At 45.2% G+C, this 71,767-nt stretch overlaps 1 protein-coding gene across 5 annotated transcripts; it reads right to left on the reverse strand.

Moving 5' to 3' along the window:
* Nucleotides 1–466: 466 nt before the first annotated feature.
* MAX (MYC associated transcriptional regulator X) lies at nt 467–24,872 on the reverse strand. Of its 5 annotated transcripts, XM_045810418.2 has the most exons (5): nt 24,602–24,856; nt 23,846–23,872; nt 16,281–16,388; nt 3,265–3,388; nt 467–1,997 (listed from the first exon to the last, which is right to left on the reverse strand). In XM_045810418.2, exons 1-5 carry the CDS (start codon nt 24,635–24,637, stop codon nt 1,810–1,812), a joined length of 483 nt encoding a protein of 160 aa, XP_045666374.1. In that variant the 5' UTR covers nt 24,638–24,856; the 3' UTR covers nt 467–1,809. The 5 variants fall into 5 exon arrangements, with proteins under 5 accessions (XP_045666374.1, XP_087712143.1, XP_045666377.1 ...); XM_087856017.1 differs by lacking the exon at nt 3,265–3,388 and having other exon boundaries at nt 24,602–24,872; XM_045810421.2 differs by lacking the exon at nt 23,846–23,872 and having other exon boundaries at nt 24,602–24,855.
* Nucleotides 24,873–71,767: the final 46,895 nt, after the last annotated feature.

The following is a 71,767-nucleotide window of genomic DNA, read 5'->3' on the forward strand; positions in this document are numbered from 1 at the left end:
CTTTACCTCCAGCCCCTGGCAGCTCTGCTGTCTCCTCTTACTGTGGTGGAACTCTGCAGAAACTCAAGGACCTAGAGACCACCAGTCACCTCTGAATTGGGCATTCATTACCAGGAGAAACCCAAACCCAGCTCTGGGCTACCAATTCTCCCAGGGTCACTTATTTAGCAGGAACTGTCTCTAGAAATGTTGCCCTGGATAACCCCTTCCCTGTTGGAACTTTAAAAGCTACTATCCAATGAACAAAGTCACCACCACTGGCTTACCCACCCCTGGCCTGCTCAGCTGAGCTGAGCCCTTACAACGAGAAGGGCGTTGCTGTGACTTTCAGGAGCGCCAGATTCTGCAAGCCCACGTAAGTTATGTCTGCCCTTCTTTCTGCTTTCCCCATGGGCCCATGGCCTCCACAGGGCTCTTTCCTTAACCATTCTGGCCTCTGCAAGGGCAAGAAGACACCACCACCAAGAAGGATAAAATAAGTTTTTATTTATAGTCTTATAGTAAAGGGGAAAGCCTTAACTTGCAAGACAATTCTTGGGCAGTATGTACAACATACTTTTTATTTCCATGGAATGGAATCAAACACAGACTGGGACTACAGAGTACACGCTAGAAATCAGCAAATGCCAGGAACAGAGTAGGAAAAAGACAAAGAAATGAGGCCTAAACACACAAAACCCTTCACTGGGATCTGCTGACCGCAGCCAGGACCAGGGCTGGATCACACGACGGGAACGGGTTCCAGAACAGGTAGAATGGGAGTAGTGGGGTGAGGGTGGGGAAGGGTCCGCACTGGGGGGCGGGTTTAGTACCAGGTAAATTGCTCTTGGTATTTACATACAAAATCAGTTGGCTCTATTTCTTAGAAATACACACGGAAAGAAAGGAAGATTTGATCATTACTTTATGAATCTGTCGCTTTGCAATACCGACATCATCAGAAATAGGGACAATTCACTCAGATTCAAATTTCAGTAGCAGGAAATAAATATCAAAACATCATCACTGGCCCTCAATACAAAACCTTTCCCCGACCCGATCCTCCCTCCTTGTCCCACCCCCTACCACCCCTCGGCGGCTACCACTTCACTGCTGCCCGCTGTCCCCCACACATACCACACGAGCGTCACGCGGCCCTCCCTAAGGCTGGCTGAGAGAAGCAGGAGTGAAACAGGCCAAAGACTGTGCTGCAACTCTGTCCCCAATTGTTTTTATACCACAGACTTCTTCAAGGATCTGGTCTTTTAATAGGAGCGATAAATAGCTTTTTAGAAAAAAAAAAATCCTTAAAAAGAAGGGGGATTAATTCTGATTACTCCAAACCGGTCATCTTCTTAAAGTAGAGCAGTCCACAGATTCACAAAGTCTATCAAACAGAGGTGAGGGTGGCCTGGGAGGAAAGGCCTGGGAGGGGCAGGAGTCCTCCGGGCAAGTGCCCGGCAGGGCTGGAGGAGCTGGTGGCTGGTCAGGACACCATGTGCTCAGAGGTCCGGCCGGCCGTCTGTCCTCCACAGAAAAAGCTGCCAAGTTGGGGTGTTTTGGTTTAAAAATTCCTGGTGGGGACAGGGAACCCCTGAAGGGAAACGTTAAAAAACAAAAACTGTGGAAATGGGGAAGGAGACGAGAGCTGTTGTCCAAGAGCTTCTATGTAAAAATAAAATTAAAAAAAAAAAAAAAAAAAAAGGATAGAGAGAAAGAGGAAAAAAAAAAGTCTCTTAAATGGTTGTGAGGGTTCTAGGGCTGAACTGAAAGGAGGATGGGACGATGGAGGAGACAGACAGTTTGTATTGCTGGCCTGCCCCGTGGAGCTTAGCTGGCCTCCATCCGGAGCTTCTTCCTGCTTTGGGGCTCTTCGGGCTCCGACTCCGAGCTGGAGTCCGAGCCTCCATCGAAGGCAGAGATGGTGCTGCCCTTGGCGTTGGTGTAGAGGCTGTTGTCTGAGGAGGGGTAGTTGGTCTGCAGTTGGGCACTCGACCTCGCCTTCTCCAGTGCACGGACTGAAAGGCAACCAAGCAAGCGGGTTACAGCCTTCTGGAGACTGGGGGAGTAACCAAGTCTCAGCTCAGGGTCCAGCCTGTTCTTCCGAAGGGCTTGCTGGCCCCTGAGGCTCAGGGTGGCTCGGAAGTAACACCCTTCTGATGGCTGTTCCACCCACACGCTTCATTTCCCTCCTCCCTTCCCAGCCAGACCCGGGGGCCCAGTGGACATGGCCAGCCACTCTGCAATGCCACCTAACCCTAAAGAGAAGGCTTGTGATGTCACCGTCCTGCCATGGAAGCTGAGTGTAGAGACAGGAGCACAAGCTCCCTGTGGGACCCAGCAGTGCAATGACAGAGGAGAAGCTGGCCTGGTCATGCCAGGCTCCACAAGGGTGTGAAGGCCACACAACAGCAGGAAAGGATGACATCGGATGTGTCAGCCAAAGAAAAGTTTTGGCTTAGCTCTCTTGTACAAGATCCACTTGGAAAGACAAGCTGGACACTTGGAAGCAAGTCACCAATACACACAGAATACCTGGGCCTTTCGATACATAGCCCCTACATGCAGGCTGCTCGGCCCAGTAACCAACCCGCTGCCGCCTCCCGCTGCCCGTCCCTTGGGGTTCAGCTCATCTTGAGCCTGGAAGGTCAACCCGTTTATTTTATCTTATTTTATTTTATTTTATTTTATTTGAGGTGTTCTAACCCAGGTGGTTACTTGCATTTCCTTTTACTTGCATCTTCCATGAGGGAGGAAGAGAAGTGAATTCCCCAGGAACAAAGAACTTGATCAGCTCTCGCTTTCCCCTGTGGTTGTAGGAAAAGGCGGGTGTGAGCATTGGAGAACAGCATGGGCCTGGCCCATAGGCTGCCCTGATTGGACTACCATTGACAATGGGGAGAGCTCACTGTCCCTGAATGCCTGGAGTTTCTGGTACTTACACAGCACACTCCAATCCAAGGACCTCAAAGCTCTTTTGAGACACCTGATGCCAGGTGTGACCCCTACTGCAGGCAGAGCACCTGAGCCCCAAGAAGGGGAGAGATCAGGTCAGAAAAAAGTCTCCAAATGTCCAACCCCTAGACTCTACTGTTCCCTCACTGGCGGCTCAGGTCCTTCCTCAGGATGGTTCTAACACTCAACTATTCAGGCCCAAGAAGCAGGGCCGCAGCTGCTTATGAGCACACGCTCCGTAACTGGTTCTGACTCTGCAGGCCCAGGTGCGAAGCGCTGACCTGGCCAGAGCACAGCAGGGCCAGCAGCCCCACCAGCTCAGGGGCTCACCTTGCTGCTCCAGAAGAGCATTCTGCCGCTTGAGGTCATCAATATCTTGCTGGTGTGTGTGGTTTTTCCTTCGCATATACTGGATATACTCTGTGGCTTTGTCTAGGATTTGGGCCCGGGATGCCTGTTGCAATAGGAGAAAAAGCAAAGGGAACAAAATAAAGACCTAGTCCAAGCAGTGGGGAAACCACGCCTTTCTGCAAGAGCAGCCTGGGGGAATGGAAGCAGGAGGGTGAGGCGGGACAGGGCTGGCTGCGGAAACGGAGTGACTGCTGCCGAGAGCCTTCTTTGTGCCGGTCAAGGTGTCCAAGCTTCACACGGCTTACCCCACAGCAGCACGCTCTGAGAGGCAGCTCCACCACGAACCCGAGGCTCAGAGAACTTTACTGGTTTGTTCAGTCACCAGCTAGCTAGTGGCAGAGCCTGGATTCAAACTTGGAGCCATCTGACTCCTGAACTTGTACTCCTCCCACCCCCTCTGGTTCTTTAGGTTGCTTTCAAGTCTTCAGCCTGGCTACGTTTGAAAACATTAAAGCAGTACTTAACTGAGAGCTTACGCTACCCACCCTCTGCTAGGGAGAGACACAGGCAGCTGGGCCAGAGAGACAAGAGCAAGATCTCAGGGGGAGCCAGCTCAGAAATGGAGTAGGTGTAAAGCTTTTTATCCAGGTCCCTAGATTTCAGACAAACCCTGACTGCATTAACTATTTCCAACTGAGCCATGCTGCTGTGTCATTATTTCAGCCTTCCTGGCTGAAGAGACTTTAGTGAAAGCTGTCCGAGCTTGATGTCAACACAGGAAGGGCAGGAGATTGGGCCATTTCAGGAAGCAACCACACCTTTACCATGGCCATGGGCAGCCTAGGCACTGCCCTGTGAGAGGAACAAGTTGATAAGCCATTAAAATGGATGTCAGGTTACTCTGCCCCTGGAGGTCCCATATGCCTGAAAGAGTCCCTCCAGGTTGCAAACGTGGCCAGAGTTACTCACAGCCAGGCAGCTAACCAGCCAAACTGGCAGAATGGTACAAAGCCCAGAGGACCAACACCCAGGGCAGGGTAGTCTAGAAGCTGAGTGTGGCGTTCACGCCACTGAGGCTTCTAAGCAGTAGTAGCAAAGCTTCCCACTAACGGTGGGGCAGTACTGGACAGTTCTGTGTTACAATCCTAGCGGGTCCTAACCAACCAGAACACAACAGGGGAAATGGCAAAGAAAACATCTACACTCAGGATAGCAAAACTAAGTCCACTTGTATTAAATCCTGACAATCTCAACTTACATACCTCAGGCTGGGCTGTATATCAGAGAAGTTTGCAAGGCCTGGATTTATTCACCAGTCCTCACAAGGACTAGAACTTCCAGGCTTTCCTCTTATAGCATGCTTAAGGCAATTTCCTCAAAAGGAAACTGTTCATATTTAACCATTTTTATCTGCTGCAAATGATGTGCAAGGTACTGAGCAGACACTGTGGGGAAACAAAATGTATTAGTCATGGCTTCTTTGGCCCAGAAGCTTACTTACTATCTAGCTGAGGAGATAAATATATCTATACACAGACAAATCACAGGGCAGCACCAACAAGTGTAACTCGAGTAGTACAGATTAGAAAGGCCACGGGAAAGACGGTTTCTGGCTGGGGTGATTACCTACTGTGTGCCGGGCACTGGCCTTGGCTGTGTGTGTGTGCGCGTGCATGCACGGACACACACGTTAGGCTGAGGTGACATCTGTGGGAAAGGGTCACTCCGGGCAGGGAGAGTAGCACAGCAGGGGTACGAGGGTGGAGACTGAGCCAGGTATGTTTCTGGAGTCAGTCAGCTGCCGTAGGAAGAATGAGAGTACCTAGCAATGAGGGCTGGCAACCCTAGCTGCAAGGCTTCTTCAGATGCTGTTTCCCATTTCTGCTGAAGGGAACTTGCTAGGATATAATTATTAGGGGATAAAATGAAAAAAAGGGGTACATAATTAGAAAGGACTAATTGAAATACTCTGCTTCTCTGGAAACTAGCCATGGAATTTAAAAGTACTGCAGGATCGGTGGCAGAGTGTTGAGGAAGAGTTTAGGCGCCCAGGAGACAAGTGCATTCTGGGCTCTGCGACCGCAGACCTAATTTTTCTCTCCATGGCTATTTCTTTTCTGACTAGAAATTCTCTCAGATGCCACCTAGCCCTCCAAATTCTATGCACCCCATCAATGATCTAGCTGCTATGCATATTTTCACCCCAGTCTCTCTTTAAGTTTGCCTATTTTTTTCAACTAACAGTTCCGAGAAAGCAACACTAGCTCTTACTTAACGACTCACTTGCAGCTGGGACAAGGGAAAAACAGTAAGACTGCATATGTTCAGTGATGACTCTTCTTAACGAACGACCACACTGAGGAGCAGCCCATGTGCTCCAGTTTCTTCTTCACATAGTTATACAGGAAACCATGAAGTGAAAGTGAGCAGTGAGCATAGCACAACAAACCAAAGAGGTAAAATGATCCTGCAACTGATGGAAGTTTCCATTTCAGGGCAGTTTTCAGATGAAGATACAATTCACAGATGCTCAGAACAGAGGTCCCCAAACAAGGCTGGATTGGTATAAACCCAGCACAAGGCTTCCAGAAGGCTAAGCACAGCCCTTCCTCCGTCCCCTGCTGAGAGCACAAGTATCCCAGGCCACCCCTTAGCAAGTCCAAAAGAATGGTTCAAAATTAACTTTATTTTGCCCTACTTTGAGTACTCACCAAGTAAAATCCAAGAAAAAAATTAGAGCACAAACTACAGAATTCCCCCAAATTTACATGTGTGTCTAGTCCAGAGGTTGGGGGGTAGGGGTGAAAGCAAACTGTTGAAACTAGAAAATGCTAGACATCTAAAATCCCCTCTTCCTGGCTTTCCAAACCATATGAGATCATGTGCCCAGCCACAGGATTAAGGTGTGGGCAGGCCTTTCCGTGCCTTTAGGAGTCTCTACTATGTGAACAGTAGACAAGAAACAGACAAGAACTTCGGGCTTTATGGCTCGGACTGTGGAGTGGCCCCAGGCTTTATGGCATGGACTATGGAATGACCCTGGGCTTTCGGTTTCTGTCTTCTGAAATGCACTGTTGGCTGAATCAGCTCTGTGTGTGTGTGTGTGTGTGTGTGTGTGTGTATGTGACTGAGCAGATAGAACTTGGTAAGTCAGTGTGTCCACAGATGGACTGTTGCCTTTGGATACCTAGTAAGGACCTGGATAATTTTTTTCCTGCTAGTTTTTACAATCAAGATTTTAATTCTGATTCTGCCTTTCTGAGAAGAAACCAACAGGGCCTTGAGACAGCACACACTGTGGCTAAGGGGACCAAAGAGGTACTGGGCCTCTTACATAGCGGTGTGAGTTAATGAGAAGGGACTCTTCAGGCTCCTCCTCCACCTCTGGCAGTGATGCAGAAGTTCCCTGGACAGCCTTGCCCAGGTCCTGTTCAAAGGCACGGCCGCATTATGGCAATACGGATGATGATGAGGGTAGTGATGGCAGCAGCTAACACTTACTGGGTACTTATTAAATGCCAGATATCTTCATACAACCTGCTGATGTATTACTGCCCCTATTTTATAAATGAGGAAACTGCACAGAGCTCTAACTTGCTTACTAGTAGGTAGTCGAGTCAGGATTTGAACCCAAGCCTCCAGGACACCTCTACTTTGGGGGCACAGAGGAAGCTGTGGAAAAGATGAACAGAAGCGCACTGACAGCGCCGTCACCGAGAGGAGAGTCTGAGCAGCAGGGAAGGACAATGAAAGAATCACGGGACTTGTCTACAAGATGTCGGTAAAGAGCCAGGTAAGGACTGTTTCCTTGGAGTAGTCAGAGATTCGGTAAATCATCCTTGCACAGGTAATGAGCGTAGGGATGAGCTGAAGCTGAAGACTAGTTTTTTAGATTTAGGTTGAAAAAGTGAGAAATGAGAAAAAAGTAGCTTGTAATAACAGCAGCCATTGAAGGAAGATTGTTTTTCTTTTCCTTTTAAAGACAGGTAAAAACCAAACAGGCTTCTAGCAGAGAAACAGCAAAGAGAAAAAGCATAGTTTGGGAGAATGGACTGACTCCGGCCCCAGGGGAGGGCAGATGCGGGCTCCCAACAGTGCTGGTGGCTTCATTACCCAACAAGGGCACAACCAAAATGGACACAGGAGAAGACCCGGGGTGGTGCGGCTGAGGTGCCCAGCAGGTTCCTGTCCCGTCTCGGGCTCGTGCCACTGCTGCTTGCATGGTGGCACTCCTGCCCACAGCAACAAGGAGACAGAGGCAAGGGCCAGCCCAGCCCCCAGAGGCACCCACGTGAACGGAGCTGTACTCGGGAACGCAGGGCACCCACCCCATGCGCTGTAGCAAGAAACAGACGACATAGGTCACAAAAGGACCCAAGCCCAAGACTGATTCTAATTAGAACCTTCTTAAGGCCCCAAATGAACCTTGAAGTAGTTAACGCTAATGTTAGGATAAAATTCAAGGTTACTAAATCCCACTTAAGGTAGTAGCTCTCAAAATTTTTTACATAAGGCAAGAGTTCCACACGTTTCTGGAGATGTAAATCTTATTACAGTAATCTGGATTTGTTTTAGAAAGCAGGTGGACAGAGGTGAGGAAGAGAACGATAGCGCTAGAATGTTCACGGTAGGAACGCCACTGCTGTTCCCTAGGGTCCTAACCCTGACTCGAGAAGTAATCATCTAGGCCATATGTCACTCTTTCTCCTCAACTGTCAAAACCAGATCCTACCAAGCTGATGTTACCACTGCCTCGTTCCCCCAAGAACCAAAACGCCATATTCTGGGGAATGAAAATAGAACCGCTGCCTGCCTCACGAAGGGACATCTGTTTTGCACTACATATTTTAAGGAAACATAAAGCCATTATTTTCTGAAACCTGCACAAGCTTTTATACATATTAAGGTAAAGAGAAAGCTGGGGCAAAGCCGACATAGTTCCATTTAAATAAGCCAGCTTCTGAGAATAAAAATTAAAGAATCTGCACAATAAATCTTGGTCTACATTAAAATAGTTCATTCCAAAATGGAACCCCCATCAACACCAATAAGGGAGGCTGGAAGGCTGGGGGGTCAGAGCCAGCACAGCCACATGGCCCCTCAAAGCTTCCTGCTGGCAGGCCCTCCCCAGCCTGAAGGGCCATTTTATTGATTACTACAAGAAGGTAGTAATCATGCCCTTTAAGGGGCTTAAAGCCAGGAGTCAGACATTTGTTTAAGGGTCAACACAAATCATGTTTCGAACCTTGTATTCTTTTTCTGTGTGCCCTAGGTAGTTTGAAATGAAGGTGTGATATTTACTCATGAAGGAGAGAGGCACACAGTTCCCCAAAGAGGACATACAACTAGTAAATAAACATGTGGAAAAGGATTTAATCTCACAATAAACAAAATACAAAATCAATTACTACCTTTTGCCTACTAAAGTTAGTTCCCCCTCTCCAAAAAACTTCCAATAATGGTAAAATTGGAACTCTTAAAACACACTGTCAAGACTAGTCTTTACCAATATTGCATGATTTCACTCATATGTAGAAATTCAAGAAACAAAACAGAGGATCATAGAGGAAGGGAGGGAAAAATAAAATAAGACAAAATCAGAGAGACAAACCATAAGAGACTCATAACTACAGAAAACAAACTGAGAGTTGCTGGAGGGGAGTAGATGGGGGGACGGGTAACTGGGTGATGGGTATTAAGGAGGACACTTGATATAATGAGCACTGGGTGTTATTTGCAACCGATGAATCACTGAACTATATCTCTGAAACTAATAATACACTATATGTTAATTAATTGATTAAAAAAAAGACTAGTCTTTAGCATTTACTTTAAAAAATAAGAAATGAAAGAATGAAGACATGAAAACAATCATCTTGGAAAGCATATTGGCAACACACAGCAAAATCCAGATGTTCTTACTGCTAGACCCATCAATCCAACTTATAGGAATCTGTTCTATGGAAACTGTCACCTATACCAAGATGGTCATCACTACATTTCTTATATAATTAAAAACTGGGAACAACGTAACTGGCCAACAGAAACATGCCTAATGACTGAATATGAACACTCTATCAGTTGGGCAAAAAGCATCTTCTGTGATAACAACACATTTCACCCACGTAAAGCATGTATACAAAGAAATCAGAAGGGAATATACAGACTGACAATACCATCATTTCCTTGGTTCTTAGATTCCATCCATTATTCCATGAATTTAGCAATAGCAGCTTTTTGGGGGAGGAAAAAAAAAAGGAGGCAAGTTTCTTTTGATACTCACTGTAAGACAGCACCCAATTTTAGCCATATTAACATGGGGTGTGGAGTGGGGAGATACGTCTGAATTGCACCGTTGTCCAAATGGCTTATTAATAAGCACTTGAAATGTGACTAGACTGAGTTAAGCTGTGCTATTAAGTATAAAATACATGGGATTTCGTTGAAGTCATACTTATTTTTGCATATTAAGTTAAATAAAACATATTATTAGAACTGACCTCATCTGTTATTTTACTTTTTTACTATGTCAACTGGAAAATTTAAAATGCATTTGTGGCTCACATTAAACATGTACAGGGCAACACTTGTCTCAGAATCTTAAGAATAAAGGAAAAGTTATAGCTGTGTTAGAGAAAGAGGGTACTATTTTCTTCTTCCCATTTTCCTAAAATTTTTGCAATTTTGCTACAGGGAAAAAAGAAAAAGAAATACTGAAGGGAAGGCCTAGGAAACAATCCGGTATCCTTCCAAATCTCAATATGGAAAAGCATTAGAACAGCCTCCTGGCTCTCAAGTCCTCTCCACAGGAGTGAGCCCTCCCCTGCTCTGTACTGCAGAGAGTTCCAGAAAAATGGACAAGGCTTTTGCCCTCAAGGAGTGCACCCCTCAGGGGATAAGACTGTCACAGAGGGAAGGGACACACAGGAGAGGCTCCATGAAGGCCATGCCTGCTGGGACTGATGGGAGAGCAATATTGCGGGGTTCTCTGGGCGGTGAACTGCTTGATATGAGTTTGAAGGCAGGCAAGGAGAGAGACAGACTGCCAGGGGAGGCTCAGGCAGGGAGAAACATGGCGGCACTCCAGCAGGAAAGAGTGCACGGGTTGGGGGGGCCCTTGTGCGTGGGTCTTTTCACTGTGAAACCCTGATGTCCTCTGGGTGGTTAAGGCTGAAGTTGGACCTTGAGAAGAGGAAAGAACTCTGATAAATGACATTCTTGGGGAAACAGAGGAGGGTGTACACCTCTCCACAATAAGGGAAGGAGGAGAAAACAGCAGGAAGGCAAGGTGGGTACCTTATTTAGAGCACAGAATGCCAATCTTTACCTTGATGGGCGCTGAAAAGCCTTGGGAAGGTTTTCAGTAGTACATAAATACAGTTTACAAAGAATTCAATAAATCAATACATTTACAGTTGCTAAACCCAGGGCTCAATGGAGACTTGCGCAACTATGGACAACTTAAATTTTTGAAAAAATTATGTTTTCAAAAGATCTATTTATTTATTTTCAGACAGAGAGAGAGCGAGCACGCACGCGTGCATGCATGAGTGGGAGGGGCAGAGATGGAGAGGGAATTTCAAGCAGACTCCGCAGTGAGCATGGAGCCAGACACCGGGCTTGATCCCACAACCCTGAGATCATGATCTGGGCCAAAACCAAGAGTTGAACACTTAACTGGCTGCGCCGCCCAGGTGCCCTGTTGAAAAAATTAATTTTGAAGAAAATAACTGCCTAGGTTGGAGTCTGGCCAGGAAATAACCTTAATAAGTAATGAGGTGAAATGGTTAGGGCTGTGGCTTACTTTTTATTTAAAAGACAATCCCTTCAGCAGCCCCTACATGACACAGAACAGTGCTGCTGAGTGAACGGCATGCCTTAAAAGGTGCCCGCTGGGATGAGCATCTCCCAGTACAACCGGCCAGGTGGATGGGGGCTTCCAGCCTTTGGTTAATAAATACTCAAGACACCCTGCTGTGTGCCAGGCACTGAGGGAAGAAATAGGACCGAAAGATGTTTTCCCTACCTTCATGGTACTTCTTATGGTGCAGCATGGCAGATGGGCACACAGTCACCGAGTATCCACACAAATACATGTACAATTACAAATGGGATAAGTGCCCCAGTCACAGCGCTGAGTGAGTTTAACAGGAGACTGACCTTCAGCTGTAAGAATTGTCAGGTTCCCTGGTATAAGGGAGCTACTTGCTATCAACACCTTAACATGTTAAGAAAAGCAGGCTTTAAAATGGAAATGAAGCAGATTAGCTCAGTATTTTAACCTCTTATTTAATGCTCAGCATGTTATCTTATTATTGCTAAGTGGTAGGTATAAATCCTCTCTCCCAACAAGAGAACAAGACCCTCAAGAGGAGACACTGTCTAAGATACCTTTTGAACCCCTACAGTATTCACATGGGTCTTGGGTCTTAATTAAACAGGTGCATACAACCACATTGGCTATTGCTGTTTTGCTCAAGGACTGAGTAAGCCCGCGGTTTCCTCTGGTGCCCTCACTCCATAGCTGTGTACTGGGAACTACCACGTGCCAGAGTCTTTAGTAGGAGCTGACTGGGGCAATGCCCTCATGTTCTCACCCAAAAGGAAGGAATTCTGAACTTAACGCTCAGTAGAAGAAACCCTAGTTTTATTTTCATCTTAGGTTATATTATCTCTTTTTATTATTTAAAAAAATATTTTTAAACGTTTTATTTATTTATTTGACAGAGCATGAGCACATGCATGCGTGTGCGCAAGCACAAGCAGGGGGAACAGCAGGCAGAGGGAGAGTGAGAGGCAGGCTCCCTGCCAAGCAGGGAGCCCGATGTGGGGCTTGATCCCAGGACGCTGGCATCATGACTTAACCGCTTAACCGACCGAGCCACCCAGGCACCTCTATATTATCTCTTTTTAACACAGCTCTATCCAGAAAGGAGAAGTCCATAGCACAACTGCCTGAGACAGCAATTAACTATTAAGATAAACAGGCATTTAGGAAGAGACTTAAAAGATGAGAAATTTCTCTACACCACTGGACAGCTACAAATGGCAATGCTGTCACATTCATCACTAGAGTCAATCATGCGAAGGAGACAGTGAGATTGGACGCTATCGGGCTAACTTATGGAGCAGCGGGCAGAATGACCCCCCCGTGTGAAGGCGAGCTGATGGGCTGGTCACCAGGTCTTGATCCCGAATAAACAGGATGAGCTCAGTGCCAGCAAGACACTGGGCAACACTCCCTAGGACCCAAACTAGCACCCTTAAAACAAATAATAATTCTGCTAAAAAAAAAAAAAAGTAATGTCTTCCTACAGAACAGTTGTTCTTTTTTTTTTTCTTAAAGATGTTATTTATTTGAGAGAGAGAATGAGCAGGGGGAGCGGCAGAGGGAGAGCGAGAAGCAGGCTCCCCGCTGAGCAGGGAACCTGACGTGGGGCTCAATCCCAGGACCCCGGGATCATGACCTAAGCTGAAGGCAGATGCTTAACTGACGGAGCCACCCAAGCACCCTTAGAAAAGTTGTTCTTGCCCTTACTCCCTTTCTCTGGTTGACCGGCTGATGGTTCTATTTCCATCCCATCTTTCCCCATGGGATGTCCAGTGGAAGAACCACAGCGGAAGTAAGAGACTCAAACAAGAGTTCAAGAGTCTACTTGCTATCACTGGGACCTATGGCGAAACCCAAATGGACCACCAACCAAAATGGTCTATTTCTCAGAGAAGCTACGTGGGCTCAGAAAAATTTACAGACTTTAAATGATCCTCAACTGTCTGAACTTTAGTGTCACCTATGTATGCCACTTCAGGAGAGTATTCTAGTAACAATAGCCCTGGTATGACATATTGCCAAGATTACTGGTTCTACCTAGGGGAAGCTCCCAATGTAAAGATATAAGTATTTAAGCAAGATGTCTTCAAATATCCTCAAGTTGTTTACCCCTCCAGTGTGGTAGAAAGATTGACCTCAGCGATCGGCAGGCCTGCATTCTCGTCCCTGTCCAGCTACAGATGGGGATCACGATCTCAAGCTTGCTTCCTCATCTCTGATACAGTGATGACGGCAGGAACAGCAGTCATAGCAAATGTCCAATTCTATTAGTATAAAACCTCACAGAATCGTTGTGCTTACTTTCACGTTGCAACAGAGATGTCGGTTATTACGGATTTTTTTTTTTTTTACACTATGCAAAAGGTGACTTTTTATAATATTTATGTTACAATAAAAATAAAGAAAACAGAGGACAGAGTCCGGGTCTCACATTTAAAACTATTTTTTTTAAAAATACAAGTATCCCTCACTCTTGCTTAAGATCCAATTCACCCAGTATTGGTTTTGCTTTAAAAATCAAAAAGCTTAGAATATGTGTGATAGGTAATTCAAATATTACGTGAGAAGTCAGCTGGAACTTAAAGATGCTCAAAGCAAAAGAGACTGGAGGCCTGCCCGGCAAGAACTGGATCTGAGCTCCTCCAAACTCACAATTATTTACATAATGTTGCAACCTTAATTACTGCAATACAAATCAAGAATTAGCCAATTTCCTTTGGTTCAAATACCATATTTTTAAAAATTGCAACATTTAGTGAGCACTGGTTAGACTGAGAGGCAAAGTATTCTTTCTGTTAGACTCCCTCCAGCATCTGTGAAACAATGCTGGCAGACAAGAAAAATCATACAGATGGTGGAATTCAGGTGGGAAGGGGCTCAGCGTGACTTTATTCATGCTTAGTGTAAAATATCTGGATTATAACACAGAACAGGATTCTGAGATGAGAAAGGCACCTGGTCAATTCCCACACTAGGGTTTTTTTAATGGGCTCCAGATAACCTGGCCCCTCGACCACGCCTCTCCCCTAGTCTTGCTACTTCTGTGACCTCATTTTCTGCCCCAGTCCCTTCACTCATTCCACCCCAGCCACTCTGGCCTCTGTTCTTGACAGCCCAACGATGCTCCCAGACAGATGCCTGGTTCTTCCTTTCACTTCCTTCAAACCTTTGTTCAAATGTTGCCTTGCCAGTGAGTTTTCTTCTCTGCCCTACTGAAAACTGCAACCCTTCCTTCCCTGTTTAATTTTCTCCATAGCACTTATCTGACATGCTATATATACATAATGTTATTAGTTCACTTTCTTTCCTCACCAGAATAAGAGCCTCTGCTTGTGTGGTTTGTTCCCTGCTGTTTCCCTAGTATCTAGAATAGCTCCCGGCATGCAGCAGACCCTCAATAAAAATTTGATGAATGGAGTGACTGAATAAATGAATGGGCCACAACAAATGACAAACTATTCAGTTTGTAAGGCTACCAAATGTAAACTGTTAACTTCCTTGAAGAAACGGGACAACAGGATTTAGGATACTGTGATTTTAAGGACTTAAAGAAGAACGTTATGGCAATGCAAAATATGGTGGATAAGGAAAAAGGTATAGTTGAGCTCCTATGACGAGCTTCTCCCAAAGTGTTCTCCAACTTAAGAATGCCTAAGAATCACCTGACTGCTTGTTATAAATATAACCCCCCCCCCCCCCCCGCCTGCCTCCAGAATGGCAGTCAGTAGTGAATCCAAAGGGAGTGAGCCACAGGCCACCTCTTAGGAAACACTGCCTTGGTGCCACTCCTGGTCAGATTTGAGACTTAAGGGAGCTCTGTCCTTTTAGTTCACCAAAGCTGTTTTAACTGATACCACGGCATATGAATAAGCACTGTCAACAGCTCAGACAAGCACAAGAGATAATTCTCTGCATGTGGGTACTCTAAAAGGATGAGTCTGTCTCTCCATCATAAAAATTTCAAGAGTGTTGTGCCCAGGAATGTTGTTATTCTAGGTAAGCACCTTAGTTCAAGGCCACTAAACCAAGTTCACACTAAGAAGGCCTAACCCATGGCAAATTCTGGTTTTGCAATACTAGGTATTCACATGGCCTGTTTTGTTTTTTTCATGAAGGTCAGACCTACTCCGTGCTTCAGCCACACCTTAGATAAGGTATAAGGCACATGATTTACCAGACCGGCAGTATAAACAAAGTGAAACTACAATGGTTCTAAATTTGATTCTGGATAACCAAACTCAGGACCCCCATCCACAGAGCTAAATCAGGAGAGTCATTCAAAGCGTACCTCAGAGCAACGGTTTTTCTCAAAAATAGGTGGCTTTAAACACTGGACCACTGAATAAAAAAAACACAGGTCCTCTTTCCAGTCTGCCATTCATACCTCTGGATTGCTGTGGAGAGCAGCTGGCTACATTCTACGTGAAGGATATAACTAACTGTACAAACAGATGTTTTCTCCGAAGTCCAAGAAGTGACCCTAACCCATAGGCTTTTTACTCAAAGCTTCCAACTTTGTTTTTCAAATGTAGAAACAGCTGGTGCCTACCTCTCCAGGGAAAACATTAGTTTCTGGAAGGCCATCAGTGGGGCGGAGGGAAGCAAAGACCAGTTATTTTTTTCTATTTCATATGGACATCTATCCTTCCTTAAGTCTTTTGTCCCACAGCTTAAAATGCTCTTTATATGCCTTGAAATAACAGCTGCTGGAACTGGAAGATCATCGGTGTCCAGGTTGGTTCACATACACTCCCTGAGAGGTCTCATTTAAAATAAGTACTAACTTCGAACCATACGAAAGAAATTCTCATGGAGGTCTAGGGAATCATTGACTTCAAAAATCCTTCATGTTATCCCAAACTTCTATGGACTGTTCTCTGTACTGTGTAGTTCTAACCATTTCTTGAATGAGTAATTTATTATAAATAATTCTCATTTTAAAGGATAACTCCTACTAATGTCTTAAAAGCAGCTCCATCACATCTGTCATTATTTGTTAAGAACAAAGTAGGTGTGTAATGATACCCCAAAGAATCAAAAATGAAGGAAATCACATAACTGGAATATCTCTGATTCCATTTCTTTCCAGACAGGTGAGTGCCCTGGTAAGCCCCTCAGCAAGTTTCAAATTAGTGGTGGCCATCAGCTTTCTCAATAAACTCACCTTCTCTCCTTGGAGTGATGGGACCGAGTCCCGCAAACTGTGAAAGCTGTCTTTGATGTGGTCCCTACGTTTTCGTTCCAGTGCATTATGATGAGCCCGTTTGTCAGCCTAGAAGAGTGGGAGAAAGAGCACATTAGCAATGTCACTCCTTTTGCTTGGTATAGGTGGGTGGGGAATAGCCTGGAGGTATATGCTGTCAGCGCTGTCCCTGGCGATTGGGCTGGGAAGGATTTGTCGAGGTGGGCAGTTAGGAGTCTCCAGAATTAGGATCTGCTAAAGGGGGAGAAAGGGGTGAGCAAGGCTTGCGACAGGAACATCCAAAGTAGCTCGATGCATCCAGCTCATGCATAAGTAAAATAAAAGTTATTCACAGGGACAAAGTGTAATTCTGCAACATCAGTCTTCCCCCACAACTTACTTATGTGACAGAACAGCCGCCAGTCCACGGTTGGGAAGTAACCAGGGAAAAGCTCTAGGGGGCCCCTTTATAAAATGTGATCACCCCCACTGTAAAAGATTTCCCATGGTGGGTGCCCAGGAAAGGAGTAAGGTCACTGGTGCAGTGTTTCTTTCCATGTGAATCCCATGAGTCTGCTCTGGTCTCCACCTTGCTAAAAGTGACTAATTTACGACCTGCTCACCAAATTCCACAATAGAAACTAAAACCTCTAGAAAACCCAGATGCCATGAATCTGAGATTACGACAGAGCTGATAAAGACACCAACCACATTCTGAGCTCCTGCTTTTTTAAAGTGGATCCACGGTGCTATCCTGCCAAGGGCTTCCCCTCACACACACTGTGCCAGAAAGGTTGTTCTTAGATAGCAAATCATCTGACACCCACATGCTCTGAATAAATTTCCTCAGGCACCTGTGACAGGTCAAGTTTATCTGGCAGTATCTAAATACCCACGGACCAAAGTCTTTATCCTGTCCTACTTAGCATCACAAAGAACTATCAGCTGGAGAAGGGCGAAGACTGGCGACAAATCAGCAGCGGCAAAATACTCTGGCTTCAGGCAAAAGAGAATGCTGGAGAGCACTGCAAGAGAGCTTCAGCAGATCCCTAAAAAAAAGAGCATTTCCCTCCAAATGGAACACAGATGCTTAACTTAGTCTAAAGCAAGAACTTTTATCACATCCACACTTTGGGAATTATGGAAAATAATATACTCTGAGAATTTACCCTGAATATACAAGGTTGCACTGAGCTAACCTAGAGAGCAAGTCTGTATATGGAAGTTTGAGTAGCTTTAACCTACCCAGAGAACCAGGAATTTTACATATGAAGCAACAAGAGTAAATAACTTGGCTTAGCACAAGAATGCCTCAAATGAATCCTTGTACTAGACAAGATGTACAGACAAAAATCCATAAAGACAAGAGTTGTGGGAATAAAAGGACTTGAAATTCTCTTATCTAATCCTAAGTCTGAGACTATAGAGAGGAAGAGGCGGCTGGGAGCAGCTGTGGCAATTGAAGTCACTTCCTGGTCTCTCAAGCACAACACCTCACCTACAGCTCTACTGAACTGGACACCTGGTTCCCATCAAAGCCATGGCTCTACATAGCATAGCAACTCATTTTGAGGGCAGATGCCCGGGCACTTCTAAAACCCTTCTAATCTTGTTAAGTCTGAATTCCTGGTAAAGTGTTTGCTGAACTCAGTGACACATGGAATGTATAGGGAAACTGAGGGAACGATCAAGTTTGGACACCAGATAACTTGAGGCTAGAGGGATATGCACTGTATCACACAGCATTAGAACAAGAATGTCAATGCCTTCTAACAGCAGTATGAAATAACTTGAAGGAATTAAGGATATTTAAGTACCTAGTCCTTTCCTAACTTACTGTCCCCTCTAGTGACCTCCACGGGTAAGGTGGGCTGAGCTCTAACCTGGATACACCTAGAGCACTGAGAAGGTGGAGATGGCATTTGGCATCTACCTTCCTCTCCATTGTTTGCTACGTACTCCCAGGATGGTTTATTTACATGCAAATTAATTGCCCAGCTTTGGTCTCCAGCAACAGCTCAAGATACTCCTGTCTACTAAATCACCCTGATTGCTGGCCCTCCTCCCGGCTTAAGAGCTGTGCACAGAAGCAGTGACAGGAGAGTTACCCACAATTCCTCTTGTTGATACAAATAAAATCCTAATTGTCTGTTTTCTTTCTGGGAGAGTCCTGCAAATCTCAAAAAGTTAGAATCAAGTTGGAGTTGGTTTCACTCAGGCCTGCACTAGAGGGTGGAGCTAGGTATAACCTAACACCAAAATCATCCCCGCAATGCACTACCCCCTTCCCATTCACTGAGCCCTGAAAGGACGCAAACGGACAAGTCTTTTGGTTAGAGGATTGTTAAGTGAACTTGGCTGTGGACCATCAGTAGAAATCTTGGCTTCTCATCTGGGGAGCCAGCCAAGTTTGAGAAGTTGGCTCAACAAGGAAAGGCAGCAGTCCACTGCCTGGTAGAAAGCCTGGGCTGGGGACTGTTGTTCTCGAAGTAGTGGATGGAATTTCTGTGGTGCTTCCAGGCCCAATTTAACTAGCAGAAGAGTAGAATCTTAGACCAATCCCTGCTGCCATGTCCATCCCCAAGCTGCTACTCTTAACCAGAGTCAATTTCAAAGCTCTCAGAGACAATGGCAATGATGTATTTTCTCCTCCCTAGGCCTCATTTGAAAGAGCAAGTTAAAAATATGCAGAACTAACATGCCGAACTCCAGGCAACTATATACTAAATGATACCTCTAGTGGCTTGAAAGAGCAGATGAAAAACCTTTACACAAAGCTGAGAATTCTATTCGGGAAACATTTCCAAACCACAGAGATCCATCCAGCCCGATAATAATGCTCTCCTGTCCCCCACTTCAAATCATCTAAATGGAGGGCCAGTTGCCAGGCTTATCACTGCTTTGTTAACGGTCTTCACTTGCTGGCAACCCTTTTTGAAAGGGCCAAGATTTCAGAGTTGAGAATGAAAAACAGGGTAAAGACGTGCAGTGCAAAGCATCTGAGATCCTCCCACAAACTCAAAACTAGTTAAAAAATGGGGGGGGGGGCATGGGGGAAGGGCTAAAGAACTGTGTGTCTTAAACAAATAAAGCTCAACTCAGAAATTAGCCAGCTTTCTGTCGCCTGTACTGAGAAAGATGTTAGATAATGAAAACAAGTGGTACCAAACAAATTCTAGGAGACAGCAGAGGTATTTCTGGGCTGCACAGCAGGCCCCAAATACCTCCCTCTTTACATCCTATAGGAGCAGTGGCTGGATGCTGTCACTCTTCAACTTCACTCAATTTGGAGTTTCTGCCAAAAAGCCCTTCCTTCAGGCATCCCAGGCTAACAGAAATCCTGAAGGGCTGTGTGATACTGAAGAGTGGCCCACAGATGCTCATCAGGAACTCCAGTACCAAACCGCTTCCAGCTCTGACGTCTCTGCCAAGGTTTGTACTCAGCCTCTCGGTTTTATTTCCACCAAACTTTCCACACTGGCAGCCAGAGCACAAATCTTCACCTACAATTTGTCCACCTCTGACACTAACAAGCACGTGTATCTTAAGTGTTGTTAGATGCTGAAAGCAAACATTATTTTATTAGCCAAGACGTTGCTAAACCGGCAGGAGGCTATTCAAGCTAAGGAGGTCTGTTCAAAATTGAGGGGAATCTCTTTAAATTATTTCCTTCCAACTTATTGCATAGAGAATGCATCTTCATTCAAGGCATTACATCAGTTAGCAGCCTTGTTTCCTGCAAGTTCTAGGTAGGAAAATAGCATGGGGAAATAAATGCTCCATTATTCAAGGACGCACAAGGTTCTTTCTCCAGAAAAATGATATTTCTTTCAGGCTACTTGACATCTAATGCCATCTATAAGGAGAATCTCAATTCCCACATTAAAAATGCTCAGCCTATACCACTAAACATCTACTGCCTTTAAGGATTTCAAAGGTTGAATTTTAGAGAGGAGTGCTGCTTATTATTAATAAGCTATTCTTATTAAACACAAACACGGAAAATACACAAGTTCAAAATTCTCATCAGAAAAGATCTATTCATTACTTCTGATGGCAAGCAGATAGGACAAATAAAGCTGAATTTCTAAGCAACTTTATTCATTTTAATCAACATGAAAATTGCAACATGAAATAACAGGCAGCTAGGATGAGAAACTCAAGAAGGTCCTTAATAAAAGATATAAATTTCAACTTTCCAACACCTGTCCTGCTGGAAGCAGACCGCCTGCTATGTATTTCTAACATCTACTAAATACATGTTTTTGAGGCTTTTCTTTTTTTTATTATCATTTGGTGCCTGAAAGAACCTGGGAATGCTATGATCCAAATATGCTGTCAAACCATAGCCATTTAAGAGAGCAAAAATGCCTTGATCATGCAATTTTAATTGAAAACCAAGCTGGATTCCATGATCAACTAATTCCCCATTACAGGCATCTTGATAAAGAACTTTAAAACATAAGATCGCCCTTTCCTCTAACAAACAGGCGTATTTAGGAAGCAACCCTGGCATCTCCGCATCACTGTTGACATTCTGAAGTACACACAAAGTACATGCAGCGTACAGCACTTCTGAGACGCAACCAGTTCCAGGTAAAACAGACAGTCGTTTCCTGAGGAAATTCCAATCTCAGAGGCGACCAAGCTCATTCCCTTCTACCTAGATTACAATTCCTAAAGAAGCAAAGAGCTCTGAGAAGTTAAAAATATTTCCTATGAGGAACGTCCCCAAGTGAAACTGCACCAATCTGTTTTCACACCCCCAACATACACTGTAACTGCAACATATTCAGCTGATATGGAGGATAAGCTGCTGAAAAAGGCTTTGGGTTTCCCTCCTAACACACCAACCCTACATTTCTCGTATACTTTCATTTTTCCCAAAAGGAATTTCCCAAACACAAATAAAACAAAAGGATCACTCTGTATGAAACATACCTGTCCCAGAAAATTATCTTTAAAATGTAACCTCCTCCCTCCAAAAAATAGTAACATAGCATCGGTGGGATTGTGAGGCGTATAAAATTCAGTAATAAAAATACTGTTTGGGATTATTTCCTTCAATAAAGCTTATTGGTCACTGGAGAAACTGTTTTCCGTTTGCAATGAGGCAACAGAAAAAAATATTCGTCAAATCAGTTTCACTTTCTGTTATAGTTAGCCTCACTTCCTAACTGTCCTTGCTGAGAATCTTACGTTTCTCACACAGCAAGTCTGTACCTACTGTAGTAACATTATAAAACACAAATGAGGGCCTCTTTTTCCATTAGGCCCACAGAACCTTTTCCAAGTAACTTTTTAAAAGGTCTTCTATAGTCCTAAATACTTGTTCAGTCCATATCCTTTTCTGAATTAATACCAGCTTAAGAACAGTCTCCCCCAAATTTTAAAAAATATTTTATTATCTATACTAAATGGCAGGAAATAAACTGATGTATTCAGAGGAAAAGAAAAACCCCAAATCCTTTTTACCCTACTTTTCACAGTAATTGTTTGATGTACTATAAAATTTATCTATTGCTGCTTCTCTCTGTGCCACTGTGATTATTTTGTGCCAGGTAATATTTAAAACTCTCAGCAAGTAGACGTGTCAAATTAAAAACAGAGGGTCAAATCCACTCCCACTGCCCACCTCCCCAAATCAAAGAGAAAAATCCTAGGCACCTTAACACCAAACTAAAAATATCTAGAAAAAAACAATGACATTAGCATTCTAGGAGAGTGGAAACATTTTAATAATTTAATAAAGCAATTTACATCAATACCCATGTGGATGGATATTTTGAAAAGCAGAAAGCTTTCAAGAACTGTAAGCCAAACTTTCACAAAGAAAACTTTCTCTCACTGGAAAGCCAATGTAATTCCAAGTCAAATAATGATTCTGCAAAGAAGGCCTAACCAATCCCTATCCTCCAATCCTGATCAAGCCCTGAGGCACATTTTATAACTGGAGACTTGTGGGGGCAAAAAAAAAAGTGTTTTAAATAGACTGGATCCCAAACATGAAACTCCACATTCACATTATTAAGGATCAGAGTGACCAGAAAAAAGAACTGGATTTCCAAATACATGCATAAAGGTAAGTGTCTGACAATATTTCAAGGAAAAATAAAAAAAAACAAGCTCTTTTTAGTGATTATTACCCAGGGATAATTTTAAAAACCCTCTGGAACAACTGCATACTCCAGATTTTACAGAAAATATCAGCTGTCAATAAACAACATTTTTTCTTAATGCCTATCTGCTTGGACAACCTGCAGAAACTCTGCTTGCTCTAATGAAGAGCAGGAACAAGAAGGAGGACTTGCTTTTATCCTGGGATATCAGAGGTATCAAAGTGGCATCCTGCATATTCTAACAAGTTCCCAAACAACTTGGTTGTCCCACACGTCATTTCAAAAATCAGAAAAATAACATAAAAATCTGGATTTCTAAACTTTCTTTAAAAATAGGAAGATCTGGCAACAGTGAGCCCTTACTCCCACATAACAACAACCCACTGGAGTTTAGTGCTGCCTTTTCAGAAGAGACATGTGCAATCCAGAACCCCGTCCTCACCTCTGCTCTTTATTCCTGACGATCTTACTGCCTGGGCCCCCCAGAGGCATCTGAATTTTTGACCTCCATTCTATAAACTTCGTACCGTTCCCATCTGTCAAGTGTTAGAAACTCTGATGTACTTCTCTTCCTCTCTCTGACTCTGATTTATTTTGTGTCTATTCTTTTTTTCTTTCTCTAATCTATTCATGGAACACCCACAGTACTGTCCGACTGGAAAGGCATGAGATTAGCGTCAACCTAAATCCACAGAACCATCTACTGAGAACATTAATATCAAAACCCTGAGAAATCACTGATAACATTGTATGGTCTCAACCACCACCTTATAAGCAAATCTCTGCGATGCCACTTCTCCTCAACAATTTTTCTATTTTTTTAATACCTCTCCTTCAACTCAAATAGTCAGACCAGAATAAGCTGTTTGTGACACTTTCATATTCAACCTTTGGTTCCTCTACATTTCTGATTTTTGTATCAGAATAATACCAGGTTGTGCTAGATTCTATAGGTCTACAGCAGTCACATGACCACAGGACTTTTGGTTAAAGATGAATTTTTGCATGTGGCTTCAGCTTCACACAACTATGCATATATGGTTTAGAGCCTGCTTGTTCCAAAGTAAATCTGACTACTTTGCCCCGAAATAATAGTTTACTTCAGAATGACATTTCTCATTCTACACTTACATAGTGACAGCTAGATCCCCCACCTGGAAACTACAGAACGATTCATTTCTTTGCAAACAGCTCCTTTCACTCACCTACAGCACTGAAACTTATCACCTGAGAGTCTAGAATGAGGAGATTTGCAAACCCGCCACCCCCCACCTAGAACCCCAGAACAAGGCCCCGCCTCACCTTAGCGGTTAACAGGAGAGTTTACTACAGTATTAAGAATAATAGAACAATCTCTTTTTCTCTCTGACCCCAAAAAGGACTAGAACTGAACGGAAATGAAAATGAAATGGAGAGTAGGAGACGTACCGCAGATTGAAACCTCGGTTGCTCTTCCTGGAATAAGAGAGAAAAAAAAATAGAAAATATAGAAGTTATTTTTACACTTCACATTCAATAATAAGAAAGAAAATGCCGGCGGCGGAGGAAGCGGCGGGTGGGGAGTCAGCCCGACCCCCCTCTCTCCCTCCCCACCCCACGCCCCCTTCCCCCCAGCGGGATCCGGTAGCTGGGCAGGGGGGTCCCGAGCGCCGCCCCTCCTTCCGGGATCCGACTCTGGCCGGAGGGGGTTCAGAGCACTGTCTCCTCCCCTCGCACCCAGCTCGGGGCATCTGGGCACTCCCACTCCCTCTCCGCCCTCCCTCAACCCCCCAGTATCCGCGGGTCACGGGATGAGGGTGATTGCAGACCGAGGGGGCAGGTCCTGAGCGTCGTCCCCTTCCCCGGGATCCGGACAATGGGAACCCGGGCGCACCCCGTCCCAGTCCCCCGGATCCTGAGTGGGATAGGGTGGGAGCCGGAGGCCGCAGCAACGTCCTCCACCGGGGGAGGTGGGGGTCCCAAAGGCCGCGTGTCTCCACCCCACCTCCAGTCCCAGAAGGCCGCTCAGACTAGGAGCCCGGAGGGGAGCGAGCCGGGAGCGCGACGGAGGCGGTCCCAGCCGAGGGGGGGAAGGGGAAGGAGGAGGCAGCTGCTCGGCCCCCTGCCGCCGTCGCCCCGCTGAGAGCCCCGGCCGCTGTCCCCGCCTGACAACCCGCACGGGAAGGAAGAAGCCCCGGGACTCACGTCGCTCTCCACCTCGATGTCATCGTTATCGCTCATTTCCTACGGCCCAGGGAGCGGCCACTGCAGCGGCGGCGGGGAAGGGGGGAGGGGTGGAGGGGAGGGGGAAGTCACCGACAACAACAAGCCGAGTCCCCCCCCACACACACACACACTCACTCACTCACTCACTCGCTCTCTCACTCACACACACACACAACACGGGCGAGAACCACCTCCTCACTGCAGCACCGGATCAACGGCGGCACGCACGCCCGGTCGGCCCCCTGCCACGTGACCGGGCCCGTCACGCTGGGGCCGCCGAGACTTGTAGTTGTCGTCCCTTTGACTGACGGCCCAGATGGCTCCAGAAAAACTACGAATCCCATAAGGAACTGCATACGGTCGTCGCCAGGCCGGGCTGTTGACGGAGCCCAGAGCGCCTGCGTGTCCTGTGGAGGGGGCGGGGAGCGAAGCGGCGCTGTGCCTTCTGGGAGTCGTAGTCCGCAGACCGCGAGTTGTCAGGAGGTTTTCTTCCCGAGGCAGCAGAGGAGGCTGCTGGGAAGACAGGACACGTGGAGGGAGCTGGGGCTCCTGGAGCCCGGCACGGTCTGAGCTCCGGGCGCCGGGCCCAGGAGACAGGGTGGAGGCTCTGGGGGAGCAGCCGGCTGCCTAAATAACTCTGCCTCTCCTTGGTGTGACTGGTTTTACTTTGTTTTCTTGATGCCTGAGTCGCTCTGCCTTACGCCCTGGGGCGTAACCTGCTTGGGGCGGGGCATCCTGCTGCGGCGGACTAGGGGGCGCGGCTCGGAATGCCCACGCGAACCTTTGGGATCTGGCAGTGGGGAGGTGTCAATGGCAGGTGTTAAGTGGTGTTACAGGACTGGCAGGATGACCGGCCTCACTGACGGACCGCTCCCAGCCATGAGAATCTTATATTCATTCATCGGGGGTGACCATCCTTGCTACTCTCCGTGAGGCTCGTACATTCACGGACTCCCGATCCCCAACAACCATTTACGTGGAAGCAAAAGCCCTTCTGAGTTCGTTGTAGCCCAGGTAGATCAGGGAGTGCCCAGTTCAGAGTGCTGTAATTAAGAATTGCCAAAAACGGGAAACTTGTGCAGCTCCCTATCCAGTTTATACATATTTATTCCATCAGTATTTATTGAACACCTATCATGTGCCAGCACGGGGATACCATTATGTATGAGATTAGACTGGTCCCTGACTTCATGCAGCTCACAGCTGTGGAAACAAAAATGATACTGCACGGCCGTATTTCTAAGAGTGTACCTCAAGTCCCACAGGAATTAAAAACAAAATACGACGCGTCCAACCCGAGAAAAAGTAACTGACCTACTCTTTTACATCTGGTGTCTAAAGCGAATGAAATTTCGGACTTTCCCCATAAGTTACTGATTCCCTAATGAGAACCATTTTATCACTAACTTTTGAATACAGAAATCTGGGGATATGTGACATATCTTCCCATGTGAGCATATCATCAGTTCTTAAGACACAAATGTAAACCATGGTCATCTTCCCTTTATATTTTTTCCTTTAAATATTTGTTGTAATTTTTACTCAGTGATCCCATCCTAGTGAAGTCTGCACATCTTTGCAAGTCTAAACTTCCCTTTTCTAAATACTTTTGTCTCCTAGTCTTCCTTTCACATCCAGTGGGGGATACAAACATACGCAGATCACTATAAGAGCTAAGGCACTGTAAGGGAGACAGGGAAGTAGTTCTGAGTGAGTTAATTAGCTGGATATTAGAAACTAGGGCTAACTCATATTAGAAACTAGGACAAACAATTATTTGGTGCCAGTTACGTGCAAATCATTATAGGGCAACACTGGCTACAAGTTAAAATCACTCAGGGGCTTTTAAAAATTCTGATGTCCAGGCTGCACCCCAAACCAATTAAGTCAGAACCACTGGGGGCAAGAAGCAGGTAGCAGTATTTTTTTTTTTAAAGCTCTCCGGGTGATTCCAATGTGCAGCCAAAGTGGAGAACCACTGCTACAGAGGATGCCAAGTTAAATAAGATAGTCTTCCACTAAATTATGCATTTTACAAGAGTGAATATTTCAGCAGAGCAGTTACATAAAAAATAGGATAATTTTTGCCCACCTGGAATCTAAAAGTTGATAGGGGAACAAATTATGAACACAAATAATTGCAATGAAAACAGACTATGTACATGTTAAGTTAGTTGCACAGGCAGCGAATGCCTTAAGAGCTCAGAGGAGGGAGAAATATTTCCAGATCTGAGGGGGGTGGGGAGATGCTGGTGATCAGGTAAATCTTAGGCTGTCAGCTCCATCAGGCCAGAAATTGGGTCTGCAGAGACCACATCAGATTTTGGTCACCATGACTCCCCAGTTGTTGGGTGGAGGCCTGGGCACATAGGAGAGGTGGGGAGGAAAGGCTTTCCAGTCAGATTCTAGCACATTTCTTTTTAGTAATTGATAGACTATGAAGACCCATCAATCCAGTTAATAAATTCTTTCTTTTGAGAGAGAATGCATGCGCACATGCATAGCGGGAGGGACAGAGGGAGAGAATCTTAAGCAGGCTCCAAGCCCAGCATGAAGCCCAACTCGGGGTGCGATCTCACGACCCTGAGATCATGAGCTAAGCCAAAAACAAGAGTTGGACGCTTAACTGACTGAGCCACCCAGGCGTCCCTCAGTTATTAAATTTGATCTAAGAGACAAAAACCACTGCACCCAACAATAGCAGAATGTTATTTTCAAGCACTCATGGAACATTTACAAAAATTGAGCATGTTCTCAGACATAAAACAAATAACAACAATTTTCAGAGGACTGTGATCTCAGAGTGTGTTCTTGAACCTAATGCAATTAAAGTAGAAATAGTAACTAAAAGACGACTAAAAATCCTTATAAGTTCAGAACTCAAGAAACACTTTTAAGTGACCCAAGCGGAGGGACTTCCACGAGCAAGGTACATACGTAGGAAAGGACTACACATACAAGTACAAAAATTTCCTCTAGTTTTCCTTTTTAGTACTTTTCTGATGTGAATAATAATCTCGGACCCTAAGAATTCGTTTTCATCTCTGCATGCTTAAGTGTCTTTGGTAAAGCCCTGTGTGAATGTATCAAGACTGGGCACTGACGCTGGGCAACCTAATCTAGCCCCTTGCTACTTCAAGTTTGGTCCAGTGGTAACCACATTACCTTGATGCTTGTTCAAAATACAGGCCCCACCCCAGACCCATGGAATCAGATCTGCAATATAACAATATGCCCAGGCGATTCATCCACACGGCAGAGTTGGAGAAGCTCTGACGAGGGATGAGGGGCCGGCAAGTGGGGAGGGCAAGCAGACTAGCTCCATTTTCTCCTTAGCTCTTCCACAATGTGGCTTCCGCTCCACTACTTGGCTAAAATCACTCTTATCCAGGCCACCAGCTACCCTGTATTGCTAAATCCAAAGCCCTTATCTTATTTGACCCGGCGGTGGCCTTCTTCACTGTTGACCACTCCTCTTTCTCGAAGGCCAAGAACTCTTCGGCTCCTCCTACCTCCTTATCTGCTTCCTCTGGTTTCTCTCGCCTGTCGGCGTTGAGTTCCAGAGGCTCTGTGCTCGCCCTAGCCTCTTCCCCCTCCTACCCTCTACCTCGTGGGATCCTCTGCCTCCCCAGGCTTTCGTGGCCGTCTCTCTGATGGTGACCCCAGGACTGAGTGTCTTAAACTCTAGATTGTTATATTCAATTTCTTTCTGGACGCCTCTACTTGGATTCTTCCACAGGCAGCTCAAAACTTGAGGCTCATGGATGAATGAGAAAAAGTAGGTTTGACACAGCATTTGGAGTATGAGTCACTCAAAATTGAACATATCTGTACGAGTATATATGTGTAGAGAAATGTGTAGAAGGATAGCCGGCAAACATTTAATAGCATTTGTTTCTGGGAGGTGGGACTTCCAAGGCAGTAATATGGCCGAGCGGTCTGAGGTGGGACTTCAGTGATTTTTCTCTTCTTTTTAAGGGAGCAACATCATTCTCGAGCAAAAAGTAGGGCTATTAAAAGACAACCACTATCTCAGTAAGTCTGTTATCTTTCCTAAACAGCAAACTTCTCAGGCCATAATCCTTAGGAAGACGGCCCCATCCCTTTCCCGTGTCACTTATGCTTGCTTTCTCCTTATTTAGGGAGCGGGGGTGTAACCATGAGGGGCTCCAAAGGAACCAGTTGGCACACTCAAATTAGGATCATTCCCGGAGTTTTTAATAACGGGGTTGTTTACAAATATGTGGGCTGGGTGTAAAGAAACTACAAGGAATTACACACAACCCCTGGGACTCTGTGTCCACCCAGGCCTGCAAGGGAGAGAGAACGAGTGCTTAACAGAGCAGGGATAGAGGCTGTAGGAAGAGGGCCCTCTGAACGGAGCTCAGACCCGGGGCCCAGGACAATTGGATCTGGAAGGCCAAGACAAAGGTTCCTGGCACTGCAAAGGACCTTGTTTCCTCTTCTCACAATTTCAGAGGTGGGAACTTCCAATCCTCCACCTGGCAGCCAGATGGATTTATCAGGAATGAAGTATCTTCACTCTTTCGATTAACTAACCTCCCTATCCCATCTCAGTGCCCTCAGATAAAACCTAGACTCCATAGTTTGGCAAGTAAGGCCCTTCATGATCTCGTTCCTTTGCCAGACTCATCTTTTAGCTCCCGTTCTCTCACCCTCTACAAATCCAGCCATAACAGAACTTCTTGCCGTTCTCCCAAAGGACCATGTTTCCTTCTGTGTCCAGGGATCTCCAAATGCTGTTCCTTCTGCCCTGAGTGTTACTTCCCCCAAATACTCCCACTCCCCCCTCCCCCCTTTCTTCTCAACCTCTGGGGCTTAGCCATCACCTCCATCAGCCTCCCCTGGATTCCCCAAAGCTGGATTAAGGAAACGGGGCTGAACCATAGGGAGCCAGTTTCTCCTCTCAATCTGCAAGCGCATGAGTCACTCCTCTTCCCCGGGGGAATAAAGGAGGAAGTAGGACTGCTGGAGTATCCCTCCCCTAGTTTTCCTTCCTTGCGAAGTGCACTGTTCAGTCCGTTGAAGCTTCAGCCTCCAGAACTTGGAACAATAAGTTTCTGTTGCAATAAACCATCCAGTCTGCAGTATTCTGTGACAACAAGAATGAACTAAGACAATGATTTGGTGTTTGTTGACTTATTTATGAACCATCACCACCCCCCAGACCATAAGCTGTATGAGGTCAGGGACCATGCCCGTTTTGCTTCTACTCATATCCATGGCACCCAGCACCTTAGCTGGCATGTGGGGGTGTGTGCGTGTACAATAAATAGTGTGGGACTGCAATTATTTATTTCAACCCCATCATACTTTATAGGTGGCATGGATAAACATTAAAACACTCTTAGAAGTATCTGGGGGGAAAAATCATGAAGATTGCTTCATCTTTGCCCTGGGGGCTGAGTAGAGCTTCCCTCCCTGACCTAAACGTCCCTGGGTGGATGGAAAACGAAGAGATCGTTTGTTTGGGTCCCGCTGTGCACACTGTGCTTGGCGGGGCGGTCCCGGCTAATAATGCCTGGCTCAGAATTCTTCTCAAAATGGTTTCAACAATTCTGAGGACTTAAGGGGTCAGGATGGAGAGGAGGAGATTATGTTAAGGGCCAATCTGTGTTTAGCCTATACTTTACTTGTAGTCCTTGAACTAATTTGATTCCTTTGTCAGGAAACTAAAGGCATTGGTTCATAGCTTGTGTAAGGAAGAGCGGGGGAGGGGGTGGGGGGTTGTTCGTTCGCGCTAGGGTTAGCTTCCTTGTAGATGTGGGAAGTTTGTTGATGGAATTTGTTCCATTGATCACTTTGGCTACTGTCAATGATATACAAGAGTTTATATTCTGTAGGAGAAATTTTAACATAATGGAACAATTTTGCATATATTATTTGTTCCATCATAGAATCAAAGCCTCAGTTACAGAGAGCAAACAAACAAAAATCACAGATCTTTAGTGGAGATGTGTGAGGTTGAATGGGACGATAGCTTTTATTTTAAATAATAATTTAATCAGTCTCCACTGTGACGCTCTCCAAATGGCAAAAATGTATTCCAAGAGGCAGTGTGGAAGTCGGCGCTTAGTGTGACAGCTTCCGCAGCTCTCATCCAGCTTCCTGCTTTCCGAAGCAAATTGCCTCCAAATATTACATTAGAGGAACATGGATGCCCCAGGACATGTGGTTCCTCCGAAGCATGTCCTTTGTCTCCTCCCCACGACAAAATTAGAGACCTTGGAAGGAGAATGTTTCTCTGAAGCTTTGTGGAATTCAGTTACCCACTGCCAAACTTTTAACAAATTTATTGGTCATTAATGGTGTTATTTAAGCAGATGACTTAAAACATTAGACATTCATAGGAAAGGGAAGAGAGAAGTGGCTGCAGGGGCTCCATCACTGAAGTGTCTGAGCAAGTCGGAGTGGAAGTAGCTCCAAGCAGGGGCCCCAGGGGTACTGGTTCCGCTGGACTTCCCCTTCCCTCTCTACAAGTCTCATCTTCCCAGAGCAAAAATGAGAGAACTTGCACTAGGTGATGAGGATGTGGGAATAAAATGAGATTATGTGTACACCAATATTTTTCTTTTGGTTTTCTTTTAACTGAGGTGTAATTTACATAAAGTAAAATTTACCCTTTTTAGTGTATTTTTTTTTAAGATTTTATTTATTTATTTTGGGGGGGAGGGGCAGAGGGAGAGGAACAAGCAGACTGCTCTGGGCGTGAAGCCTGACGTGGGGCTCGATCCCACGTCCCCGAAATCACCACCCCAGCCAAAACCTAGAGTCGGCTGCCTAACTGACTGAACCACCCAGGGGCCTTGTTTTAGTGTATATTTCTTTCAGTTTTGACAAATGCGTATAGTCATGCAACCCAGCACCACAATCAATATATAGAATAGTTCCCTCACCCCCTACAATTCTCCTGTGCCCCTTTCTAGTCCCCTCCTCCTGCCATCCCCAGCCCTTGAAAACCATCACTGACCTATTTCCTGTATCTATAATTTTGCCTGTTCTCAAATGGCCCAGAAGTGGCATCATACAGTATGTAGCCTGCTGGGTCTAGCTTCTTTTGCTTTGCATTTGGGACTCATTCACGCGTCACTGGTCCGTTCTTTTGATTGCTAGGTAGTATTCCGTCGATGCATGTACTAGTTTATTTATCGATTTACCAGCGGAAGGACATTTGGGTTGTTTCCTGTTTCGACCAGTTTCGATTATGAATAGAGCGGCTATAAGCATTTGCAGACAGGTGTTTGTGTGAACATAAGTTTTCATTTCTCTTAGATACGTGCCTACAAGTGGGATGGCTGAGTCTTACGCTAAGTGTACGTTTAACTTTATTAAAAACCATCAAACTGGTTTCCAAAGTGGCTGCACTCTTTGCATCCTCAACTGCAATGCATGAGTGTTGCGACAATATTTTGAAAAATAAAAATTTCTACACATCACTTATAAAAGCAGGTAGAAAGCAATTTTCCCAGGATTGAGAGGGGCAACCTGGAGACAACTCTGAATTGTTTGTCAAACTAGCCAGCGGAACGCACGGAAAACAGCTGAGGATGTTAACTGAGTCTTTGAAGCAACGCTGCAAAGAATATTGTTTATTTAGGACCACAGTTAATACTAGCAGACATTTATCGAGCACTCACCATGCCCTGGGCCTTGGGTTTCATGCTGTACACGGATCTTCACAATGTACTTATTATCAGCCCCCCTTACAGGTGAGGACACGAGACCCGGAAAGTGTAAACAACATACCAAACAAAGGCAACCCAGCCTATAAGAGAACTAACAGGTAATAAAATCCAGATGTGTTGGATTCCATACACTGTACCCTTAAAACTGCTCCCCTATGCTGGTCTTTTAGCTCCTTATAATTACTTGTTATTAGCATTCATCGGATCCTACCTTCTGCTTTTCCTTGCACACAAAAACCGGGGGCAGGAACATGGGGGCAGAACTCGAGCTTTGTGCCCAGCCATTCTGGGCCTTTCTGTTGCTGTTCTTCCCATCCAAACTGCGTGCAGTCCCCCGCTCTCAGCCGTCCCAGCTTCCTCCGAATCGTGCTGTAAGTCACACGTCATTGCTTTGGAGAATATTCTGGGAAGAAAGCCTCTTGCCATTGAATGTAGGAAAGTCCAGTGGAATGACCTTTCCCTCCCAGTTTGAGAAGGTCGGGCTGAGAGTCTGCTGCCAAGAACTGGAGCCGGTTCTTCCTCTCCAGCTCTGGCTTGGATGTCGGTCCATTCCTGTCACCACACAGAAGCCCAAGGAGGAAGAGTTTTAGGGGGATCATCTTGCATTCCAAATGTCCGTTGCCTCCAAGTGCCTTGGAATCTTCAGATCCAGATAACTGTGATTTAGAGCTGACAGGGACTCTGAAGTTCACGTATTCTGACCCTTTGTACCCACAGAATTAACTTACTGTGGAATTCTGATTCTATCACTTACTGGCTGTGTGACCTTTGACAAGGTGGCTAACCTCTCTGTGCCTAAGTTTCTCTGCCCATAAAATGGGGAAGTGATGCACAAAGGGTGTTTTAAGGACTGAATAAACAATGATTCGAGCCCAGTGCCAGGCAAATTATAAGTGCTTAATAAATGATAGCTTACTATTGATACAACACAGAGACTGTAAGTGACCGAACATCAACATTTCTCAGAGCAGAGTTCGACTTAGGCCATGTAATGCCTCAAACGGGTTGCTTGGCTGGGACATGGGAGAAATTTGAGGCTAAGAATGGATTGTCAAATTAGTTTTGTGATCTTGAGCAGTCCCTGAACTTCCCCTCACTTATCTTCAGTGATCACCTCTGAGAACTGCTCCTTTTGGCCATCGTTCAGATCTCTTAAAGTAAAAAAAAATAAAAAGAACTGTCTTACCGGTCCTTTCCTTCAGATGATCACATCCTCCTTTATTCTACTCAGCAATAGTTTTAAAAGAAAGGATCCTTGGAGCTAGAAAAATTCTCTGTGTGTATTCCCAGAAAGAGAAAGCTCTTCACATGTAATAGAAATAATGATAGCATGGTGCTGGGGGTATTTTCGCTGTGCAGGTGCGGTGCCAAGCCCTGCATCGCGTCATAGAAACCTCCCAGAAGCTGGCGTGGAGCCAGGTCAAGTAACTTGCCCCACATCATGCTGGAATGTGTGCTCTTCACCACAGCACCACTGCCTTGGTTGGGAACATAAGGGAGAGATCTAGAATGGAAAGGAAGCTTGGAAGTGACCTAGTCAGAGGACCCCAAACCCCTCCTTTTGATCAACAATAGCATAATTGCCGTTATATCTCTATTAAGTTGCTCCCTGCCCACTCCATTGGGTAGAATAAGGTGTTGGAGAAGCCCGGCTTGCGAATTCCTTGTGTGACTTGAGACCCCTGCGTGGTCAGCATAGTCTGAAGTTGTCATGCACTTGACCTAGGAGGGCGTTCAAGGGGTGTCAGGGTAGCGAAAGGCAGCAGTCAGAGACGCTGGTTCCCTGAGGCTACGAAGTAGACCTTGAGGTGTCTAAAGCATTCAGAGGCTCTTTCCAAGGGTGAGTGGGGAAAACGCTGCGGAAGCTGTCATACACTTTCCAAAATCCAACAGTCCCTTCCAACTGCCAGTGCTGAACCCTGCGCTCCTGGCATTCTGCTCTGGGCTTGGTGGGGACGGCAGCTCGGGGCACAGCCCGCCTGCTGGCTGAAGACAGCACAGCCAGCTCACGCTCTTCCTTCTCGCCACTGCCAGGACCTGTGTGACCTTGAATGAGTCTCTCGAGGATCAGTTGAGCGGTTCAAGTTGTAAGCATATTGATTAAAATAAACAGATAAATAGGTATGATAATGTGTGAACAATTGTTCTGTATTTATAGAAAGATATTCTTCTAGGCCACACTTCCCCCACCTCTGTAGTGTGATTACAGGCCAAATGCTGTGGCAATTCAAGGAGAATGAGAGGAAATTTGCTTTGAAATAGGAGGAGAAACTGACCTGGCTGGTTTGGTAACAAGTCCAAAGAACACAGTGTCCTCTGGATGCTGACAGCGGCTGGAATACATCTGTTCTTCTTGACGGTCAGGCCGACCCTCTTTGGCCAGTTGACTCCTGGCAAGCGGAGAAGGTCAACAACATTTATGGAAAGCCCACTCCATCCTTGACAGTGAGATGTGCCGAGGTAGGAGAGGATAGAAATTTTTATGTATTGATAAACAACAGGAAGGTGCTCCCGGTGGAGGGCAACACCCGTGAAGCCGTTTACAAAACAACACGTAACATGATATCACACTTAGGTATTTTTACAAACAAACAAGTATGGGTAAATTATCTGAAAGAATATATACAAGTGGGGTTTGCAGAAGGCAGAGAGGGGATTTTCACTTTTGACTAAGTATACTTTGGTCATTATTTGAATTTTTCTTAAAAAGAATTCATTGCTTCTCCTCCCCCCCCCCCCGGTATTCTTTGGTAATCATTACAGTATCATTTTTTAAAAGTCAGGTTTACTGAAGTCAAATTATATCTATATAAGAAAAAACACTCTTTTAAAAGGCTATGGTTAGGGAGACAAACCGTAAGAGACTCTTCATCTCAGGAAACAAACTGAGGGTTGCTCAAGTGGAGGGGGGTGGGAGGGATGGGGGTGGATGATGGACATTGGGGAGGGTGTGTGTTGTGGTGAGCGCTGTGTGTTGTGTAAGACTGATGAATCACAGGGGCGCCTGGGTGGCACAGCGGTTAAGCGCCTGCCTTCGGCTCAGGGCGTGATCCCAGCGTTCTGGGATCGAGCCCCACATCAGGCTCCTCCACTATGAGCCTGCTTCTTCCTCTCCCACTCCCCCTGCTTGTGTTCCCTCTCTTGCTGGCTATCTCTGTTAAATAAATAAATAAAATTTAAAAAAAAAAAAAAGAATTCCCTACTAATTAAAAAAAAAAAAAAAGACTGATGAATCACAGACCTGTACCTCTGAAACAACAAACATACATTATATGTTAATAATAATAAAAAACTGTATGCTTAGATGAATTTTGATACAGTCACATAACCACCACCACTACCAAGATATAGAACATTTCCATTACCCTTGGAAAGTTCTCTTCTGCTTCTTTGCAGTCAATCTCCTGCCCTTACTCCCAGCCCCAAGTGACCCTTGATCTTACTTTTAAAAAATGTCAGTGAATGGAATCTTACGGTATGTAGATAACTTTTTATTCTGGCTTCTTTCGGTAGCACAATGTTTTTGAGATTCGACCATGTTGTCGTAGTTTGTAGGAGCTTGTCATAGTTTGTTCCTTTTCATTGGTGACTACTATTCCACTGTACTGTAGTTTATCCATTCACCAATGTGGCTCATTTTCTATTGTTGGCAATTATGCGTAAAGCTGCTATAAACATTTTCATACAAGTCATTGTGTAGATATAAGTTTTCTTTTGGGCAAACACCTAGGAATGAGATTGTTGGGTCATACATTAAGTGTGTGATTACTTTTATAAGAACCTGACAAACTATTTTTTAAAGTGGCTGCACCATTTTCATTCCCACCATGCATATCCCAGTCACTCCGCATCTTCACCAGCTTCCTGTGTTCACAGTTGTTCGGATTTGAGTCATTCTAGCAGGTATGTAGTATTATCTCATTATGGTTTTAATTTGCATTTTCCTAATGATAGTGAACATTTTTCATGTGCTTGTTGGCCATGTGTATATTATTTTCAGTGAAGTGTCTTCAAATCGTTTGTTTTTTTAAAAAATTGGGTTATCTTTCTAATGTTGAACTGTAAGTGTTCTTAATATATTCTGGATGTAAGTTCTTTATTAGAGAGTTGTTTTGGAAAATATTTTCTCCCAGTCTGTGACTTGTTTTGCCATTTTTCTGAATGGTCTCTTTTGAAGAGCAAAAGTTTTGCATTTTGATGAAATGTAATTTATTCTTTTTTTTTCCTACGTAGTTTTTTCTTCTTGTGTCCTATTTAAGAATTATATGCCTAGGGGCGCCTGGGTGGCACAGCGGTTAAGCGTCTGCCTTCGGCTCAGGGCGTGATCCCGGTGTTATGGGATCGAGCCCCACGTCAGGCTCCTCCACTATGAGCCTGCTTCTTCCTCTCCCACTCCCCCTGCTTGTGTTCCCTCTCTCGCTGTCTGTCTCTATCTCTGTCAAATAAATAAATAAAATCTTAAAAAAAAAAAAAGAATTATATGCCTAACCCAATGTGACAAAGACTTTCTCTCTCTATTTTCTCTTAGAACACTATAGTTCTTCCTTTTACATTTAAGTCTATGATTCATTTTGAGTTAATTTTTAACAGCTTTTTAAACAGGTATAATTCACATACCGCACATTTAGTCCATTCAAAGTGTAAAATTCAATGGTTTTTTAGCATATTTAGAGTTGCAATCATCACTAATCTGATTTTAAACATTGTCATCAAACCAAAAGGGAACCTCATTTCCAATTAGTACTGATTCCATGTTTCTCTTCCCACCCCCTCAGGTCTCAGCAACTACTCACTGATCTACTTTCTGCCTCTATAGATTTACCTACGGAGTGAATTTTTATATATGGTAAAGGTAATGGTCAAAGATCATTTTTGTACATGCCTGTCCAATTGTTACTGCATCACCATTTGTTGAAAAGATTATCTTTTCTCTAGTGAACTACTCTGTCATCACTGTCCATAATCAACTGACTTATATGTGTGAGTCACGTTGAACTCTCTATTCTGTTTCATTGATCGCATATCTATCCATATGCCAAAACCACACTGTCTTGATTAATATAGCCTCATAAGAGATTTAAAATGTGATAATGTGAGTCCTCCAACTTTGTTCTTCTTTTCCAGAATAGTTTTGACTACATTCTTTGCATTTCCATATATATCTTAGAATCAGTTTGTTAATTTCTAAAAAAAAAACAAGCCAGCTAGGATTTTAGTTGGGGTCGCTTTGAATCTGTAGGTTAATTTAGGAAGAATTGACATTTTAATGATACTGAGTCTTCTTTATTCATGAACATAGTATACCTCTCCTTTCTTTTTTAGGTCTTCTTTAATTGTTCTCAGCAGTATTTTATATTTTTCAGCATTAGATATTGTATTTTTTGTTAGACTTATTCCTAAGAATTTCATGGTTTTTTGATGCTAATGTAAATGTTATTTTTAAAATTTCAATTTCCAATTGTTTACTTTTAGTATCTTGAAATATGATTTTTGTAGACTGACCCTGTATTCTGACTTTACTAAATTCACGTATTCTGTTCACTGTTTTGTAGATTCTTTAGGATTTTCTTCCTTTTTTTTTTTTTAGGTCTTTTTTTTAGAAGGGGGAGGGGCAAAGGAAGAGGAAGGGAGAGAATCTTAAGTAGGGTCCACGCCCAACATGGAGCTTGATGTGAGGCTTGATCTCAAAACCCTGAGATCATGACATGAGTCAAATCAAGAGTCAGACACTTAACTGACTGAACCACCCAGGCACCCCAGTTCTTTGGGATTTTCTATGTGAATGATAATATTTTTATTTTTTTCTAGAGTGTACGTCTTTTATTTCTTTGTTTTGCCTATTGCACTGTCAAAGAGCACTGATTAAGTGAGAACAGACATCTCGTTGTTCTCCCAATTTCAGAGGAAAAATATTCAGTTTTTCACCATCAAGTATGATGCCCTCTATCAGTTTGAGAAAGCTTCTGTTCCTAGTTACCTGAGTGTTTTTATTATGAAAAGATGTTCGATTTTGGCCAATCCTTTTTAAAAAAAATCTATTGAGATAATTATATGGGTTTTCTTTTTCAGTTTGCTGGAATGGTGAATTATACTATTGATTTCTTTGAATGTTGAACCAAGTTTGCATTCCAGTGATATATAATTATATATATTGTATTTCAAAATATTAATATATATTTGATATATATAAATATTTGACATATATTTCTGGATTTGATATGCTAATATTTTGTTAAGAATTGTCATGTTTAGATTCATAAGGATGTTGGCTCCAGTTTTCTTCTAATGTCTTTTTCTGATTTTGGTATCAGGGTAATGAAGGGAGAAGTATTCTCTCTTCTGTTTCCTGAGAGAGTTTGTGTAAACTTGGTACTATTTTCTTCCTTATTTTCTTCCTCAGTTTTTAGTTTGACTATTTCTACATTATTTGCATTTTTTCCTAAGGAGAATGCAATGCTTAAAAATTTTTTCTATTTTGAAGTAATTTATACTTACAGGAAATTTGCAAAAACAGAACTGAGAGTTTCTATATACCTTTCATGCAGATTTCCCTAATGTTCACATTTTACATAATCATAGTATAATTATCAAAACCAGGAAATTAACATTGATATATTATTATTAACTAATTTATTTATCTTATTCAAATGTTGCCACTTTCCCAATAATGGTCTTATTCTTTTTTTTTTTTTAAAGATTTTATTTATTTATTCGACAGAGATAGAGACAGCCAGCGAGAAAGGGAACACAAGCAGGGGGAGTGGGAGAGGAAGAAGCAGGCTCATAGCGGAGGAGCCTGATGTGGGGCTCGATCCCATAACGCCGGGATCACACCCTGAGCCAAAGGCAGACGCTTAACCGCTGTGCCACCCAGGCGCCCCTAATGGTCTTATTCTTATCCAGGATTCCACAGTGCATTTTGTTGCCATGTCTCCTTAGTATCCTTTATTTTAAAAAAATATCCTCGGTCTTTCTTTATTTTTAATGATATTTGCATTAATTTTTAAATTAAAAAATAATCAGGGAAACTTTTGTCCACTCTCTCTCCTTTCAGTACTTCTGAATAATTTAGTGTAAAGCCATTAGCTTGTGCCAAACAAAGAATGCATCAGTGGGGAGTGGGAGTTTTAGTGACCTGTTACAGATACAGGAGCCCAAGTGGGGTGAGGCAGCATCAGTGAACTGGGGTGGTGATGGCCCAACAGGATTGTCAGGGTCTGAGTTGAGAGAGGAGGGCCTCTGTGCCACTGAAGGGGGTGAGGGTGGGCCCAGAGTAGGTGAGGCGATGAGGCATCTGTGCAGGGGTGAGATGGTAGCAACAGAAGATTGGTTACATATGGGGCCTTGATAAAATAAAGAAACATATTGAGAATAATGAAAGACAGGTGCCTCCTGATCAGAGAAAGAAGTTATGATATGGAGAGGAAGGTAACTAGAATGAATGAATCTTGTGGTGTTAGAATAGAATGGAAGGTAAGTGCGTAAACTTTGAGTTTTCACATATTTCAATAGATATAGAAATATAGATCTCTTTAGCTTCTATCCTCTGAGAGGTTCTGGGAGGAGTAACAACCCAATAGCAATGAGCACACCTAGCACCCAGATCTTGTTTCCTAAATAACATTCTCCACTAAAGGAAATCTAGGCTCCTCAGAGAAATGACTGATTTAAGGGCCAGGGCAGGGAAAGTACAAGATGAGTCTGGAATACATTTTTGTGTCAGAAACTAAGGAGTGCTAGAAGAATAATGAAGTCCTGTCAAAAGAACATAGAAACCAATTTAATGGGGCTCTTACTTGCCAAATCTGGGATAATTTGAGCATCATGATAAGTAATAATAATTACAGACCATAACCCATTTAATAAAATGAGAATTGATGAGTCAGTCTATGCTGAGATAAATAAATGAATAATAAATGGGCAGAGGAGGAAGCTCTCCTTTACCACAGAATGTCAACTAACGAATGTAAAATAATGATGGAATTAGAAAATCACTTTGGCAACCAAAATAATAAAAATAATTCAGTCAAGAACCATCAAGAGATGCATGGTGGGTGAAAGTTGAATGAGGAATGGAAATTGACATCACTTCAAAATACCTCCCAACAAATACTTGATGATCAGGAAGGAAAACAGGGTAACTTTGTCTGGCACACACCACGTAATCAGGTGATCAAGATTAACATCACAAGTAATGGGACAAATGGGCATTAAGCACCTCTGGATAGAATGCAATCAAGAGCACACAGCATCTCTTCTGTGATACCCCTGACGAAAATGCATAATCTAAACCTAATCATGAGGACACATCAGGCACACCCAAAATAAGTAGCTTTCTAGAAAACAACTAGCCTCTAATCTTTAAAAGTCCCCAGTCTGTGAAAAACCAGGAACACTGGGGAACAATTTCAGCTTGAAGCAAGTTGAAGACACACAGTAACTAAATGCTAGGCATGATCCTGGATTGAGTCCTTCTGCTATAAAAGATGATATTGGGACAGTTAGTGAAGCTGGAATGGAGTATGAGAATTAGATCATGGTAATGTATTGATGTTGGTTTCTGATTTTAATGGTTATATTATTATAAAGAGAAAATAATCAGTGAAAAGAAGCAACTTATCTATGCACGCCTGCTACTTCTCTGGTATTCTCTACCTTAATGGTCATTACCACCATCTATCCAGAATCTTAAGCTTGAAACAAGGGAGTCATCCTTGTCAGCTTTCTGACAACCTAAAAGTCCATTTGGAGCAATTGAAATATCTATTGATAGACCAATAATATTATGAAACATCTGTGCCTTGGAATATTATATGGCTATTCTGAAGATTGAAATAGGTCTGTGTAGCAGCATAACAATAAAAGAAGAAAGTCATAAAATAGAATATGAAGCAAGACCCCTTTTCTGTCAATTTTTGTGCCTGCAAAGGCCAAGGGGATGTATTCTGAAATATTAAAGGTTAGTATCTCTTTGGGATGGAATTATGAATTTTCTTCTTTTCTGTACTGTTTGGATTTTTCTTAGGGTGACGCATTTTTAAAAAGCACAATAAGATGTTTCACTTTTGAAGAACTTTTTAACATAAATGACGTGGCAGAGACTTACAAAGGAGAGAGAAGCTATTCCCCTTCAAAGAACTTCAAATCTAATAGGACAGTTTAAAAATTATTTATGTGGCACAGAATACTTATAAAAACAACATAGAGAAAACACAGATTTAGAGGCAAACTGCAGCTTTAAAAAATGTTTGAGGATGTAAGAAGGAAGAAAGATGTATGGGGCACCTGGCTCAGTCAGTTGAGTGTTTGTTCTGCTTAAGTCGTGATTTTGCAGCTGTGGGATCCAGCCCCGTGTCGGGCTCTGCACTCAGCATGGAGTCTGCTTCAGATTCTCTCTCCTTCCCCCTCCCAGTCACTCTCTCTCTCTCAAATAAATAAATAATAATAATAAATATTTAAAAAAAGGAAAAAAAGATGTATGGGAGGACTGAGAGAGACTGAACACATGGGGGCACGACTGGAAAGGTCTTGGTTATGAGATGGATTTTTGAATAGGAGAGGGTCACAGGAGGCAGAGATAAGGCTGTTTTCTGAGAGTTGGAAGAGTAGGTCCCTGGTTCAGAGATTTGAACCAGGTGGGTGGCTAGAGGGAGATGCTTAGGTGACATGATAAGCAGATTCCTTCCTGAGTTTCTTTCCTTTAACTTCTCTCATTTTTTTATTCCTCCTTCCCCACTGTTCAGGGCTCTAGGGATAAAACACAGTCCTATTCACTCCAAGGAAGGCATGGACAAAAACTCCTTTAATAGAGCTGAAAGAGTTAACATGAAAGAAAATTTTTATAAAAAAACCAAGGGAATATATAAAGAAAATAATGTCATAATATAACACAAAAACAAGCCACCCATATCTGGTTTCTTATTCTAAAAAAATTCTGTGAAAATATCTAAGATCTGTGCATAGCCCTAAATTTCCCTGCTCTTGAAATAATTTCATGCTAACTCTTAAAGGCTCCGGCATCAGTTTGCAGGCATCTGGTCTGGCTTCCTAACCCCCCAGTCCCTCTGCCTGCACTTAGCCATGTGATCTTTGGGTGCCATCCTGTTTCCTAGTCCAGGGAAGCTGGTCCAACAAATACATCTGGTTCCATGTAAGGACAAACTCCAGCTCCATTAAAACTCAACCTTCTGGAACCTCTAGAAACTTCTCATTGTCTTCTAACACAAGTTGGTGCAAGGGCACACCTAGTTCACAGCTGAGCTGTCAGGCAATACTCATGGGCATCTTTAAGCCCATCCTACTTAGGTCTGTGGCTCCACTCTAGAAACATTTTCTGATGATTCATTCACATGAGTCCTGATACACAAGGAAGGGTCTTGTAAAAATCTGCCTATTATAGTTTCACAACATAGTAATAACCATATAGTAAACATACAATTCATAGAGTATGTATTAGTATATTTATAGTATGAGGACAGTCATTCTCATTTACCTAGTGAGGTGGTGAAATCTTGCCTGGAGGGCTCACGTTGGGTAGGCTGGGAGTAGCTTTGCAAGTAAGTGAAAGCTTGAGATACTCTTTCCAGCAATTTTCTCAACTAGGTGGTTTAAAGATTAAATAACAGTTGTGTGAATTTCACCTCAATAAATTATTAAACAAAACAGTTGTGTCCATGTCCAAATCAAGATAGGGATATCTGTGAAACCCACCTCTAAGTATGAGTAATTTAAATTCCTTCTGTTAAATTAATTACTGTTTATAGTAGTTTTAGGGAGTAATTCAATTTTAACTGGGCTTATTTGAGGGTAATTTTTATGTCGCTTTTTCTAAGATGAGGGTCTACATCGGGTGTCGTTTCAGCTCTGTGACTTTGTTCAGCTCTGTGATGCTGGTATTATAAACCTTTGAGCTTCTTTTGTGGGAGACCTTTAGGAAATCCTCTGTGGGGCCTGAGACCTCTTAACACTACCAAGAAATGGTTTTAATCTTCCTGTGGGAGGCGTAGAAGATGAATAGACTTGTAATTATATATTAATTTTACAAACCTTTTATAGTACTAACTATATGCTTGGTACCGTACGAATGGGAGCTCACGCAAGCCTCCAACAGCCCTCTGAGGCAAGACTGTCATTAGCTCCACAGAGCTGAGGCACAGGGAGGTTGTGAGGTACCTACAATATCACAGCCTGTAAATGGCTTCGCCGGAATCTGAATCCAGTCTGTCCAGTGCGGCTTCAGAGTGTGTTGTTATGGCGCCTGTCTGTTGTAATTGAGCACGGAGCTCCGAGAGCTCCACGCCCGTCCCGGAAGATAGGCTGATGGTTGCAATAAAAAAGAGAGCAAACAACATCTCACAAATTTCCTGTTAAGGTGGTAGTTCTTTGTTCAGAAATCATCCATGCTTTATATTTAGTATCTTCTCAGGTCCCAGTGTGGTATGAGAGTGGTGACAGATGTCACTGTGGGAGGACAAGTTCTGTGCTGGGGAAAGTAACAAGTGGAGGCAGACCATCTCCCCTCATTACAGGTATGGGCTGCCCCTTCTGTCCTCAATCCCAGGAAGCTGCCTAGTTTAGGGGCCAGGGACCATGCAGATAATGGAAGAATCCCACCCTCGGGCAGGGAACGGTGTGGATGTTGCATCTAATACATGTTGGTCAGTCTTTGTCTCAAGGCTCTATAATGCCTACCTTGTTGCTATAAATGGAAATGGAAGTGCCATCTAGACCAGAGTGGGGAGTGCCTCTAATTTTGCCAGTCCTTAGAAAAGCCATGCTGAACAAATCCGCTGCACATATTTTGAAATAAATTCTTAGAAAAATATTAGGTGGTGGCGTACTCATGTTGCAGGGTCTGTTTGGAATATACGGAAGATACTATATTGAACATACAGAGTCATAGGTTTTGCCCTCACATTCTGTTCTTGCTATGGAAATGACATGCATGTATTAAATACGATTATTGATAATGCCGCTGTTATAAAGGTTTTTCCGTGGCTACACAATTATCTTCACCTATTCTCTTTACCACTATTTGGAAGAGAATTTTTATTTTTATAAGATTTTCTCTCTGTATTCGAGAGAGAGACCGAGAGTGCGTGTGCATGGCCCACGCGAGGGCATGAGGGGGGACTGGGAAGGGGGCAGAGGGAGAAGCAGACTCCCCGCTGAGCAGGATGCAGGGTTCCATCCCAGGACCCTGGGATCATGATCTGAGCCGAAGGCAGATGCTTAAGTGACTAAGCCACCCAGTGTCCCCTGGAAGAGAGTTTTTAGAGCAGGTCAGCTGGGTTTTATTTGAGAGGTCAAAGTAGTATTTTAAATGGCGTTTGGTGAAGATGAAAGTAGAAGAAAAGAATGAGCTCTGAAAAGTCTGACTACCACACAAAAAAAGGGAAGGTGCAGGTGAGGGCTATCTTGTTAATTTTATTTTTGCTATGCTGTCAACCACACAAATTGTCCCATAAGCAACAGAAGTCCCATGTTCTCCTGACGCAGGCGCTCCTAGGTGCTTGTGACCCACACCCAGAGTTTCCTGGGAAGGAATATGCTCTCAAGTGGCTTCTTTCTAGGAGCAGAGAGGGATGCTGGTGCCTTTTGAGGACGACCAGAACAAAGGAAAGATTTTCTCAGTAAAGATGGCTGAGAAGGTGGCGATGGCGGTGAAACTCTCCACATTGTAGAATGACACTTGGCGTCCTCTGTAGTCCGAAGACTCTCGAGTCTTACCGGGTCTGTCTTCTGGGAAGACGTCAGCGCGGAGGTCTGTGAGGGCCAGGTAATGACTCTCTGGAGCCCTATAGCTCAGGCTTCTCCAGGTTTTAGTTGAAACCACTCTTTCTTACCCACGGAGTCTCTGACCATGCCAAGCCCCCACCTGCGCATCCCCGCAGCGTCTGTCTGCGGAGACCCCACAGTGCCCAGCACGCACAAGTCAGAGCAGCGCTTGGCTTGGAAGGGACAGACAGTCCGCCTCGCCTCTGTGTTTACGCTGCTCGGGTTACCTACTACTGGAGGTACGTGCTGGCAGTTTCTGGGGCCAGGAGCACATCGCAGTGGTGGGTGGGGGGCAGAGAGAAGACCAGTGGGAGTGCTGAGCAGGCAGCTGAGGGCAGGGAAGAGGTCGGTTTGAGAAAGCAGGCTTGAGTCCGCAGAAGGCTGTGGCTGGATGCGTGCACCTCCCAACCTGTCCCAGGGAAAGGGAGCCAGGCCTGCTCCAGGCTTGGAGAGCCACTGGCTGTCAGAGGACCGCTTCTCTGAGACAGGCTTTCCTTTTCCCTCGCAGGACAGGGCACACCTGGGAAACCCAGGAGTGTGTAGTCAGCACAGGGTCCCAGAAACACCTGCTGGGTGCGGCAAGGGCGGCAAACAGGGTGCCTAGGGCATGGAGTATAAGGAGTTGCTCACTGTCGCAGTCGGACAAGGGCCCCATTCCCTGGGTTCTGGCAACTCTCCCAGTGCTGGGCTGAAGTATGGGGAGACAGCCTGTGTTAGGCTTGATCTTTACTGCCATCCTGAGGCCACTGGCCAAGCTCGGCCTGACAGGCCTGACAGCTGGGCTCACACCCACGGCTCACTGCTCTTTCCTCCTGAGCCTGATTCCCTTCTGTCATCCCTCTGCACCATGAATGTCAATAACCTTACCTAGGTGCTCTTCCGAAGTGTTTTGAGACACTGTAGGACTATGAGAAGTGCGCGCAGGCGGCCCGCCTGGTGCGCTCTCGGCCTACTCAGGCAGCCGCAGATTGCCCTCAAGCCTGTCTTAATCTCCAGGGTGTGCCAGCCATTTATCCCCCCTCCCTTCCATCAGTAGCACAGGCTAGTGCCCATTTCGATAGCCCCAGCGGGCTTGTTATTCTGAGCAATTTACCTCCCATTTCCTCCAGGGCTGGTTCTCTAGGGACAGAAAAAGGGAAATGCTTTGAGATCCCAGCCAACAGGTGCCTTCCACATGTATCTTCCTTTAAAGTTAAAAAAAAAAAAAAAAAAAAAAGCCAGGGCTGCTTCCCAGCTGCAGGGAGAAGTCTGGCCTCCCGTCTCTGCTTTTAGACCCGTAGTGGCCACCCCAAGAGCAAGCAGGAACTTTTATTACTTTTGAACTCGTGCAGGACACGACTGAGTTGTTTCCTCCTCTTGAAGAAAGTGTTGGTCCTCCCGCCCGGTTCAGTTAACTTGAGGACTGATGGTTTCGCTTAAATATTTTCACCCTGGGAATACATTTTACCAATCAAGGATGAGCTGATTTACTTCCTAGATGTAAGAGGGAGAAGGGCAAACAGAACAGTGCTCCCCAGAAATGGCATGTGGAAGAGAGGGGTGCAGTGGAGGAACAAGCCCCATCCTCACATTTGCAGGGTCTGGAGCAAGAGAAGAACCGAAGGCCCACAGAGCATGTGTCCAGAAGAACGCACAGAGCATGTGTCCACCCCTTTAAAAGTTATCCATCAAGTCAGGGAACTGCTTCATAAAATAATATGTATACATGACATATGTAGTTTTATAACAACCTAGAAGGTCAGGTTCGAATTGAAAATTCTCGGACTTCTCAGGATTCTGCACAGGGGCACGGCGGCCCAGGGAGTACCTGCCCAGGCCCTACACTCCCCAGCCCCTTCTCTTCCCACCCTGGCTGTGCTCTGCACTGTGAGGCTCCTGTGTGCCTCTGTGCAGACACCCCCGCTCCTTGGCCACCCCATAGGTTTGGGGAGTATTTGCTTGTGTGCAGATGTGTCCTAAGAAGAGCAGACCCAGAGAAGGGGCTAATGCAGGTCCTGGAAGTAGGCGCAGGGCTATTTGGGCAGGAAATTCTGAGTGTGTTGTCTAGAGGAGGGGGCTGGAGCTTGGGTGTATGGGAGAGCATATCTCTTTGACTCTGAGGGAGGGCAGCTCCCCATGGAGGGCCGGAGGGGGTACTTCTAATGCCTGGGGTCTAGGATGGGGGTGCTTCTTGCCCAGGCATATTCCTTGCCAGGAATAAAGAGCTCCCCTTCCAGAATCTTCCTCTTCTATGGAGACACTGTCTTCTCCATATTCTTGCCCTCACATATGCTCTGGACCACCAGGGAAGAAGCCAGTAGGGCGGCACTGGGCCAGGGTTCAATGCCACATGGACACCAGCTAAAAGATATTCAGTGAACCACCTTCTTATCAGCTCCAGGTCTCCAGCAAATTCTAATGACCAATGCACTGGATTGGAGCCGCTACTACAAGAGAAAAATGGCCATTCCCAGGTTCTGTGGAATCCAGTCAAATGCCTTGAATGGAAAGGAGACAAGGAGGATGCAGTTGATCATGTCGGAGCCTGCCGGGCTAGCTGTTCATTTTCAGACTGCTTCACTCTGTTGATAGGGAAGCAAAAGCCATCATGGCGACATCTCAATGACACCGTAGTCGGTCCCCCTTGCCCCTCCCCCCCAAACCAGTTTAAGATGCTCTCGCTCTTCTGTAAAATGAACTGATGGCAACCAGAGGGGAGGGGTTGGGGGACGGGGGAAATAGGTGGTGGGGATTAAGGAGCGCACTTGTCATGATGAGCACTGGGTGATGCATGGAAGTGCTGCGTCACTATAAGGTACACCTGAGACTAATGCATCACTGTATATTAACTACCTGGACTTAAAATAAAAAGTTAAAAAACAAATAATTAAAACTAAATAACGAAAACATAGAGGGCTCAGGTACCTTCCACATGCCAACCCCAGTCTTGTCCTGCGTGAGACTTCCTGATTTTGCTGGATAATCCGTAGTCTCCTTAACAAAGTGAACCAGCATTCATTCTATGCCTTTGTTTTATAGGTTCTTTTGTGACTGGAAATAACCTGCTCATTGTCAATCTCTCTTGTGGGATTTACAGAGGTGTTGTCTGTTCTGTTTTCCTGCTCTTTCACACATTTATTTAACTTCACTCGTTACTTGGCAAGAACATTTTGTATTCTAAGTCTTAATTACGTAAGAAAGGAATATCGTCCAACAGACATGGTTCTTACTGTATTGATTAAGGTTTTCTTAATTTAAAAGGTGGGGTTTGTCTCTCCTTGGTAGTTCCTCAGCTTTTTCAATAAGTTTTCTCAATGAAGCCCTAGGAATGGCTCTTAAGTGTGGTGTGTTTGAACCTGTGGGCTTCCAAAGGTGCAAAATGCTTTCTTCAAGGAATAAACTCAAGTTTATTATTGCTCCAGAGTTTTACAAACGATCTTCTTTGCACGGAACAGACAAGAGTGCATTCTAGTTTTTGCTTTTCTCAATTGCTAACTCAAGCTCGGTTCCTGACTTCCATATTTGTCCTTGACCCCAGGTTGTTGAGAAGCACTTTCAACCTCTCTCCTGGCATTTTTTTGTGTATGTGTGTGCAAAATATATGTGATATGTAATTTACCACTTTCAGCATTTTAAAATAACAATTCAGTAGTCTTAAGCAGGTTCCCAATGTTGTATAACCATCACCACTATTTCCAGAACTCTTTCATCACCCCAAACAAAAAACTCTGTACCCACTAAACAATAACTTCCCAACCCTGGCATTGTGGTCCCTGGCTTGTGAATGCACTTTAGAACCAGGGAACCCGAGCTGGAATATTGGTTCTGCCCCTTACCAGCCCTGGCACGTTGGATAATTTGCCTGATCTCTTCAAGTGTTGGTTTACTCATCTGCAAAATGGAGCTGGTAAGAATCGTGCAACGGCCCTCAAAGAGTTGTTCTGTGCACAGAACACCACCCTCAAAGGAACATCAACAACTCTTGGTAAGCACATTGTCCCCTCCTTGTTGTCAGTGTCTCACTGCACCCAATGAAAGTTTTTGGCTTGTATCTCCCAAATTCCCAGATTCTCATTGCCACCTGGGCTAGACCTGGCTCCCTCTTCACCCTTTGAGGTAGGGCTAGGAGGGGATTGGGTTCTTTCTTTTCTTTCTTTCTTTCTTTCTTTCTTTCTTTCTTTCTTTCTTTCTTTCTTGAGAGACTGTATGCATGAGTGGGGTGGCAGGGGGTAGGGGCAGAGGGAGGGGGAGAGAGAGAATCTTAAGCAGGCTCCACACCCAGCGCAGAGCCAGATGTGGGGCTCCATCTCACGACCCTAAGACAAGACCTGAACCAAAATCAAGAGTTGGGCACTTAACCGACTGAGCCACCCAGGTGCCCTAATTTCTTAACCTTCACAATAATAACTAACATTTATCAAATGCTTACAGAAGAGGAAACCAAACCCAGACACGGCTGCTAAATAGTATGAAGAAGGCTCCCCAGCTTGTAGGTGAAAGACAGGATCTGGAAACAGTCTGGCTACAGGGCCCATGTTCTCAACCACTGAGCTACAAGGTCTTGATGTGCTAATAAGTATCTTGGAGAGGAGAATTCAAGCTTAGCCAACAAGTCAGCGGCACAGCTGAGATGACAGTCTACGTCTTCTGACTCACCACCCAATGCCCCCAGCCACTCACCACAGCAATGGCTGTGCTGAGGTGTAATTATTCTAAGAGCGTTATGTCCAAAGTGACCAAAGAGTCAGGTGTTCAACTTCCCCTTCCTTAGAGTGAGGCCTGAGATCTTCGGGGAGCTTTAAACATGGGCAATACCAATGGCTTCTCTCCTGGAATATTGCTTTGATGGCTGTCCTCATCTATCTTTCCACAGCTCAAACTCCATGCTTGGCGTTGCCTCAAGATAGCAAGTGTCACCAGCCAGATGCCCACCTGCTGCCATCACCCTGATTCTCAGTCCTCCAATGCACCCTCCCTTAACACGTTATTGACTGAGGTTGGGCCATTAAGGAGACACCTCTCAATTGAGTCTTTGTTCACATTTTCATGTTGGAGTCTTAAAACGTCTTTATGAATGCTTCTCAGGACAGAAGATTTGTTCTGTGTCCTCCAGGAACTGATGGAGTTTCTCAAACTCGCAAGTGACTTTCTGTCATTCAATTCGTTTGTTTCTAAAATAGGTAGAGATAAGATGCCATACGAAAACTAAAGCAGTCATATGCATCTTTCCTTTTCATCCTGCCCAAAGATGCTGCCCTGTAATTTCCTCTTTGTTTGATTCTATTCCCATCACATACCCACTGTAAGGAAATTTTAATGAGAGAGACAAAACATAAATGTACTTAAGAACTTTAAAGTGTATGTCATGCAATGTGATTTTGAATTGAGTTTTTGCAACTCCAAGGCTATCTCCAGCTATCTTAGGGGATAATCTTAATTATGAACTTCTCAGAAAATTAATTTTAATTCATTTTGGTTTAAAAAATAGATGTGCCCATGTATTACTAAGAGGAGAACGGAATGTGTTATGAAGTCAAGACCACGTGTCTGTGGGTGTAATTATGAAAAGACTGGAAATGAGTGAGTTCTCTGCAAAGCATGTGGCTGTCTGCCTTGTGGTTTGTGGTTGGCCCTGGTGTTGGGCTCTAGGGGAGTTATCTATCTTCAGACGAGCAAATGGGGAGAGATCAAGGAACACGGCTAGTTCTGCTACATCCAAACTCTATCCTGACAAGTAACAGCGACTCCAGGATGGAGAATGAAGAGGAAATATGAAAGGCAGAGGCATATTCTCCACAGGGCTCTCCTGCTCAGACCAGAGGGTGCGTGCTGAGTGACGGCAGCAGACGTGAGATAATTAAAGATTAATCACTAGGAGCTGAAGTACTAGGAGCTGAAGCCAACTGAACCAGAAATGGTAATGATGCTTAAAAAAAAATAAATAACCCACGTGTAAAATGACTAACTAGGAAAAATTCAGAACCAGTAACAGTTAAGGTAGAGAAACCATATCCAACTTGTGTTTCCAAGGAACTTTTTTTCTTGGTCTTCTTCTAAGTTGGGGATTGGCAAACTGCTGCCAGCCAAGAACCACCCACTGCCTGTTTTTGTTTGGCCCTTAAGCTAAGAATGGTTTTTACATTTTTAAAGGGTTGAAACAAAATCAAAAGAAGAATATTTTGTAACATGTGAATATAATAGAAAATTCAAATTCCAGTGTCCATAAATAAAGTTTTATTGGAACACAGCCATGCTCATTCATTTATGAGTCGTCTGTGGTCGCTTTTGAGCTACAAGAGTACAGGTAAGCAGTTGCAGAGACTGTATGGCCCTAAAAGCCTAAAATATTTACTAGCGGCCCTTTTCAGGAAAAGTTCGCCTGCTCTATGGCAATGCTTGTGAAGTGGGGAGCTAGTAGCTGTTCCCTGGAAAAAAGGGCTCCGTTGACACATAAGTTGGGAAATACTATTTTAAATTAAAAAGAAAAACTGTTTCTTTAATAAGCTAATGAGACTTGGAAATCTACAAAAAAGTGTCAGGGAGGAGGAAAGCAGAGTATTTGGTGTCTCCCAAACTTGTTGGCTATGGAATCTCTTTCTTTTTCTCTCTTTCTTTCACTTTATTTTAGTGGGCTTTTTTTGTGGGACTAATGCTTCAGGAAACATAACTTATTGGTAAATACTGCTGAAAAGTATTAGTGATTTATATCTAGACAACGGAGAAAAATCCTGCTACTTAAAAAACCTGTAGATGTCACCTTATACCTGTCAGAATGACTAGGACGAGAATGATAAGGAATGATAAGGACGAGAAATAACAAGTGTTGGTGAGGATGTGGGGGAAAGGAACACTTGTGCACTGTTGGTGGGAATGCAAACTGGTGCAGCCACTGTGGAAAACAGCATGGAGGTTCTTCAGAAAATTAAATATAGAATTATCATATGTTTCAGCAATTCCACTACTGGGTATTTACCTAAAGGAAATGAAAACATTTGAAAAGATATGCACCCCTATGTTTATTGCAGCATTATATTTAGTAGCCAAGATAAAAAAGGAACCCAAGTGTCCATCAATAGATGAATGGATAAAGAACAGGTATATACATATATATGTGATAGAATTTTCTATCCCAAAAAAGAATGCATGATTGCTTAAAAAAAAATAAATAACCCACGTGTAAAATGACTAACTAGGAAAATTCAGAACCAGTAACAGTTAAGGTAGAGAAACCAAACCCAATGATTGGGTTTCCAATCATTCCCAAAAAAGAATGAGATCCTGCCATTTGCAACAATGTAGAGGGTATAATGCTGAGTGAAATAAATCAGAGAAAGACAAATACCATGTGATTTCACTCATAAGTGGAATTTAAGAAACAAAACAAACAAATAAACACAGAAAAAAAGAGACAAACAAACAAACAAAAAAAACACAGAGTCTTAAATACAGAGAACAAACTGATGGTTCCTAGAGAGGAGGTGGGCTGGGGGATGGCTGAAATAGGCGAAGGGGATTAAAAGTATACTTACCATGATGAACACTGAGAAATGTATAAAATGTATACAATGTTGAATATTGTACGCCTGAAAATCACTATAACACTGTATGTTAATGATACTTAAATTTAAAAAAAAAACAACTCATAGTAGAATTTCTCTCAGAGGGAAACCTGTATTTTTTTTTCACAAAGCACTTTAGCAGGTCATTTGGTCATGAAAAGTTAAGTTCCAGGAACTGATCTGGAAGATGGAAGATGGAAGCAAAGAGAGCATTAAGCAATTCTGCATAGTGCTGTGAGGGTGATCTGGAGTTTGGGGCTAGCCTAGGAAGAGGGATTGAGATGTGAACAGGAGAGAAAAAGACAGAGATGAGAGGGGTCTGTGGGACTTTGAGAAGAATCAGAGAAACCTGGTGATGAAGGTTGGCCGGTGAGAAACTCCCTGCTGTAGAGAGGGCTACAGAACGTCAGAACAGTGATGGCCAGGACCGGCTAGATAATTTGTGGAGCCCATTGCAAAATGACAATGTTCAAAATGCAGCAAAGGGGGCTGTTAGAGCTACTAACTTACAAAGCTTTTCCTTTCAACTGCGATCTCTTTGTGCATTTGTCATGCTGTTTTTACTTTGCTATTTAACATCGAGCTGGGCATCAGGAATCCACGAGTGCAGGTGCTTGTAGGAATCCCGGGGTCCGGCTCTGTGACTTTGGTGCATATGTGGGCGGCCCACTGGCTGAAGGCTCTCCCTCAAGCCAGCCTTGGGGCCCAGGTGCCAGGCCCAAGCTAGGAGTGGGAAGTCGGACCTTTCCCGAGGCCCCAGCTCCTGGTGGACTGGTGAGAGGGGGGAGGTGGAGGACAGGTCAGTGGGCGCAGGTGCGGAGAAGGCCTGGGACGCCAGGCAGAGGTGAAAGATAGTTGGGGGTCAGCCGAGAACCTGGCCTCAGAAGGCAGGGAGCTGGTGGGAGGCAGGACTGAGCATGAGTCCCTGGCACACGCTCCACTGACCTATCGGAGTTCACTTACAAACACAAAGTCAAAGATAAGATTATTAAGACTTTAAGACAGTGGCCACACAGCTTGAAGCCCCAACCACAGCACCCCCTGAACAGAGGGCCCCGTGAGGGCCTCGCTAGTTGCACACCCATAAACCCAGCTCTCATGATGTCTAATCACTTTTACTTTTTTCTACTGAAAAGAGATCATCTCCACACCTTTGTTTCCATGCCGTTGCTAAAAAGCCGCTGCATGAACAGCCTGGTGTTGGGCCCACCGGCAAATTAAAAGGCGAAGGCGACTGATTTCCTTGTTTGGGTTTATGCCAGCTGAGGAGACAAAACAGTAGTAAGGAGGCAAAGCTAGAAGGAGACTCAGATTTCGGAGTAAACAATATATTGGATGAAAGGTGGCCGAGAGAACACAGTCCCACTGGGAGCATGCGGACATTTTGGGTTTCCAATCATGCAAGTGACCAGAGCCAGCTGGAGGACGTGGAGACAGCCAGATGGCCAGCACTTGGGTTTTCCATAGCATGACTTATGCTTTATGGGGAACATGTTGAAAATATGTAAAAAATCATCTGAGGATATTTAATAGTCAGTTTTTACTGTGTGCCTTTCTCTGTGCCGTAAGTAAATCGAACTATGGTCCTATGTTCCCTTAATTTGTCACTCTTCATCACCGGTGACAGGAGTCAGCAGAAAAGGGCGGCGAGTTCTGGTTCCCAATTCATGTCTCAGCAGTGACTTGGGGGAGGGGCTGGTCATATGCCAGGAAGCACTCTCACCAAATAAAGAATGTATAATGCATCATCTACAGGAAAAAATCCAAGACAAAGGGGAACAGAATTTCTTCTGCCCAACCAACGTGGCTTTGATTAGACCAAGTGATGGAGAACATGGGGAAAAAGAGGCAGTAACTATGTTTAGCTCACCTGTCCAGGCTGAAGCCATTGAATGAATAAGGAATTGATGATTGATATAAACCACTGTTTATTGAATGTGTTCCCAGTGTCAGGCATTCTCAGTCATTCTCATGTGTTATCTCACGTAATTGCCTCATCGAGCCTAGGAGGCGGATTATTTCCTATTTTACCCATGGGAAAGCTGAGGCTTAGACAGGTTGCATTTATACATACAGCCAGTGAATGCCAGAGCCCCGATTTAAACCATGTCTATCTGCTTGCACAGTCCAACCTCTTCAGTCATGTCCTTTGCTAAGAGATGAAACTCTTCTTTACTTTAAGTGTCGGTATCCAGAAGGTCCTGGAGCTGCTTTGAAATTTTGTTAATAGCAACCAAAGATAAATCACTTTTCCAAACACCAGACATAAAATAGAGTCAATGGAAGGGACTTGACGGCATTAGTATCCAAACATTATTCTTTTGATTTGAAGCATTTTACACCAAAGATGGAGGGCTGAGATCGTGCCTCCCATGCCTCAGTTTATCTTCAATGTATTACACAGAGCAGTCCCTCAGACGCTAAGGTACCTAATGCTTAGAGAAGAACCTCGAGATTGGTGATTATCTTCTTGAAGCTTTTGGTAGCTAACATGATGAAGAGCTGCTTGAGGACAGATAATAAGAGGAAAATTTTGGCTATCATGTGTTATCAAGAGTTAATCTGTCATTTAAAATAAAATGTGTTTTAAATAAAAGTGATTTGAAATGAAATAGTAAACATTAAAAAAGAAGTTATCCAGATCACCTTCTTTGTATAGCAAGGTAACTGCTCTGCAGGGGACAAACGGCCAGTCTTCTCCTACCCAAGTCTCAGCACTGACTCCCCTCCTTCACTGAGGATATAGAAGTCATTCAGGCTCAGCTGAGAAACTTGCGATTGGTCCTCTCCTTCAAGCCTCGTATGTATCTATCTCTAGGTTCTAGTGTCAAAGTATCTCTTGAACCTGTCCCTTTCTTCCCTTTCTCATTGATTCTGCCTGTTTTCACATAGTCCCCGTGTCGTGTTCGTCCCCATCCTCCAACGCACTCTGCACACTTGGGAGTGATAGTTCTAAAATGAAAAGGTGGCAGCTGATACAGAGAAGCAACCGGATCGAGGCACCGAAGGGGTTTTGAGGCAATGCCAGGTGAGCACGTGGTGAGGTGCGAGACCACAGAGAAGTGAGGACTTGTTTGTTTTACGTTGGAACATCTCTGGCGCTGTGCTCCACTTCTGTTTGTAGTGTACAGTGCGTGGGTCTGGGGGCTGGGATTCAAGTCTGGCTCCTTCACTTCAGGGCTGAGTGAAATGGGTGGGTCTCCGTTTCCTCAGATGCCAAGCGGAAATACTGACTACTGTTTCCGGGGTTAAATGAATTCATCCGCTTGGAGAGATTAGCACTCCTCGCAGGCTGGGGGCTCAGGGCCACATCCATATAGAGGACTCGCTCCGCCCCAGGCACCGCTGGGCTTGGAATTAACATACCACACTAACATACCTAATTCTCACACAACCACTCAGAACCGGGTACTGTTCCCCTCCGTCTACGGGATAAGAAACTGAGGTACAGACAGGTTAAGATCCGAAGGAGCATGAAAATTCACCGAGTGTATACATGATCCTAGCTCTATATTGTAAATTATATGAGAAACGGAAGACAAACACTGTTCAAACTACTCCTGTAAATTCTTTACAGAAAAATAGAACATGTTAACTCTCAATGTTCCTACTGTTTAAAATAACAGATGTGCTGTGTAAATATTAGAGTTACTATTTTAAAAAATGTCCTCTATTTTTAAAAACAAAGTAAGAGAGTTTTTAGTGTTTTGACAAAAAAAATTAAAGGTCGAAGAGCAGCTGTAATTTTTCCCATTGATGACTGAGGTGCCTTTGAATGGTTTTGGCTTGCTGGTCACCTGTGGTCTGGCAGTGCAGGACTTCTGTTGTTGGTGTTCCTGTTGTCTTAAATTGTGCTAAAATATACATGATATAACATTTACCATTTTAGTCATTTAAAGCGTACAATTTAATGACATTACATACATTTACAATGTTGTGCAAACATCACCACTCTCCATCTCCGAACTTTTACATCATACCAAACCAAAACTCTGTACCTGAAAAACAATAGCTCCTCCTTCCCCTCTCCCCCCAGCCCCTGGTGAACACCCTTCTACTCTCTCTCTCTATGGATTTGCCTATTCTGGGTGCCTTATATAAAGTGGAGTCATACAAAATTTTCCTTTTGTGTCGGGCTCATTTCACTTAGCATGATGTCCTCAGGGTTCATCCATGTTGTAGCCTGTGTCAGCTTTTCATTCCTTTTTGTGGCCAAATAATATTCTATTGTATGTATATGCCATGTTTTGTTTCCACTCATCTGTTGATGAACACTAGCCTTGCCTCCGCCTTTCTGGTGATTGTGAATAATGCTGCTATGAACATGGGTGTCCTTTAAGAAACTTAAAAATAGTTATCCCTGGAAGGTGAGACCAGGGCTCAGAGAGTACTGTTACTCTTCACCTTAGACCCTCCTGTACTTTTTGAATTTTTTAAGACTATGAGTACATGATTTTTAAAAGTAATTACATCAATTATATATAATATTGGGGAATTTAAAAAACCCTGCTATAGGATTGGATTAAATGTGTATGAAGATACCAAGCTCGAAGCTGGCAGATGGAAGGTATATGATGCCTGCTACTTACCCTGGAGTCAGAATCCCCTCTGGGCAAAGGGCATGGGAGTGCTGTAGACTGGCAGGTGGGTAGTGTTCAAAGGCTGAAATTATGGGGCTGCACTAGAATTTGCTGTGGTGACCCATTTGGAGGCTGCTATCTCCATTTTGGTACTTTCCCAAGAAACCCAAGGAATGGGGCTGCTCCAAGACCATCCCAGCTTCCCATCTGCACCCCCATCTGGGCTTGTCTTCCTCAACTGCCAACACCAGGCAGCATGCCACTCTCAAGCCCTCTCATCAGAAAGTCCCTGTCCTGATCCTATGCCCTTAGGGCCCTGCCGATATGGTTGTTAGTCATAACAGGTTACTGTATGTTCTCTCTTGGCCATATAGTTGAAACTATAAATGTCAAAAAAAATTTTGAAGGATGACAATTCTGTAGCAAAATCACTGGCACTTCTTTTCCAGTGCCCATGGTAGACTCTGCTAGCTGATCGCAAACACCCTACTGCTAAGCCCAGAAAAGGCCTCAGAACCTTTCTAAAAAATTCTACTCTCCATAATTTGGAGTTGGCACTTACCATGAAACCCATTTGCCATCGCTGTGACCCAAAGAGTGACTTTCTGGGTCTGAGTTTAAGGTGTTGGCACAAGAGTGTGGAAAGGAGATTTGGGGGGCAGGTCTTGCAGCATCTCTGAACTCAGGCCGCAGAACTTGGGGTTCCTGATGCATCACAACTGTATAGCCAAGAACCTGCAGTCCTCTCCTGATGGAAAGATAGTGAAGGTCACCTTGTGAACACTGGCGGGCGGCGGGGGGGGGGGGGCTCAAGCTGCCGGGGCTGGGCCCATCTCCTGACATCACAGTTCAGCCCTGAGATGTGAAATGTGTTGTGGTGTCTTCACCCCTTCCGTGCATATTCTGGGGAGGAGCAGAGATGTATAGCCATGAGTGTGTCTGGGGAACTGGGCCCTGTTCTGTCAACACTTTCCCCCTTCCTGTGAATCAGTAAGATTCCTTGTCCTTGCAGATCTCATCTGGGAGGGAAGCAGAGAAAATTTACCATAAGGAAAAAAGAAGAAGAAGAAGAAGAAACAAGAAATAAGGAAATCAAACTGCCTGTTTTTGTCACCATGGAGAATGTTTGCGGCAGGTCTGACTCTCCACTTCCTAGGTCAAGCCGTGTCCACTGCACACTGTCGATGGAACCATTAACACTCCACCATTAGCAGCTGGTAAATTTGGCTTCTGGATCTTGTTGTTTTAGGCTGGACGTGCATCTTCCATAAAGGCTAGCCATGGGAAATGAAGCTCTGTTATGCAGATGCTTATCCACCACTAATGATAACGGCAATAAATTAAGAGTAGCAATCACCAAGAGTTTACTCTGTGGCAGGCACTGTGCTAAGAGCTTCCTAAACGTTTCCTCACTTAATCCTTACAATGACCCTAAGAGTTAGGAACTGCTGTCATCGCCTTATAGATGAGGAAATGGAGGTTTGTAGAAGTTAAGACCTTTATCCAAGGTGACTCTTAGGGGAAGATACAGAGTACGGATTTGAATCTATGTTTGGTAGACTCCAGATCCCGTCCCCACTAGGCCACCTGGAATGTGACTTTCCTGTAAAGCTTTTAATGATAACTCTGTGAACATGACGGGCAGCTGTCTGGTGGCTGATGCTGGGGAATATTCCAGTCCACTAAAGCCAGGCATTGCCTATGAGATCCCCTTCCCTTCCCCCTCTGTCCTTCTTCCGCCTTTCCTCCCTTCCCTTCCCTATCTCTGCCTGTCTCCAGCTTAGACCCCCTTGTCCATCCTTTTCCCCCAAACCTGTGCTGGCCCATGTGAACGGGAATCCTCACTCTGCTCAGCTGCCCGGGTAAACCTCACAGAATGTGGGCCTTCTAGTCCTCACCAACAGCCTTATGTCCTCCAAGTGCTCCTGGTGGACCTTGACGAGCAAGGATCCTGCTTCCTCCTGCTCCAGCAGCAGCCTGGCAACGTCCACCATGTTTCCCAGGGGCCTGTGGGGCTTGAAGCTTTCCCCCTGGGGGCTGTGGTGGCTGCAGGCACAAGGGGGCTGGAGGGGTGTCTGAGGTCCCCTCCCAGCCGCGGGTGAGCAGGCCGGGCAGGCGTTGTGGTCACACTCTGTGATTCCTGGGTCTAGGAAGTGCTTGTGCCAGATGCAGCTGGTGACTACGTCCTTGGGGTGGTCAGTGGATGAGCGGCAGCCGCAGTCTGGGAGGCCAGAGGAACTCGCGGGTTCGGTTTCACTTTCCTTGTCTCCATGCGTCTCCCGCGTCTTCGAGCTCAAAGCGTTGGCTGTGGCTTCCCAGACCAGCCCCTACAAGTCACCTGAGCTTTTGGGCTTTTGGTGCCTTTCCCTTTCCCAGTCAGAAGCTGCTTCCCTCTGTCTGCAGCTTTCCCATTCTGCAGGCCTGCAGGGCCCTCTGCAGCCTGGGCAGGAGGCTGCCGCAGGAGGGGAAACGAGCAGAGGTTTTTACTATTCCACGGGCCCAAAGGGCTCCCCAGTTGTCTGATCAGGACCTTTGAAAGTTGCTTTGTCATAACTGTGGTGCTGGCCCCGGAATGAGGGACGTGATGGCTGCTTCCCACAATGATCCTACTGACCCCACAGAGCTCGGCTGCTCCCAGGGCTGGGGGAGGGGCCGGAAGTCTGGTTTCCTGAGGGAAGGACTCTAAGAAGTTGGCAGGGTGACATTGTCTGAGTCACATCTCAAGAGAATTTGGGAGGAGAAGTGCTTTCTTAAACTTTTCTTTGTGGAAAATGAGACTTTGCATTCAATAGGGAGCAGGGGACAGGAAATGGTGGGGAGGGTATACTTGTCCAGGGGTAGCCTCACTGATGGGTGACATCTGAGCCTTACAAAGAAGAGCACTGGAGATAGGGGATGAGCTGGACGTCCTGGGTTCTGGTGGTGACAGATGAAAAACACAACTAAATTATCCTGATGGTCTCCAGGCTTAGATGTCCTTCTGCCTCTACATTGACTTCTGTCCCTGGAAGCGAGAGGCTGTGTGTGCATGGTTGTGGTGGGGAGCTTGAGGGGTCTTGTTCCATTCCCTAAACTACTGCAAAGCATTCTTTTACGAATGTCCTCTGGACACATAGCCCCTGCTTCAAGTTCCAGGTAGAGGCACTTTTTTTTTTTTTTAAGATTTTTATTTATTTATTGGTCAGAGAAAGAGAGAGCACAAGCAGGAGTGGGAAAGGGAGAAGGAGACTCCTTGCTGAGCATGGCTCAATCCCAGGACCCTGGGATCATGACCTGAGCTGAGGGCAGACGCTTAACCGACTGAGTCACCCAGGTGTCCCCAGGTAGAGGGACTTGCCTGAGGCCAAAGTTCGTGGGAAGTGGTGGAGGGGGGATTCAAGCTGAGGTCAGCCTTGGTCCAAGTCCCATGCGTTTACTGTGAACACTAGTGACCTTCCACACACATGAGGGACTCGGAAAGAATATGACTGGACTTGTTCTCTGGCCAAACACTCTCTCAGGAGACAGGAGTTACGGAGACCTTCATCTTGCAGTAGCAAGAGGACCAATGGAGTGGGTGTCCTTTGCTCCTGGCACTTCTGTGCGTCTGGAGAGTAGCGGTGGTGAGAAGCTGCTGCGCTTGTTGTGGGCATTTAAGGGGCGCGTGCTTGCCCTGGTTTTCACCGCTCTCTAGCCTGCAACAGCTGGAGTGGGAATATTTAGCCACAAGCTCGTCCAGTACATACAGCCCTCAAAAGTGACTTTTGGGACTTGGCTTGGGACACATTCCCCTAACATGCATCTGAAGTCCTGTGAGCATCTGCCCCCCCCCCCCCCCCGCCGAGGGTTCGGAGACCCGAGTTACTCCCTACTCCCAGTTGTACTGGAACATTGGAGAAGCCAAGCGAGGTGGACTCAGGCAGGAGGGGCCAGCTGCTATCATTACAGATGAGAGGAGACCCAGACAGTTTCTGACAGGCAAGAAACACCTGTTTTAGGGCAGAAGCAAGAGCTAATCTTGGTAATGCTGATGGAAAGATGACATTTGTCAGATAACGAGAGAACCCAGTGGAGCAAATTTGCATTCGTGCTCTACAAGGGGTCCTCTGGCGGTTCATGGGCCAGTCACTGAAAAATGTGTGAGGTTTTCAAAAGTATTTTCTACAGCAAGTTCAGTTCCACATTGAAAAGGGCCTGCATATGAGCATTTTTTCCAAAGATTTTATTTATTTATTTGGGAGAGAGAGAGAGAAAGAGAGAGAGAGAGAGAAAGAAAGCGAGAGCACGAATGGGGAGGAGGGGCAGAGGGAGAGAGAGAAGCAGACTCCCCGCTGAGCAGAGAGCCCCATGAGGGGCTGGATCCCAGGGCCCTAAGATCATGACTTAAGCCGAAGGCAGACGCTTAAGTGACTGAGCCACCCCGGTGCCCCTGTGAGTAGGAGCAGTCTAACACCATGGCTGCAGCAGTATGTGCCTTACTCAGCAAAAACTTCCCTCTTACTTTTTAAAAATTTATTTTGTGAGCAAGGATAGGCAGACAAGTGATCCATAAGGGCATATGACCTTTCCAAAATGGTTTGCAGAGCACAAAGTTTGAAGGTCTCTATCAGGGAGAATAGGTTCCATGTCTAAGGTCTCCTTCCTTGGGGACCCAGCAGGCCCCTCAGCCTTGTGTCTAGTGAGAGACGAAGTCCGCCCTCTTCCTGGCAGCAAGGATGGAGGGGAACGCTGGAGCGGGTCTGCGGGCTGGTGAAGGGGGGAGCGCACCGCCCTTGGGTCCTAAGTATCCTCATTCTCGCTTTTAACAAAGGCATAGCTTTAAACAGTTGGGAAAAAAGACCCGGGGAAAATACCAAGTGTGCATAGTAGCTAACTCCGAGTGATTCTTATTTATTTTTTATTCAAATGTATTCTTCAAAATGTCCACAAAGAATTCACGTTCCTTTTGTAAGGAGAAAAAACACATTGTAAATACCTCTCTCAGGCAGAAAAATAACCTTTTATGCAACATTCTGATTTATAAAGTCTTTTTCACACACATTCCAATTTCATTCTCTCAATAGCGCTGATGACAATTTCTATTTAGGCTTCAGAACACAACCCTCTGGAGGTTGAGAAACTTTCTCAAGGACGTACGACTCCAGGCGGCTGAGCCAGAGTGGGAGCCCGTCTTCTCCCTTCGGCTGCATTGTGTGGTAGGTAGGATGCGGTTCTGGGGATGAGGGGCTGAGGCTGCAGGAGGAAACGAGGGCAGTTTGAGGGAGAAAGCAAGGGAACAGCTAATCTCATGGGAGGTGGAGTTTTGGGGGCTACTGCTTAGAGAGCTGGGGTCATGAGACTGCAGGGTGTATTTAGTGGACTCAGGGGTGATTTCTGGGCTGAGTAAAAGCGTGCTCTCGGGAGGCTGGTCCTCTGGGGCTCCTGACAGCTGGGGTTTCGCCTGGCTCACCTCTCCAGCTGGAGACAATTGAAAGTTGCTCCCCCAGGCTGTGCGTGATCCCACACATTCCTCCCCCTTTCCCGGGCCCAAGGCAGGCCCTCTTCCTTGGGTTTTAAATAAAGTGAGTGGCTTGTGGTCCGGGGTAGGCCAGCCTCCTCACACCAGAAGATCCGGGGCTCCTCCAGGAGCCGGGAGGTGCCCTCTGCTGGGGTGAGAGCTCTGTGCTGAGGTGGGCCTGTGAACCCAGTCTATGGGGAGGGCATTTGGAGGCGAGGACAGGAAGGTGAAGTCAGAAGGACATTCTCTTTCAGGGCTGCTCATGACATTCAGGACAGTCCCTCCCTCTTCGCTTGGTTAGAACTGAAAAAGACGAGTGAGACGGAGGGATGGAATGGAAGACTTGGACCCCTGGTTAGCGCCACCCGTGAATGCTGAGGGGACTTGAGCCAGCACCCCCCGTTCTCTGTTCAGGGTCGGCCTTGCTGAGGCGAGGCTGACCTGTGTCTGCTCATTGCTGTGCACCAGCTGGAAGGATTCTGGAGTCTAGTTGATTGGGAAGGAAGATGAGAGGGTGTATTTTTTCTAGAGATAAAAACAGTGGTGTGTCGGAGCCAGCTCCTACCAGCTTGTGAGAGACCAGTTGTTAAATTTTCAAGAATCTCCTGAATCATCATGTTGGTGGCTTGAAACTGGTCAAAGTGGGAGTATTTACACCATGGAAATTGGCAAACACTACACACCAGGGCTTCCCTGTGCCAGAGAGCTGGTTGTTAGACCTTAACATGCATACCCCTGAGCGGGTGTACCATTCCCCTCATGGCCCGGGGCTTCCTGTGCTCTTCTGAGGGAGAGGATGACGACAACGTCTGGCTTTGGTCTCCTGTCTGTGATGTCATGATGGGAAGCGGGGTCACCCTCGCCTGTGGCTTTCTCTGCTTTCCTTTTCCTATATCTAAGTCACAGAGGGCAGGCTTGGCTGGAAAGGGACCTCTCATGTCCTCCATTCCTACACTCTAGACCATGTGACAGCTAGTACAATGTCCAGGACAAAGTAAGATGCTCCAGAAATAGTTGTTCAAGGGGGTCGAGGGGGGGGTCAATGTCACCTGCTATCAGAATTGCGTCATTTCATGATTCTTATCAGCAGGGGGCGCTGTAGGACTAATGATGTGTCTTGAGTCGTGCTTTCCTCGGACACTCTCTCTTTAAAAGAAAAAAAACCCATTCATTTGAATGAATTAAAAAGGGGCTAACTGAATCCGTGATTTTTAGATAAAGCATCAATTTTGGGGGAAAAAACGTAGTGCTCAAGTGATCATAGTGAACACTATACCACTTTACAACGTACAAAAAGCGCTTGGCCTGCGTCACCTTGTGTGACTCTGAAGAGGACCCTGCCAGGCTGGTGGGCGCAGCCGTGAAGTAAATACACGTGTGCGCTCTGGAGTCCGAGCGCGTCTGGGCTGCAAATCCCGGCTCCTTACATTACCGACTCTCCGACTTTGCGCAGGTCACAAAACCTTCCTATGCTGTGGGGGAAACACCAGGACTTGACCTCCGGGCTTGTGTGAAATGAGAGGGTGCCCACGACGCGCTTAACAGGCTGCTTTGCAGGTAAGAAGCGCTCTGCGATGTTCGCTCTTGTTATCCTTGCCACAACACCGGGCACCGGAGCTGACCACAAACGAAACACTCACGGTCACATCATGAGTCAGGGCAAAGCCACCTCTTTCAGCCCAGGGTCTCTGCCTCTGGCCAGGACCCGTCCCCTGCGGTCACTGCTGACACACCTCCCAGCTGGTCTGATAATGCTCTTCATTCCTGTTGGAGTGCTTCAAAGCTACTTTTTAAAAAGATTCCACCTTGAAATCCTACTTATGCTATGAATTGGCTTAGGAGCTCACTTTTCTTAAAGAGCTCACAGCTCACTTCGGCCCATGCTCCCCAGCCCTCATGACTTGAATCTGGGTGTTCAAAATCAGGTAGGTTGACTGCCCTGGGAAGTGTAGGCCCGGCTTGATGAGCTCAAGCGACTTCAGGTGTAAGAAGATAGGAGCAGTGGGGAGGCTGGTCCTCTTTGAAGCCGGAAGTAGGCACACAGGCCAAGTATGATTAGATTTGCTGATTTTTCCAGAAAAGCCAGGCACCCAGATTTTTATGTAAAATATCCCAATTGATAAATCTTGTCCACTCATTTGAAGTTTTATAAAAAAACAATAGCAAACATGTTTCTAGGCTGCACCCACTCCGTGGCTACCAGGTAGCACCACTGCCTACAATTTATGAGAAGCACTTGGCCTACATCATCCTGGGGGTGGGGTGAGGTCGTCGTTGCACGTGGTCAGTATTCCCAGGGGCAACAAGAGGAATCCCACTTCCGTTTGGAGATCCTTGTCTAAAGCCAGTGTGTTTTGCTCAATTGATCATTTTCTCCCTTCGGTTGAGTTAAGTAGCAGTCTTTGCTCTTTCTGTAAAGAATCAATTCCTTGTCTAAGTAGCATTGGATGCTTCCAGACCGAGAATTGGAATGCCTGGAATCTATCTGCAGCCCTGTGTCAGACAAGTGTCAGACCCTTCCCACACACTTGTAAGATCAGCAAGGGCTGTTCTGCCCTCTCTTCAGAACCTTGCTTGAATAAGGAGACTCCACTTTCTAAGGGCCAGGCTGGGAGCCTCCTCATTGGTCTACATTAGATCCTCCCCACTCCCAAATTTTGAGTTGGTATTTTCGTTGCTCATTTGTTCTTAAACACGTAGGAATCCCTGGAGCCATACATCCCTGTGGCGTAGTCTATGCAGGGAGTCAAAGCAGGTCTCAACAAGTGTGTCATTTCAGGTCCTTTGAGAAACAGATGTCAAGATGGAGTTAGGTATGCAAAACATGTCCTGGGGAGAACACCTGTGAAGGAGGAAGAGTGAGGGAGCCCTGGTAGGTGAAGAGAACCTTCCAGCAGTGATGCAGGCCTGTTGCTTGCCAAAAGCAAGAGGACAGGAAAGAGGCTTGGGTGGGAAAGACTGCAGGGTAGACCTCAGCTCCAAGAAAGCTATGGCCAGGCTGCAGGGAAGCCCGAGAGTGGAGGAGTCGCCAGCACAGCAGGGGGACAGCAAGGTCTCCCTGGGAACACCGCGGGGATCCCAAAGGCACCATGGCTGGAGGCTGTCAGCTCGCCACACCCTCGCTGCAAGAAGGCCGGGGGGGGGGGGGGGTGGGTGTTCAGAGTTAGTCCTAAGTTTGTAGCTCCGTCACTGTGCTGGCTTTGACTTTAGGGCAAGGACCTAAACCTCTTTATCTGTTCACCGAAAATAGTGAAAGGATCTCTCCCACAGAGTTACTGTGAGAATTAGGATAGAATTCAGGGAAAGTGCTCAACACAGTGCCAAGTACCAGCGAGTGCTGGGTGAGTATTTTTTCTTTGGAATGTACTTGGGGATGAAATACAGACTAGCTACACAACAACCTCTGCTTTACTTTGATTTTTAGTAATCTTATCTTCTAAAAAGACATTGTTAGGGTGAGTCTGGTCATAGGGTCAAGTGAGCATGCATGTACGGACAATGGCCACTAGTGGCAGTCTGCCACCACCTTCTGCGGTAGGGTCTGTTGTTATGCCTATCATACAGATGAGCCAACTGAGGCCCAGAAAGGTCTTGGAGATTTGGCGGAGCAGATGACTCAGGTATGATGATCAGAGCATTGCATTGCCTCCCCGTGGTTCAAGGATGGGCAGGGGAGCCAATCAGAACCAAGATGTGATGAGACTGACCCTGGTAGCTGCAAAGATGCTGGGCTCTTTCACTAATGGGCTGGGAGGGTGCAAGGCTGGTGTCACTGAAGCTGTCTCAGTCTCCATGAAGGTCATCTGCGCTCGGCCTGAGAATGAGGCTGACGTAGGAATGGTTGGCTGGCTAGTCCAACACCCATTCAAATCCTTTCTATCATACCTGTTCTGGGGGAGGTTGGTAACTGTCCTGCAATACTCCTCCCTTTCTTCCTGTTAGTAACAGAACCCCCCCCCCCCCCGTTTTCGCTGGGCACATGACTATGAGGATGGTACATTTCCCAAGTTTCCTGGCAGCTAGTTGTGACCGTGTGACTAGATTCTGGCCAATGGAATATGAGCAGAAGAGAAGCCGGGAGCACAACTCCTGTATCATGGCCTTAGAAGGAAGCTCCTTGCACTTGCCTTCTAGTTTCTCCCCGCCTAGCTAGGGAAGGACAGCCCAGGGTGACAAAGCAGACCCCACGATGAAGAGGCAGACCGATCTCACAATCCTGGCAATGGCTTCTCTCTGACATACAAACAAAAAACTGCCTCTACCATAGGGGCCAGAACAAACAAAAAATACACTTTGCTAGCCTCTGAGTGGCCGTGTGTCCTGTGACAATGATGTGTCAAATTGGTGGGAAGCAGAGATCAGCTGGGGGCACCGTGGGATGACTTGCTTTTCTAGTTCAAAGACTCAGATACAGCCACTTCTGCTTCCTGCCTGGAATCCTGCAGCTGGAGCAGTTCTCCTGTGGCCCTAAAGACCAGGGGAACTGAAATGAAGAAAGAGGTTGGGTTCTTGGTAACGATAATAACTGCTGCATAGTCCTGTCATTGGTGCCTATTCTGGGCGACTTGTTATGTGAGGAAAAAGAAAAAAACAACCTATCTCTGGACTTCTTCTGTGAGAAAAATAAACCACCCTTCGTTGAATCCTCCATTAGCTGAATTTTATGTTATTATAGCCCAAATGCCAAGACATCAGTAGAACTTGGTGTGACAAAGAGCCCAGATGTTGATGATGTCATCTGGCCCCATGAATAGCTGTGCCTGAGACTAGCCCTTGGACTTTTCAGTTATGAGAGAAAGTGAGTTCTTTTTTGTGTTTTAACAGTTAGGTTGGGTTTTCTGCTGCTCCGAATGGGAAGACTCCTGATATCCCTATTCACAAAAAACCAAGTGGACTGATTGAATTTTCACCTCCTCTGAGTCCCTCCACCAAATTTTATGGTGAAAAAATGAGAAAAATTAAAAGAAGGAAGGAAAGCAGGAAGGAAGGAAGAAAAGGAAAGAATAATAAACGGCAGTGAGATGTGAGCTAGATTAACAGAAGGTTAGGATGCTTTGTTCCGAATCCTTATTCAGAAACCCAGTCCTAGTTTCCCTCACTCTGGGTCTTGTTTCTGGTGCGTGGGACCTGCCCCTGACACCCTGTGAGCCACCTGACTGCAGGGAGTAGTGTGACTCAGTTTCCCATTCCAAGCAACCCAGCACCGTATTTCTGGAGCTTTTCATTCTCCTTTACTTTTCCTGAGGTGTGGCATGGCCCACACTAATTAATCCATGTCCTCAACCCGGCTCGTTGTTCTCCCAGGTCACCCTTAAATCCACGGGCCATAACCCTCTTGTACTTACTGATCTCCGGGGTTTTCATCACTTCTGAGAATGGACCGTTTAGTCCAGTCTTGGTGCAGACCAGCATTAATAGGCAATTGCCACCGGGAGACAATACAGGAAGAAAAATGGCTAAAAATATACAGTGAATCACAGAAAATTACATCTCTTAAAACCTACAGTGTATTCCTATTGCCATAGCAACCCCCTGGCTAGTGAAGACAGAGCTGATTTATCGCAGGCTTTCCCCAGCACTCAATTCTGCCGGAAGCGCCTCCAGCCTGTGGTGCGAGTCCCAGAGAGGAGAGGGAGGCGGACATCACAAGCCCAGTGTTTTCTCTCCTGTCTTTCCATCCCTTCCAGGGTTGTGGCTGTAGCAAGGAGACCTGAGTTCCTTCAACACAGCCTCATTGTCTCCTAGTCCCTTTTCTGAGATGAAGGTGACAAAGTGTCCTGCATTCTGGCCACACTAATGCCTGTGATGGCAGAGGGCTGGAGTCCTGGAGGGGTCAGTGCGCATGGGGGCCCTGAGGAAGCTGCAGGTGCCCGGCCGCCCTGGAGGAGGACGAGAGGAGAGGAGTTTCTCTTGCCTTCTTTCTTTTCCTTTCCCGTTCCTCTCCACCTCCCTCTCTCCTCTCCTCGTCTCCCTTACTGTTCTGTCTGTCCTAACTCCTCAGTGGGTTTACTGTGAAGCGGACTGACCTCACATCGAGACCAGGACATGGGAGAAGGAGTCAAGCCTTGACTTACAAAATGAGTCTGGTATATAGAAATGAATGTTCATCAACCTTTCGTTACTCCATTGGGACTCTAAATTTCACTGGCATATAATGTGTGTTTTTATTGTGATATTAAAAATGACATTCCTGTATGCGACTTTCAACTTCCAACATTTGGAGAAATATTCTGGACCAGAGTTCTGGCTCGTCCTCCCTCAAAAATAGCCCTGCCTGGACATGTCAAGAGGACAGACAGCTGGAAGGAGCTCCCACTGGCCAAATCTGGGACAAGCTGAATTTTAGGGGGAAAAAAGCACAACAGTGGTTTAAAATCTATTGAATAAAATAAGAAATATAAATCCATACTGATAGAAACAAATAAATAAATGGAGGAAATGAAAAAGCCCTGTCATACAGTAAAATTTGAACTACTACATATAGAAGAAACAATGGTATTAGAAAATCAACACTTGGCAACCTTCAGAGCAATAATTGATTCAGGCAAGAACTAGCAGTAGATGTGTGGTGGGAAAAAGTCTGACGAGAAACAGTGTATTTATACAATCTCAAAGTATCTCCTCATCAAATACTTACTGATTTCAAAGAGAAAAATAGTAGCGTGAGAGTGGAGAGGCTTGGCAGACCCCACCTGAACCAGGTGATCAAAGTTAACGTCACAAGGGACAAATCGGACAGATCAATAACCTGGATCTCGTGACGCGATGTGCTAGGAAGGACATAATATCACCTCCGTGGTGCTCCTGCCAAAAACGTACAGCCTGAATCTCTCTGTGAGGAAACATAAGGCGGTCCCCAAATGAGGGACAGTCTATTCCATAAATGGCTTATTTTCTTCAAAATGTCGATGTCAAGAATGTCAAAGACTGAGGAACTATCCCAACTAGACAAACCTAAAGAGACATGATAATGTGTAATCTGGGATTGGATTCCGGATCAGAAGCATTTTCCCCCTTTTGCTATAAAGAACATTGTTAGGAAAACTAATGAAATTTGAAAAAGACGTGTAGTTTCAATAACAGTATTTCATCAGTATTATTTTTCTGATTTCGATAATGTATTGGGGTTATGAAAGGGAATGTCCTCCTTTTGTATGTGTGGGTTTAGAGAAAAAGGGGCATCATATCTGCAACTTCTCTGCAACTAGTTCAGAAAAAATATGTAGATATAGAGAGAAAGTGATAAGCAAATCAGATGAAGAGTGTACAGGAATTCTTTGTCCTTTTTGTATTTTTCTGTAAAAAGTACTTTGTGCTTTTCTGTAGCCTGAGATGAATTCAAAATAAGGTTTAAAAACCAGCCCCATCTGCAGACTCAAAGTTCTTTTGAGGGCATTTTCTTCCCACTCCTTTCTTTCCTGCGCTCTGATGCCACACCTTAGTCTGTAGGTCCACACAGCTCCCGGCATAAAGCGGAAGAATCCTACTTTAAGGCGGGAGTGTGAGGGGTGTGTGTGTGTGTGTGTGTGTGTGTGTGTGTGTGTGTGTGTGTGAAAGAGGCAGCTACTCCCTCAGGGTGTCACAAAAGGCCAAACATAAAGCCGGGATCAAGTATTTGTTACAATGCCCAAATCAGACCAGTGAAAGAAGTCAAAGTTCCCTTTCGGGTTTCCGAGGGAAGGGAGGGCGTGTTCTCAGCAGGATGTAGTGACCCAGCTCATGAGAGCCCAGAGCCAACATGTGAGAAAGCCCAGGGCTGAGTTCACGTCCTCTTTCTCAACTCCTCCATCCCTCCTTCCTCCCTCCTCTTCTCTCTGTCTCTCTCTCTCACACACCCACACCTTTCTTCTTTTTTCCTAGAATTTTCCCAGACACTCTGGCCCCAGGTGAAGGGACCTTTTCTATCAGCGACAGAACACTTCTGCCCAGGAGGGGGCGCTTTCTTCCTCTGGAGCCACAGAATGCAGCCCAGTCTTTGCAAACCTGCTAACTCGGGGCTCAGAAGGGGGTGAGGTGGGGTGAGGTGGGGTGGGGGAGGGGCGGGAGGCCCGGTGCCCCATCCTCCTCCGTTTGGTCTGACCTGCCCAGAGCCTTGTACCCTTGGGATACAAGTCCCAAAGTGCGCACCCCGTTGCCTACACCATGGTCGTGACAGAAGTATGCCAAAGGAAGGTCTGCCATATGCTACGTTAAAATTCACTCCCCTGCTTTCTCTAATAGCCGTTTACTTTAACTCACTCATCTCAATATCAGGAACTGCAGCGAAGCAGAAAGTGGTTCTGCTATTTATAAATGATTCTGATCGAATAAAGTAATGTCTTGATTTCTTCCCAACGGTCTAGGAACGATAACGAGTGAAGCCTAAGGGATGGTGGGGGGGGGGGGGCAGAATTCTCCTCTCCCATGAAGGCAGGCATCTGTCCCATCCCCAGCTTTTCGAACACGGCCTTATGGCTGGAGGGAGGCATCGGAAAAAAATGGAGTCATTTTCAGTTCTGAAAAGACGGTATTCGTTTCAATTTGCCAGCATCAGCCAGCTATGTGTTGTACCAATCAAATAGGCACAGGGCTTCAGGCTGGCCTGTGAAAAAGAAACTTTAAATATTAAAGAGCTGGTCAGCACTTATCTGATCAGCTTAGAGTGAAAACAGACACGAAGTCTAAGCCCTTTTTAAAGAGGCCACCGCGTACATTTCTGCGCAGAAGATAGATCTCCATGGCTGGGTCCAAAGTTGTGTCCAGATTACAACAGGGGATCCAAACCCCCGCCCATCATGTGGCCCATTTGCCTACATACTACCCCGCAAATGTCTTTATTTCGAAGATAGTACATCCCAAGTAGCAGCATCTTTTTTATCCATCCAGTGGGAATCAGGCAATGAATGACTTGATATTAAACTTAGGCCAGCCCGGCACTTGGACAAGCCTGTAAGAAACTACAGAACTCACTCTCAGACGGGGGTGGGTGTGACCAAGAAACTCCCTGTGCCGTCACGGTAATTGTGAGGGGGAGAGTCAGGGTCTTCCCCTGAGTGAGTGGCGGATTCACGCTGACCTCTAGAGCTCAG

The sequence above is a fragment of the Ursus americanus genome, chromosome 26 (genome assembly GCF_024610735.1).
Source record: "Ursus americanus isolate L20-20 chromosome 26, mUrsAme1.1.p, whole genome shotgun sequence".
In the NCBI taxonomy this organism is placed as follows: domain Eukaryota; kingdom Metazoa; phylum Chordata; class Mammalia; order Carnivora; family Ursidae; genus Ursus; species Ursus americanus.

What these genes read in the sequence shown, in the direction of transcription:
- MAX (XM_045810418.2), bottom strand. Translation starts at nt 24,637, where the DNA reads ATGAGCGATAACGATGACATCGAGGTGGAGAGCGAC. An exon ending in ACATCGAGGTGGAGAGCGAC is followed by an intron (nt 23,873 to 24,601) that starts GTGAGTCCCGGG and finishes CTCTTATTCCAG; the next exon opens with GAAGAGCAACCGAGGTTTCA. An exon ending in TGCTCTTCTGGAGCAGCAAG is followed by an intron (nt 1,998 to 3,264) that starts GTGAGCCCCTGA and finishes GTTGCCTTTCAG; the next exon opens with TCCGTGCACTGGAGAAGGCG.